Source organism: Odontesthes bonariensis, chromosome 14, assembly GCF_027942865.1.
Source record: "Odontesthes bonariensis isolate fOdoBon6 chromosome 14, fOdoBon6.hap1, whole genome shotgun sequence".
Taxonomy (NCBI): domain Eukaryota; kingdom Metazoa; phylum Chordata; class Actinopteri; order Atheriniformes; family Atherinopsidae; genus Odontesthes; species Odontesthes bonariensis.
In genome coordinates this window covers 8,326,282-8,387,229 of record NC_134519.1, presented here as the reverse complement: position 1 = coordinate 8,387,229, position 60,948 = coordinate 8,326,282, and the positions used below count along the sequence as shown (strand labels likewise).

The 60,948-nt window shown below is 40.2% G+C and overlaps 1 protein-coding gene across 1 annotated transcript; it reads left to right on the top strand.

Moving 5' to 3' along the window:
- The first annotated feature begins 10,819 nt into the window (after positions 1–10,819).
- Positions 10,820–30,486, top strand: LOC142398897 (voltage-dependent T-type calcium channel subunit alpha-1I-like). Its single transcript, XM_075483131.1, has 29 exons — positions 10,820–10,917; positions 11,078–11,166; positions 12,223–12,382; positions 16,423–16,735; positions 16,833–16,925; positions 17,124–17,272; positions 17,734–17,800; positions 17,884–18,009; positions 18,181–18,329; positions 19,476–19,661; positions 19,778–19,895; positions 19,975–20,130; positions 20,240–20,299; positions 20,912–20,992; positions 21,662–21,745; positions 22,880–22,948; positions 23,072–23,256; positions 23,782–23,908; positions 24,050–24,175; positions 25,852–25,941; positions 26,049–26,244; positions 26,416–26,567; positions 26,663–26,769; positions 26,875–27,008; positions 27,118–27,176; positions 28,949–29,027; positions 29,368–29,489; positions 29,625–29,783; positions 30,445–30,486. Exons 1-29 carry the CDS (start codon positions 10,820–10,822, stop codon positions 30,484–30,486), a joined length of 3,576 nt encoding a protein of 1,191 aa, XP_075339246.1.
- Positions 30,487–60,948: the final 30,462 nt, after the last annotated feature.

Below are 60,948 nucleotides of genomic sequence, written 5' to 3'. Positions count from 1 at the left end.
GACGCCACATGCTCCACAACAACATTTAGTTTGAACGTTTAAATTGTTTTTCCGTTTGTTAAAGTGTAACCTGTGTTCTCCTCTTTCCAGAATTGGTTCTGAGCAGCTGTCATGCTGATAAAGTTATTGACTGGAAATTAAACCGTAAGAAACAACCCCAGATTGACACGTGGTTGCCCGAACAGCAGTGCGCTTCCACCTGCCGCTGCCTCGCTGTAACCTTGTTGAATATTTTATATGTGCCAATGTGTTCCCGTGTCACACTTTTGAAGTGGCGGCGTCGAATTTCACAAGGGTGACATTGTTGGTGGATTTTTTTTTTCTTTTATTGTTTTGTTTCGGCTTTTTTTTTTTCTCTCCCACCACAACAGCGACAATTTAGCATACGCCGCTCATCAAAAGCAACCTTGCTGCCAGCTGCTGAACAGAAACATTCCCCTTTCAGAGTCTGTTGTTTGTCATATGTTTAAATTATGCATCTGAATTTTAATAGACAGGAATATGATTATATAGTTTGACAATGAAGAGGAGGGGGAGGGGGGGAAGGAGAGGGGGGTGAAAATCCTCCAAAATTCATTTCAAACATTCATGCATATTTAATAGGGCTGGGTGCAAAGACTTCACACAGCAGTATAATCCCAATATGCGCCAAGTCGTTATCGCTGTCATAGGCAATATGCAGTAATTCTGCTGCAGTGCACTTCTTTGGAAGACCAAACACTCACCAAAACCAAAAATGGTTTCCAAAGTCAAAATCCACAGCCTCCTTCAATCTCTCAGCCACACACACACACACACACACACACACACACACACACACACACACACACACACACACACACACACACACAGACCCTACTCTCAGTTTTTCTCCTTTCTATATTTCCTTTTTACCTTCTTGCTTTACTTTGACTTAGACAGCCCTCCAGTCCTCTCTGTTGCCGTCTCGGCTCGATGACGGGAGCGGAAAGCGTGATGCGTGGGTGAGGCGTCCCATCCTGCAGCATCTCTAAATTCAGCGCAGAGTTAGTTTTCACCCCCCCCCATGCCTGCAACCTCACCACAACCTTACACTTCGGAGGTGACAAACAAACTTCAAACAAGGTTTTTGGCTCGGAACTTTTCCTCAAACTCTTGAGACACTCAACCTCAAAGGAAGAGATAATCATCAAATGGAACAATGCGGAAAAAAGTTGCCCCCAGCTTCTTTTTCTTGTTTGTGCCAAGAATCTAAGTGATTATAAAAATGTTGTTGAAGGTATTCAGTAATGAAGAAATGTAAAGGGACACTAGTTGGAGTAGAAACAGGTGAACACTGAGAGTTTGTGATGGCACTGAGGAGGGAAGGGGTCCCACAGGAAGAGAAAACCATAACAAACCGTGTTCACTGACAGACACCATTTCTCAATATGCGTACTCGTGTAGTTCTGAAACATCATCACTGAAGGACCAAGTACTGTTCCAATTCAACGGCTGCGTTCGAAACCGCATACCCTTTAATACTACATACTTCCATACTGCATACTCATCGATCAGACAGTATTGAGGGCGTTTACCCACAATGCATCTCGCTCCTGCCCGACCCAAAATCAGCCGGCCTGAAGCTGATTTCGCTGAAGCTCTAAACTCTGTAAACTTTAGCAACATTTGAAATATTTTCAGGCGAGAAAGTAGTCGTTTAGATCCCCAACGTGTTGAAAATCTGAGAAAATACCGGCTATTTACAATTTTGTTCCCAGGAATTTGGCGCTACTAAAGCTAGCCGCAGTGAGCAACGCACTTCCGGTTATTTTCACAAAATAAAATACCCGTTGCCCTTTATCATAGGGAAAGCCATTACGATACAATTGGTGCTTTTGTTTTGAAAACAGGAAGTGAACCTACCCTCGTTGTAGCTAGCTTGAAACTGCCGTTTTGACAGGAAATGACGATCGGCGACGTCACATTACGTTGCATCTTGGGTAGTTTGAGTATGAGTAGTAACCTCATGATGCATACCCAACATTTCGGAGAATCTAGTAGAAACTATGGCTAGGGTAAGAAAACCATCATGGGCAGGACTGAAATAAATTTGGTCCCCATTGAAAAACACTCAATGTGGATGTACTCGGGTGGAGGAAAGTCTCCAAATTTCACCTTTCATGCGGAATAAATGTTTATGTTTTCAAATTTAGTTTACACAAAGTTCATTTCTGTAAGTGGCAGATTTATTATTTCAACCACACTCTTCCCCCTTTTTTTCCCCAAAAGACTTATATGCTTGAGCTACTGAGAAGTGTTGCAATGCACAGGTATTTATATCTTTGTAATATATGTATATATGCCATTCTATACATACAGGGTTGCCAACTTTTCCAAAAACCTTGGAGTGAGATTTCAGCGGGTCGGTTCGCGACACGCATCTCAGAAGTTGTTCCACAGTACAGATATATCTATATCTGTGTAGATATGATGTAGATACATGTATACATTTTATGAATATGCAATAGTGCAGAGTGTGGGGCCTTCCTCTAGAAAATTTTGCATTTCTTAAATGCAATTTCTTCCATTCTAGTCGATTTTAGGGTGACTAGTTAGACATGGCAAATATTTTTTCTTTTTTTTTTAAAGTGAATGCAATACGCTTCCATAGACACGCGCTCTGCTCTGAACATTTGACAAAGCAAATACAAACAACACCACAAAACTACATGGTCACATGACTCACCGGGACGACACAACAGGATGAGATTCATGTGTGTTAAGAGACATTATTTTATTCAGTGTACTCAGTTGTTATGTGTACAAGTTCATTCCTCCATGACTCAAGAAATGTGTGAGTGTGTGCTGGCTAAATAAATATGCCAATAGAAGATAAATAACATATTTGCCTCCGTCGGTTTATTCTCCGAGTACAAAGCTCAACAATGTTGAATTTATTCCTGTTGGAATAAAAATTTACATTTCTTGACTTCTTAATGATCCAAATTGCTACAAACTCCATCACAAACACACACTTTTCCCGTGTTGTCTCCTTCTTCACCACTAAAAGTTAAAGTAACGTGTTTGTTACATCAGTTTCTGCTGGAAGTGCCCGCAGGTCAGAATACAAACCCTGGGGTGAGCGAGCCTTTTCCCAAAGCTGCCCCCAGGCTCTGGAATAAGCCCCCCGTCCAGCTGCGTCTTATTTCTGACCTGGGCCTCTTCACATCTAGGCTAAAAACCTACTTATTTAGGATTTATTTTAATACCCAGTAGTATGGTGACCCTTTTATCATATTTTATCTTTATCTTATCTTTTTATTTCTTTTTACTTATTCTTCTCTTTATTTATTACCTGCTGTAATAAAGGATTGTCTGTAAAGGGCTGTATAAATAAAGTACATTTATATTTACATATTCATATAGTTCCACTAACGGTTACCGTGGTAACAAGTTGTGTAGTCTTCTGGTTGAATTTCCATCACTGGGTTCCAGAATGTGCCGTTTGAAAGTTTTGATGACTTTCAAATGTATTTACCACCCGGTTACACATGTTTCAGATGCCATTGAAGCTTTACACTTCATCGCATCAACAAGTTACCTTAAGTTACCTGAAGTTACCTGAAGATATCTGAAGATACCTGAAGATACCTGAAGATACCTGAAGCTACCTGAAGTTACCTGAAGATATCTGAAGATATCTGAAGATACCTGAAGATACCTGAAGATACCTGAAGATATCTGAAGATACCTGAAGATACCTGAAGATACCTGAAGATATCTGAAGATACCTGAAGCTACCTGAAGTTAACTGAAGTTAACTGAAGTTACCTGAAGCTACCTGAAGTTACCTGAAGATATCTGAAGATACCTGAAGATATCTGAAGTTACCTGAAGATATCTGAACATACCTGAAGTTACCTGAAGTTAACTGAAGTTAACTGAAGTTACCTGAAGTTACCTGAAGACTACAAACAAAGATTTACAGACTGCAGTCAGAGAACCAGCTTCTTCTAACTGGTAAGTATCCCATTAATTCATGTTTTGTTGTATGGCTGAGTTATGAGGCCTCCAAAATGCACAGAAACAATGCAGAGAAATTTGAATATTTAGTTGAAAGTCATTTGTTGAGGTTTCAAATGTCTGAAAGGCATTTTTTAAAGGGGCTGGAGATGGAAGAAGGCAGAAAAGAGAAGAAAAATGCAAAACAAAAAGTGAAAACATTCAGAAAGAAGATAAACAATGCAAATACAAAAAATTGAATATTTAGTAGAAAGTCACCAAATGGAGACATTTTTAAATCCAGGTTAAAAACATTTCTTTTCTCATGTGTCTATGCATGAAATCTGCACGATATCTTTTAATTTATCTGGACTGTTGCTTGCTTTTAAATTCATTTAAATTATTTGTTTCTCTTTATATTTTTTTATGTATTTTTAATGCTTCTTCCACTCCCTGCTGCAATGCTTTTATTTTATGTAAAGTAATTTGAATTGTTTTGTACATGAAATGTGCTACAAACAAATTTGATTTGATTTGATTTGAGAAAGTCATTTGCTGAGGTTTCAAAAGGTCTGAAGGGCATTTTTTAAAGGGGCTGGAGCTGGAATAAGGCAGAAAAGAGAAGACAAATGCAAAACAAAAAGTGAAAACATTCAGAAAGAAGAGAAAGAATGCAGAACAATTTGAATATTTAGTAGAAAGTCATTTGCTGAAGATTCAAAAGGTCTGAAAGGCATTTTTTAAAGTAGCTGGAGATGGAAGAAAAATGCAAAAAGCATTGGCACTCTGAAGGTACTGCTGTGATTCAGAGGCTTCTAATTCAAAAAGTAAATTTCTGAAGGCTATGAAAGTCACATTGGCTGAAAGAGGACACATTTTCCTACGCTTTAATGCTAATGTTAATTCTGTGGCTTAAAGATTTTGGAAACAGTGACAGGTTAACAACTTTTTTTAACTTTCTGTATTCTTCCACTCTGCCAGTTGGGTGAACACGTGAACATTCCGTGTCATTGGAATGCATTGTAAACTCAGAAAAAAACAAGGATTTGAACTAAATGTTTAAAATGTGATGGTTCAAAATTGGCTGGATATTTTGAAAGGCTGCTTCGTGCAGTAATAGCTGAATGTCTTGTGAACATTTTAAAGTTTGAATGGTGTCTCTAGCTGAAAGTGTGCTGAAGTAGTTAAGTTTGAAAGAGGAGGACGCTTTTTTAATGATTTGAAAGGATTTATCATCACTTTTAAAGGGAAGAAAAGTTTCACAAAAACCTTAAGAGCTGAACATTTTGTGCAAAAATGGTTTGAGCATTCTCACTATAATAATTGGCACCCATAACTAGCTTGTTAGCTCAACAGAGAGTGGCAGCTTTCGCTCTCTCAGACCCTAACTTAAGACAGCTGAAGATAAGACGGTTTAAGAATAAAGTTAGAATAAAAACAGCATGCTACATAGCTACCTGCTTTTAGGCAGTTGTTCACACTACAAGTTAACTCTGCTTGATTTGATGTAATGTTAGGACACACTTTGAAACACGAACCTCATGGTTTGTATGATGATGCAGGGACAGATGTGGAAATAAAGACCTTTAGAAAAAGAGGAGTGATGCAAACTGCAAAGGGGAATTAATACAGACATAAGTACATCTTTAAATGGAAAATGTTACAATTATTCAATTGAAAATACATTGTAAAAATGAAAATGTAAAAGGAAATAAATACCTAAAGGGCAAGAAGTTGGGGAAATGTGCAAAGAAAGTGTAACAAAGAAATAATTGGATTGAATTAATGTAAATAAACAGGGGCATTAACACACATTTAAATCAATATTGTTGAAAAGCTACGGAGAAATATCCATTTATGCTGTATTTTCTACATTCATCATTGTGTATATTGCATTTATTTTGGATTTTGGCCGCTCAACAGGTCAAGAGCCCCCACAGGACGGTTTGTTTTCTCCTCGCAGCCTTGACATTAGGATAACTATTCCCCTAATAATGGTTAAAGTTAAATTAGGCAGGTTTAGACAGGTACGGAGCCCGGTGGAGATCAAACAATATCTTTTTCAGGGGGTTTCAAGAAAGCGTTCTCTCACTTTTCAAAGTGTGCCCTCGCTTTATTAAATCGTGCGCTCGTCTAAATAAAGCGTGCGCGCGTATACATAAACCGTGCGCTCGTCTTACTAAAACCGTGCGCTCACTGCCCCTCAGTCGTGCCCACATTATATACCTTGTGAGCACAATAAACAAAAGTGTGCCCACGATCTGTAAGACGTGCCCACGACATTCTGTATGGTAACAATAAATCCAAATTGCTTGAAACGTTCGCACGTTGTATTAATTGTGGCCACGAAATCTGTTACCATTACAGTGTGAGCATCTCACCTTTTTAATCTATTTGGAAGTTGTTTGGAATGGAACAGTAAGTGCATTGTGCTATGGCGAATGTATGCCTAAGCAAGTATTATGGGACGAACAGTGTCCCTTAATGTAATGTATAATTCAAGTGCTTGGTCTGGACTGTTTGTCAACTGTAGCCCTCGTTCTTGCATTATGCCTGTGCTAAAATCAAATACATCGATGTCGCATGGTATGGAGTCGAGGAAGGTGCATTTCCTCTTGCAGACGGTCAGATTGGCTTCATCGAGAGGAAAGAGATGATCTTCAGCCCCCCACAGATGCGGAGCCAGGTGCATTATATCCGGTATTCCAGCCGGAACACCTGGGTTTCTGGACGGACGGATGCGATGTGCATTCCATGTGTCTTGGATGCTGTTCAATTCATCCTGGGGAAAAAATTAACGAATGCAAATAAATATTTTAGGATTTTCATTTGGCTACAGCCCTGACTTGGGCGCCTTACAAGGCAGCCTAACAGGTGAGGGTGTGTGAAGTACTTTGAGTCAACTAGGCTCATGAGGATGCCATGACTGGACGCCAAGGTTGAAAGAATATTCTTGTATTCCATACCTAGCCCATGGTAAACCCTGATTAAGTCCATTTCAAAATGGTGAAGAATCATATCCTGCTGGTAAATTTGGCTCATGATGTTATGAGAGTGTGGAATCGTGGCCACGCTTTGCTCACTTGTGCCAATTTTAATTAGGCTATACATTTCTTAAATAACGTTAACACGTTTTGTGAATCATGACCACGCTTTAATAAATTGTGGTCACGAGGTATATAACTTTGTTACTACAACGAGAGCAAGAAACTACTAAATCGAGCGCACGATTTAGGTAAACGTGCGCACGTTGTATTTCAACGAGAGCACGTTTTGGTTAAATGAGCGTGCACTTTGCAAAGTGAAGACACGTTTCAGTAAATTGTGCTCACGAGGGATATAACGTGAGTACGACTGTATTACAGCGAGTACACGACATTAGTAATTCGAGCGCACGATTTAGGTAAACGTGCGCTTGCTATATTTTAAGGAGAGCACGGTTTGGTTAAATGAGAGCGCGCTTTTTAAAACGGGTGCACGCTTTCTCGACACCCCAATATATTTCACCTTAAGACTCAAGGGGCTCCGTAGACAGGTGCACATACTGGGAAAAGGGTGGCACGTGTAACTGACCCAAAAGCTTTGAGAAAAAAACATTAAAAAGGAATAATTATCATCTAGTTTTTAAGAAATCACATTGTTTATCATAGCTAAGAGGTGGTTACTCGATCTCAAAATGAAAGCTAAATTTGTCATAGCTTTTTTTTTTTTAGGAGTGTTCCACATGGTATGTCTTTAACCATTATCAGAAGGAGGTTTTCAACCACCATAGTGCAAAGACTTAGGATACTGCACTGATAACTTAAAGATGAATTGGCTTTGGCCCAATCAGAACCTCGGCTGCGAGGCTATCAACGTGACTCAGTCATTACCTGAGGTGATTTTCACCATATAATGCCAGCTGTGACAGAAACCTTAATTATCCAGACAAAGACCATGCTGTATGAGTGCTAAGGTGGTATTCCAGTGGAAATAACCCAGAATTCACCTGATAAAAACACACTGACACACACCGTGATCAGTAACGATAACGGCGTTGTAACAATGGGAAAAGTGATTAATTAGATTACTCCCTTACTGGAAAAATAACGCCGTTAGTAACGCCGTTATACTTAAACGCTGTTACTCCCAACACTGCTGGTAACGTTCAGCTTGAGCCACCAATCAGATTGATCTAATCGATGACGATCACGCCGAGCTCTTTGTGTCTGCAGCCAAAAGTTGTGAAACCTGTGGAAGATCACTGCTTCAGAATGTGATTGCTGTGTCGAGCTTGGTGTCTCAAAGTGTCTAAAATCAGGAAACAGCATCGTTTTACCTGTAGATTGCATCTGTGTCGTCAGACTTGCACGAATGATCTGCGATTGTAGACTTGATTAGTGCTCGTTTAGTTTGATTCGTACTGACAGACGTGGGTTTGAGTTTCACATCATCTGTAATTGTTTTCACACACTCACATTCGGTGATGCAAGCATCAAAACTTATGCTTCTGTCTTAGCTCTCTCTCTCTCTCTCTCTCTCTCTCTCTCTCTCTCTGTATATATATATATACATATATATATATATATGTTTTATTTATATGTTTAACTTTATTTATACAGCCCTTTACAGACAGTCATTACGATGTACCAAAGTGCTTTACAGCAGGTAATAAATAAAGAGAAGAATAAGTAAAAACAAATAAAAACAATAAAAGAACAGTGAAAACAATAAAATACAACAAAATCAAATAAGATAAAATAAGATAAAGTGTCATCATACTACTGGGTATTAAAAGCAATCCTAAATAAGTAGGTTTTTAGCCTAGATTTGAAGAGGCCCAGGTCAGAAATAAGACGCAGTCCTGTGAGGAAGGTTTCATCACTAAGGTCTGGTGTTGGGATAACTTAGATCGCGGTATAGTGAAAGCAGCTTTTGGTACCATTAAAATGTTGTTAATTTGCTTATCAACTTGTATGCATTTCTGCTTCCCTATGCAAATGAGGGGGGTGCCGTCTTTCAGACATTTTTCTACTAAAACAATAATAGGAATTAGAAATTAAAACAGTAACGATGAAATACTGCACTGGAAAAAATGCCCCTCCAAAAGTAAGTAAGAAAAACAACAAAAACAAGACGTTTTTGCTTGAAATAAGCAAAAAAATCTGCCAATGGAACTAGTGAAAATTGGCTTGTCAAGATTTCTTGAAATAAAATGTGATATTTGGGACTTTTGAGATAAAAGTGATCTTGAAATTAGCTTAAAAACCTCTTCAAATGTTAAAAAAAAGCTTGTTTCATATGATATGTGACTCAAAAAAATTTGTTTTCAAGACTTTTTCATTTAACAAGATATTCCAGATGTATTGTCCTCAAACAAGTCCCTATATCTGGCTGAAATGGTACTTGTTAGGCAGTTGTGTCTTATATTAAGTGTAATGAGATATTTTGACTAGAAATGAGACAAATATACTTGGTAAGACTTTGATTTTTTCCAGTGTGACTGATAAATAGATGAAATTATTTTTCTTCCGCTGAACACACATAGTCTTTGTCTTTATGTCCATGTAATTAATCTATCCTGACCCCTTCTCCTCTTGCATATTTCTGACTTTCTTACAGAGTATTTGTGATCCAGAGTCCTTCTGTCGCTGAGGGACCGAGGCGGCAGCAGCACAACATCATGCTCCCTGTGCAGGAACAGGCGAGCACCTCTGGGGGGCCGGAGGAGCAGGAGTTGCCGTTCCCCGACCTGCCCCCGGTGGCTTTCTGGCGTTTACACCAGACCACCAAATTTCGTGCATGGTGCATAAATATAGCGCGCAGCTCATATCCTTTCATATTGTTTGAAAATTACTTAGGCAGACACCTGATAAGACCAGTTATTCATTATAACACAGCTCTCTGGCTTCCATTTCTTTCCATTTTCAAGTGCCAATAATGTAGTTGTCATTTCCAAAAGGACCCCGAGCGGCCTGATTAAGGGCCTCCAGTCTGTAAACATCAGACCTGTGTAGCAGTCAAATCACAGAACGGGTTCTGACCTTAACATCTTCCACGTGGTTGCGCTATCTGTCAGTAATCGTCATCCTGGTGAGCTGCGTGTCTCAGGGCCTGTACAGTCCTGCTGAAGGGGAGCAAACTTACCAAAAGGTTAGTGAGAGCCATGCATTGCAGAGGCGGGAACTCAAAGACTGAAACCCACACTGGAAAAAATCTAAATCTTACCAACTATATTTGTCTCATTGAGTATCTCATTACACTTAATATAAGACACAATTGCCTAACAAGTACCATTTCAGCCAGATATAAGGACTTGTTTTAAAATCTAAGTTTTACCAAGTATATTTGTCTCATTTCTAGTCAAAATATCTCATTACACTTAATATGAGACACAACTGCCTAACAAGTACCATTTCAGCCAGATATAAGGACTTGTTTTAATACAATACATCTGGAATATCCTGTTAAGTGAAAAAGTCTTAAAAACATCTGCTTTTGAGTCACATATCATATGAAACAAGCTTTTTTTTCATTTGAAGAGGTTTTTATGCTAATTTCAAAATCACTTTTATCTCAAAAGTCCCAAATATCACATTTTATTTCAAGAAATCTTGACAAGCCGATTTTCACTAGTTCCATTGGCAGATTTATTTCTTATTTCAAGCAAAAACGTCTCGTAATTGTTGTTTTTTTACTTATTTTTGGAGGGACATTTTTTCCAGTGCAGAACTCAGTTCTGTGTGCGGGTACAACAGAGATTTCAGTGTTCTGTTTTTCAGTGATGATATAGTCACCCATTGATCTTGTGTATTGCTTTTTTATTGTATCCAACCAGGTATTGAAAGGCCTTTGCTTTGCGTACTTTCTCTGCGAGATGACGGTCAAGATGGTCGCCCAAGGCGTCTACGGCCACCGAGGAAGCTACCTCCCAGACAAATGGAACACAATTGACGTGGTTATCGCCTGCGCACAGTCAGTATATCCCACTGTTTCTCACGTCAGCTGCGTATTCTTTTCATCACTGATGAAAAGCTGCAGCCACAAACCGATGCTCCTTGGCTCAGATCAAAGTCGATGAAAGAACACGAAATGAAACGTGTCCTCTTGTTTCTGTCTGCAACTTTCTTCTCAGGACGTTGGACTACATCATTTCCGCATTCAGTATCAACTTCGGAGTCGGTCACGCGCTCAAGCCGATACGTCTGATCAGCAGGATACAGAGTAAGCTGATGTTTGAGCATTAAGGGGTGTGGTGAGAGGATGAATGTCACCCTGGTGTCAGGGCTGCTTCTGAGTTTATCTTCAACAAAAACATTTGAAAATGTAGCTTTTTCTATCTGAACGTGAATGACACCGTTTTAGACCAGGGTTTCGTTGATTGCTTTCAAAGTTTTCCTGATGGATGAATTCTTTTTTTTTGTCTCTAATTTAGATCAAATGATGATAGTCTGTTTCTTGAAAATGAAAACTCTTTGATCTCATTCATTTGAACTCACTTAACCCTCATACCTGATTTAAAACACAACTTAATTTCTGAAAAGGGAAATTTTTGTCACCTTTTTAAAACGACCTAAAAACCACATGTTGATATTTTTTCCCGCTTTTTTTTTCGTAGATATTTTATTCCACTTCAGTTCTGATCATAACTACCAAGTTTTCAATTATTTTCAAAAATTTAACCCTTTCAATACTGGTTTTTATGATGTAAATGCCAATTTACTGTAAAAAAAACCCCAAAAACCCCACAAAAACTGCTATATTTTTAATATATAGGATGCAAAGTGGAATTGTTGAGCGGGGATAATTATGGTCTGGGATATGTCAATGATCAACAACAACATTGATTTTTAGGGATTTTTAATTTTTTCCTATGTCTGATTTAAAAAAAAAAAAAAATCCTTCATTTCTGAAAAGGGACGTTTTTGTCCCCTTTTAAAACAACCTAAAAACATCATATATTAATATTTTTTTCCACTTTTTTCCCCCATAAATCTTTCATTCCACTTCAGTTCTGCTCATAACCAACAAATTTTCAATTATTTTTAAAAAAAATTAACCCTTTAGATGCAAATTTGAACTTCTTAGCCCAAATTTGAAGCCTTTAGGTGCCAGTATTTTCAATACAGGTCGTGGCAGGTAAAACGACTGAGATGATGCCAGTCTGTCACTAAAAGTAATATCTGGTGATGTGTTTCAGTCGTGAAGATCAAAGTTTAAAAGAAGGTGTGGCCACAATGTGTGAAAACCTGATTCATCCTCTTGTGTTCACCTGTGTAGGTTTTCGTGATCTGGTGACCATACTCCTGGACTCCGTGCCCATGCTTGGTAATGTCCTCCTCGTGTACCTGTTTGTGATTCACATCTTCGCTCTGATCGGAGTTCAGCTGTGGGGCGGTGGGCTGCGCAACCGCTGCTTTCTGGGAGAGGACATCCTCACGTAAGAACGTTTATTTGTTCTTTCTCTCACTGGGCTGCGTTGACAGTTAACTTAAAAAAACGAGACGTGATGAAACTGTGAGACCCGAAAAAGTTGGGTCGCTGTGTAAAATGGAAACCGAACGCGATGAAAAACATCTCAGAAACCGTTGTGAATATACACATGAACAACATTCGCTTATCTTGGATTTGATGGCAGCAGCACATCCTGCACTGGAAAAAAATCAAAGTCTTACCAAGTATATTGTCTCATTTCTAGTTAAAATATCTCATTACACTTAATAGAAGACACAACTGCCTAACAAGTACTATTTCAGCCAGATATAGGGACTTGTTTGAAGAAAATACATCTGCAATATCCTGTTAATAATATCCCTTTCAGGCTCAAATTAAGTTGTAGTTGCAAGAAAAATCTGATATTTGGAGAAAATGATCATATGGGGTAGTAATATACAATTCAGACTTTTTTTTTGAGAGAGACCTTCACATGCAATGAATTCTGGGATGTTGCAAATTTGCAACAGTGGCCTGGAGTGGTAAATTAACACTGAAGACTGAATCTGATATGAACGTTAACTTTATTTGAATGTCACAAACAAAAAATTAACAACAAATAACAAATTTCTCTCACAAAATTAGAGACAACTTTTTCTCAAACTTTCTCTCCACCGACATCTCAAAACCTCTTGAGAAGGCCGTTTTTGAAAGTCACTTTGTTGTGTGGTAGTCCATGAAGCAATTCTTGGTCTTTGTGAAGCACAAAAGTACTGCACGAGTAAAGACCTTGATTCCCCATTTTTGTGGCTTGTTCTTGAGGTACTGTTTCATTCCAATCTTTCCTTTGAAGGGGATCATCTGCTCATCAATTGCGTGGTTTTCTTCTGGTTCAACTTTCAAGCAGTTGGCACGGACTTTCTCAAGCACTGGTCGCACCTTGAACAGTGGATCGTATCCAGGCTCACCCTTTTGCTTCATGTTGGTATTGTCATTCATATGGATGTATGTTCGCAGATGATCAAATCTCTTACGTCCCATGACTGTTGCAATTGGGTCATAGCGTGTTGCCGTCTGCCAGTACATGCGGTACGATGGCATACGTACTATGGTCATCAAGATGTGTAAACCAATGAATTGCTCCATTTCAGCAGGGGTTGTTTTCAGTTCTGGGCCATTCATCATAACGGCATACAGGTTAGATTGGTGAGAAATGTGTTCAAACACCGATTTGTCCATGAACTGATCAAAATACCACCTTGGACTTGGGATTTCGTCTGGTGGAGTTGAGAACGCAGGTCCTTGGAATGAAGAGTCGATGTCAGCTGCTGGGGGTTTCCTCTGTCTCCAAGAAAACTCTTTGTTGACTGGAGCTGGGCCTGGCTGAGGTTCATTGTCATCTGGAGCCTCAATGACACTGTCTGCATGTGCATGATGAATTTCAACATCAAGCTGGTTGGGATCAGTTCTTGCTATATCTGCCAGTGGCTCATCCTCATCAAAGCTGGAGTCAGACTCGTAAGCTTCAGGAGTTTCCACAAAATCTGGATCTGCAATTTTATCATCTGAAATGGATTCTGTGTCAGATAAAGCCCCATTGGGAATCCAAACCATCTCAAGAGCTTCCTGGACTGAATATAATCTTCGTCGGCCTGCCATGATGCACGGCAAAACCTGCAAAGACAGTATTCTGTCAGATAGTTTGCCAAAAAAAGCTTACACTCAAACAAAGATCTATATGAATATATATGCCATGGAATTTAGGCTCCTACAGTTTTCCTCACTGCACAGTCAAATGAACATTTTATTATGCCATTGCTTTTGATCAAATCTGCCTCTGGTAGTTTGTAGTTTCACTCAAAAATATTTCATTTTCCATAGGATATACCCTTAATGACACCTCAAAGTAATAAGTAAACACTGGTGATTGTAAATTAACTCTAGTATAAACTGTTGCTCAAAATATAGGCAAACTAGTAGCATGTAGCATGTAGCATGCATTGGTACCTTTTTGGGCACACGTTGCAAATCCACAACATTGAAATCGAGATGCCTCTGGTGAAAAACCCAGAAGAGATAAAATCTACTAATTGGCATGTGTCATATCTATACACGTTCATGAGTCATCTTATGTAGTATTGATTTCAAAATAATGGAAATTGGTAGTGATACTTACATGAAATTGATGCTTAGTAAATCTGTTTCAGTGACACCAAGGACTCCGCCATGTTGAAAGTGAGTCAGCAGTGCCCTCTAGTGAGCTGGAGGGTAACTGCTTGTTGCAAATGCACAACTAAGTCCTTCTGTTGTACTTCTGAGTAACAAAAGCTCTTAAAATATGGATGTGGAGTAATTAGCTAAGTAGCATTTAGCTGTTGCAAATCTGCAACATCTGCCTGGAGAGGGTTTTAAATGAAAAAGTCTTGAAAACAAATTGTTTTGAGTTGGATTTCACATGAAACAAGCTTTTTTTGACATTTGAAGAGGTTTTTAAGCTAATTTCAAGGTCACTTTTAACTCAAAAGTCCCAAATATCACATCTTATTTCAAGAAATCTTGACAAGCCGGTTTTCACTAGTTCCATTGGCAGATTTTTTTTGCTTATTTCAAGCAAAAACGTCTTGTATTTGTTGTTTTTCCTACTTATTTTTGGAGGGGCATTTTTTCCAGTCTGAACAACGTTGGGACGGGTCCATGTTCACCCCTGTGTATCATTCCCTCTAATTTCAACAACAGTCTGTAAACATCTGGGGAGACTAGCTGTCAGAACTTCTGGGACAGCAACGTGGTCCCATTCTCATATCATACTGGATTCCACCTGCTCAACAGGCCTGTTTTCACACGGTGAAAGGTCTGGACTGCAGGCGGGTCAGTCCATCACCTGGACTCTTGGAATAGATGCAGTATGTGGTTTAGTTTAGTCATGATGACACATGGAAGGCCTTCCCTGAAACAGACATGGATGGGAGCATGCGTTGCTCTAAAACCTGTGCACGCCTTCCCAGGTGTGCAAGTTGGCAGCTCTATGGGCTCTAATGTATCCATATGTCATCAGAGATGCAGACTTTTGAACTGAGTGATGATAACAAACCAAGAATCGCGTCTGTTTTTAATGCAGCGGCGTCCATTGATTGATTAGTCTTCAGATTCTCTAAACCTCCTGATGATTTTATGTGCTGCACAGTTTTAATTGACCTTCTGCCCTTTCATCCAGCTGTTTCTGTTTAATACCACTCACCTTCCCATTTCAAAGGGCACATTCCTGCCATCAAATCAAACGTAAAATAGCTAAACGTTACATTTTCAACATTTGAGATGTTTCTATGTTCTATTGTGAGTAAAATGTTTGTTTATGAGATTTGCAAATGGTTGCGTTCTGTGTTTTTATTTACATTTTACACAGCACTGGAAAAAATGCCCCTCCAAATATAAGTAAAAAAACAACAAATACGAGACGTTTTTGCTTGAACTAAGCAAAAAAAATCTGCCAATGGAACTAGTGAAAATCGACTTGTCAAGATTTCTTGAAATAAGATGTGATATTTAGGACTTTTGAGATAAAAGTGATCTTGAAATTAGCTTAAAAACCTCTTCAAATGTCAAAAAAAGCTTGTTTCATGTGATATGTGACTTTTTCACTTATTCAAGATGTATTGTCTTCAAACAAGTCCCTATATCTGGCTGAAATAGTACTTGTTAGGCAGTTGTGTCTTATATTAAGTGCAATGAGATATTTTGACTTGAAATGAGACAAATATACTTGGTAAGACTTTGATTTTTTCCAGCGAGCATCCTTACTTTCTCGGAATTTGGGTTATGAATCATCAAACTATTTGCACACATAAGTTCCCAGGATGACTTCTTCTGCTCATTCGTTTTGTCTGACCTGTTTTCCGAAGGCTCACATTTTAAAAACTGGAGTCAGTGAAAGTTTACTATGTTGGTATTTCCACCCCTGCAGCACGACAAACTATGTGTGAGCTCTACATAAAATCTAATGTGTGTGTGTGTGTGTGTGTGTGTTGTTATCGTCCATTTTCAATCCAGAAAGTACAACTTGTCTCTGAGTCCGTACTATGTCTCGGCGCCCGGTGAAAGAGGCCCTTTTCTCTGCTCGACCGAGGATTTGTACCGGAAGAGGGGCTGCAGTGATATTCCGGCGTACACAGAGAGAGGCAAAGTCTGCACGCTGGCCGCTCCCCCCGCAGATAAACCGGGTAACTGGACGCTCTCTGCGGCGGCCGCCGACTGCATCAACTGGAACAGGTACTACAACGTGTGTCGCCCCGATGGCCCCAACCCCAACATGGGCGCCATCAACTTTGACGACATTGGACACGCATGGATTGCCATGTTCCAGGTGGGCAGTTTCATCATCTATCCGTCTGTTTGCCTGCCTTTGTTTCCTGACTGAGGGTTTTAAGGCTGGACTGTGATCTCTATCTTTCTGCCTCCAGGTCGTCACACTGGAAGGGTGGACCGACATAATGTACTATGTGATGGACACTCATTCTGTTTGGAGTTTGGTGTTGTTCATAATCATCACCATAGTAAGTACCAACATTTCAGTGTTGGAGGTGGGGTCGGCTTTTATTTGCCGCCGTTCAGTGCAACATAGTCAGTCTCTTAACCTCATCTAAGGAGCGACTCCTTGATACATATGAACACGTTTCCACCCAAATCTCTGGGTCTGCTTTGCTCTGACCACCAAGAAGCAACGGTTTCAAACTCGTTTGTTCCCTCGCCAGATGGGCGCCTTCATTCTGATGAACACCTGCGCGGTCGTCATCGTCACTCACTTCTCAGAGGCCATGCTGAGAGGCTCGGGAGACGGTCGTCCTGCTCGTACGCCTTTAATGGTGCGGTGCCGGGAGATGATCACCAGGCTCTACTGCAGGTCAGATAATGGACCGGCTGTTTGCACCACCTGAAATATTTAGTTATTCATTGTATTTGTGGTATTGGATTTTTTTTGTATTATTTATTTTTTATTTATTTATTTATTTATTTTATTTTATTTTTTTTTTAGTCGATTATTATTATTATTAGTTATTAGTAGTAGTTTTATTAGAATTGTTTATTATTGTATTGTTATTGTTGTTGTTCATATACAATCAGTGTAAATATTAATAATTTTTTGAGCTACTTGACTAATTTGAATTTAGTCAATTTATTCATTGGGGGATGAATAAAGTATTTTTCTATTCTATTTCTAAGTGTAAATAAGTCATGTTGCTTTGACTCATGTAAACTTCACCAGTAACTACACAACTAAAGCCACTTTGCATCCAAAGTCACCTTTTTATACCATCTTCATTCATTGATTGTTGCTTTTATTACTGTTTTGCCAACCATCAGAGTGGCGGCCATGTTGCTCAGTTGCCCTCAGTTACTCAGCTGCCACAGATGGGGACACGCCTCATCGGTGAGACTAGAGCGCAGCTCGCTGCAGCACCATTAGTAGAGGTTTTATTGCTTTGTCACTAAACTGGCTCCCTTATCATCCAGTTTGAGTTCTGGCCTCCTCTTCGTGAGAGACTTCAGGAGTTCGTTGAAGGCAATTTCTTTTCCAATGGAATCATGCTTTCCATTTTTCTCAACACTGTCACGATGGCCATCGACCACCATGGGCAGGTGAGAAAATACATGTTAAAAAATGTATTAAAAGGCAGACATCTAATAAAAGCAGAGTGAGACGTTGGTTGTTTACCTTTCTAGAAAACTTTATCATTGATTGGTACGTTTCCACACTGTCTTATTTCCTCTCACCTTGCAACGTCACCTTCTCTCCTGCTTCTCCTGCAGCCGTGGGAGCTGACGCAGGCCTTAAAGGTCTCTGACATCTTCTTCACCGTTGTGTTCGCCCTGGAGATGATAGTGAAGCTCCTGGCGTACCAACAGCAGTATTTTGCGGACCGAAGCAACCTCTTTGACTTTTCCATCGTCATAATCAGGTGAGATAGTCTCATGCAACTCGGTGTTTGACTTTAAGGCTTTGTCATGTACAAAGCTTGTGGTGGTAAACTCCTTTCACAGCCTTTTTGATGCTGATGGCATAAAATTCAAAACGAGTACTTGAGATTTGGTATTTGATCTGGGACCTTAAAGGGATAGTTCGCCTCTTTTGACATGAAGCTGTATGACATCCCATACTAGCAACATCATTTATGAACATTTTCTTACCCCCTGCTGCGTCCTGTGAGCCGAGTTCCAGCCTCGTTTTGGTGTTGATCAAGGTACACTGGAAAAAATGCCCCTCCAAAAATAAGTAAGAAAAACAACAAATACAACACAGTTTTGCTTGAAATAAGCAAAGAAATTTGCCAATGGAACTAGTGAAAATCGGCTTGTCAAGATTTCTTGAAATAAAATGTGATATTTGGGACTTTTGAGATAAAAGTGATCTTGAAATTAACTTGACAAAAATCTTCAAATGTGAAAAAAAGCTTGTTTCATATGAAATCCGACTCAAAACAATTTGTTTTCAAGACTTTTTCACTTAACAAGATATTCCAGATGTATTGTCTTCAAACAAGTCCCTATATCTGGCTGAAATAGTACTTGTCAGGCAGTTGTGTCTTATATTAAGTGTAATGAGATATTTTGACAAGAAATGAGACAAATATACTTGGTAAGACTTTGATTTTTTCCAGTGTAGTCCGGCTACTCAGCTGGGGCTTAAAAAATAAAGAGTTTTTCTTCTCAAAACAATATGCGTTCAAAAGAGTAATACATTTGCATCCCAAAATCGTTCTCCAGGAAAAAGTCAGAGACCTCACAATCGCTTGGCGCTATTTCTCTCTACCTTCATATCACTCACTGGAGAACGATTTTGGGATACAAATGTATTACTCTTTTCAACGCATATTGTTTTGAGAAGCAAAATGCTTTTTTTTTTTTAAACTCCAGCCAACTAGCCGGACTACCTTCATCAACACCAAAACGAGGCTGGAACTCGGCTCACAGGACGCAGCAGGGGGTAAGAAAATGTTCATAAATGATATTGCTAATATGGGATGTCATACAGCGTCACGTCAAAAGAGGCGAACTATCCCTTTAACTGTACAGTATGATGAAAAGTGTTTTTTTGTGGCTCTCAGTGTTTGGGATGTAGTTTCCGTATCAGACGACAGGCTGTCGGTCCTGCGCATGTTTCGCATGCTGCGCTTCGTGAGGCTGGTTCACCACTTCCCCTACCTGAGGAGGCAGCTGATGGTGCTGTACAGGACCATAGAGGAGGCGTCCACACTCTGCTGGCTGATGCTGTTTTATATCTTCATCTTCGGGCAAGTAACACACGTTAAGCACAAAGGGTTCCTTGACGAGCGCCTTCTTATGACATCACGCAGGCTCCCAGATGCGGCTTGACTGACTCTCACTTGGATCTGTTGTCTTTTTGCAGTGTCGTGGGTATGAACCTGTTTGGCTGCAAGTTTGTGTACATTTTACCAGCTGGAGAACCCGCTGATGACAGAAAAAACTTTGACTCGGTGCTCTGGTCCATGGTGACAGTGTTCCAGGTTGGTTTTTGACCCTCTGATCATTCTTTGTCATATTTTCTGTGTCAATCTTTGCATTTTTATCAACGTATCGATCCAGATTCTAACCCTGGAAGACTGGAATTTGGTGCTGTACAACGCCATGGCTTCCACCTCCGCATGGGCGGCTCTCTACTTTATTGCCCTCATCATGATTGGGAAAAACGTTCTTCTCAATGTCGTCGTGGGCATTGTGGTTGAGAACTTCCAGTCTGAGGTAGGGTCATGTTGAAACGCTCATCCAGCATGGCTTCTAAGTATAAATGACAGAAACACCTGCGTAGACCTATGAAAAACAATTTTTTTTAATGTTTTTCCTCTTAAAGCCCACTGTGATACCCACTGACAACAACCCCCCCCCTTCAACTACGCTGAATCCTGAAGCTGTAAGTGTCCAAACTCCTCACAGAGGATTTTTAATGTCTCTGATTTTAGCAACTTTTTCATTTCCCACTTGAATGTATTGCATCTAGATGCAGATCGGAGACTTAAAGGTGTAAAAGTAAATATGCATGCATGTTATGTCATGTAAGCTTACTTTAGTTTTTCTGATGAGGTTTATTTTTGCACGGTGCACCGAATGTGAAGAGAAGAGCCTGCAAAACAGGAAGTAGATGCACTTAATCCTTGTTCAGATACTGTAGAGTTTATGTTTTGAAAGTCTGAGGTTGAAGGTACAGATGCTGCACAGGACAAAGGGTGTGGCGGAAAGAGAAAGTTATGAACAAAGATGTCTAAGAAAACAAGCGGATAAAAGCTCTCAGGTGACACCAGGGACTTCCATGAAGACCTCGTGGCAACAGGCGCTATACAGGCCACAAGCACAACTAAAATGGTCGCCAATGTGCAGAGGGCATCTGGAAAGGCTCCAGAAGCCTTGGGATCATGTTCTGTGAGGCAGTGAAACCAAACTGGAACTTTTTACTGTGCTCCTAAAAGGTGAGGTGGCTGGAACGCTGTATTTTCCCACACATACACCTTTGTTCATGTTGTTCCAGGGCCCAACAACTTCCACTCAAAGCGACGCTACCAACATTGCTGGGGAAGCCTCTGCGCCGACCCGTTGGAACTGGAGCGACGTGAGTTTGTGAGAGTAAAGAGTTAAAGTCTTTAAGCTCAAGGGAAGATTTTCCAAGGTTTCTGAAATGATAAAGCGACATGACCGAAGCCGCTCCGGGGTTTAAAGAAGTAGTGCAACATTTTGCTGCACTGGAAAAAATCAAAGTCTTACCAAGTATATTTGTCTAATTTCTAGTCCAAATATCTCATTACACTTAATATAAGACACAACTGCCTAACAAGTTCTATTTCAGCCAGATATAGGGACTTGTTTGAAGACAATACATCTGGAATATCTTGTTAAATGAAAAAGTCTTGAAAACAAATTGTTTTGAGTCACATATCATATGAAACAAGCTTTTTTTTTTTACATTTGAAGAGGTTTTTGAGCTAATTTCCAAATCACTTTTATCTCAAAAGTCCTAAATATCACATCTTATTTCAAGAAATCTTGACAAGCCGATTTTCACTAGTTCCATTGGCAGATTTTTTTGCTTATTTCAAGCAAAAACGTCTTGTATTTGTTGTTCTTTTTACTCATTTTTGGAGGTGCATTTTTTCCAGTGTGGTGGTTATTTACCGCCTTTAACACAAGTGCCTTCAGGAGAAGCAGAAATGTAGTTGCTTGTACGTTTTGTCGGTTTTTTTGGGGGGCTTTTTCATCATGTGTAACTGCTGAACCCCCACAGGCACGTTTGATCCGAAGAGTGCTGGGCTGGTGCAAAGAGCGCGAAGACTGGACGTTCTACCTGTTTCCTCCAGAAAACAAGCAAGTGCCCCACACTAACACGCAGGATTTCACAACTCGATCTGTTATTTGCAGTTTAATGTGACCTCTGCACTTTTTTTTAATTGTTGTGTTTTCAGAAATTTCGCTCACCTGAAATTGTGAGATGTTTTTCGTCTTGTTTTGGCCTGCTGTGTTTTGTTCTTTCAGGCCGCTGTGTTACAGCTGTTGTCACTTTTGTCACTTTTGTCTGTGGGCACTGTCTGCTCAGGTTTCTTGTATTATCGTTTATTTTGCGCATCTGATTTGGTTTATTTTTTACCATTCACTGGAAAAAATCTAAATCTTATAAAGTATATGTGTCTAATATCTTGTCAAAATATCTCATTACACTTAATATAAGACACAACTGCCTAACAAGTACCATTTCAGCCAGATATAGGGACTTGTTTGAAGACAATACATCTTGAATATCTTGTTAAGGGAAAAAGTCTTGAAAACATCTTGTTTTGAGTCACATTTCACATGAAATAAGCCTTTTTTTCATTTGAAGATTTTTTTAAGCTAATTTCAAGATCACTTTTATCTCAAGTTAGTTATAGTTATAGTTTCATTGGCAGATTTTTTGCTTATTTCAAGCAAAAACGTCTCGTATTTGTTGTTTTTTTAACTTATTTTTGGAGGGACGTTTTTTTCCAGTGTTCCCACACAGCTAAAATCAAAATGGGTCATCCAAAGCATTTAATCAGTTTTGCGGGGACACATATTTCACTTTCTTTAATGCCCTTCTTTTTTCTTTGTATCTTTAACCGATTACAGCTGGTTTGACTCTAGTGTGTGTGTGTGTGTGTGTGTGTGTGTGTGTGAGTTCAGATTCCGCACATTTTGCAAGAAGTTGACCGATGACACAAGGTTTGACATTGGGATCGTATTGTTCATTCTGCTGGGTTGCATCACGATCGCCTTTGAGAGACCCGACATTTCCCCCAACAGCACGGTGAGATGAAGGAAATTCTCGAAAGCTGCAAAGAGCACACAGGCTTCCAGTCTGACACACACAAGCATGACGTGAAATAGACCGATCTGTTAGGAATTTAATGGGACAAATGAGTTGTGAAATATGAATGTTGTTATTTGCAAGACAAAAATGTTGAAAATGAAGCTCTTGTTTGACCCTTAGGAGCGATTGATACTGGACTCGTTGGGTTATTCCCTGACCTTTGTGTTCTCCGTGGAGATGTTTGTGAAGGTAAACTTACTTTGTGTCATCTGAGTTCTGCTTTAAAATCAAAGCTTTCATTTGACTTCAGGAATGCTGTTGGGACTTTACGTGTCTTAAACATGACTGGATGGGTCCTTTCTCTAACACCAGGTAATGGCCAATGGCTTGATATTTGGTGAGGGAAGCTACATCAAGTGTTCCTGGAATATCATGGATGGCATTCTGGTGATCACGTCTTTGATCGACGTATGTATCACTGTTGTCACATCTGGAAAGGCTAAGAGGCTGAGCATCCTCAAGGTTTTACGCCTGCTACGCACTCTCCGCCCACTCAGGTACGTTATAAATCTGTTTGCTTTCTATTTGTGTGGCATCATGTCACCAATCTGCCGACATATTTCTGCTACACTGGAAAAAAATCTAAATCTTACCAAGTATATTTGTCTCATTGAGTATCTCATTACACTTGATATAAGACACAACTGCCTAACAAGTACTATTTCAGCCAGATATAGGGACTTGTTTGAAGACAATACATCTTGAATATCTTGTTAAGTGAAAAAGTCTTGAATCTTGTTTTGAGTCATATTTCACATGAAACAAGCTTTTTTTTTTACAAATGAAGAGGTTTTTAAGCTAATTTCAAGATCACTTTTAACTCAAAAGTCCCAAATATCACATTTTATTTCAAGAAATCTTGACAAGCCGATTTTCACTCGTTCCATTGGCAGATTTTTTTTGCTTATTTCAAGCAAAAACGTCTTGTATTTGTTGTTTTTTTTTACTTATTTTTGGAGAGGCATTTTTTGCAGTGCACTGACTCCAACAAACATCTGTTTGCTTCTGTTTGTGTGCTCCAGGATGATCAAGAAGTTTCCGAGACTGAAGCTGGCTGTGGAGGCTCTGTTGGCCTCTGTGAAACCCATGGCCAACATCGTTCTCATTTGCGGCATCTTCTTCTTCTTCTATGGCACACTTGGACTTCAGGTGAGGAGCACGCACGGCTTCTTTCTGCCCTCCAGGGCTGTACCACTCCTGGGCATTGACAGTGTAACAGCCAACCAGCTTTGAAGTAGAGGAGAGGAGATGAGGACACTCACTGTCTCTTGTCTTTCACCCAAACCTCAGTTGTTCAAGGGGAAGTTCTTTCACTGCGTGGGTGAGGACGTCACCGACATCGTCAGCAAGTCTGAGTGCCTGACGGCCGGCTATCACTGGGTGCGAAAGGACTACAATTTTGACAACATCCTACAGGTAGGAACTTACACCCTCAAAGAAAGAGGACGCAGGTTCGCACTCATGTCATTGCTTGATACAGTAAAGCTGGATTGTAACTGCGTGATGTGTAGGAGGATAACTAAGTTGGCACATGCCACACAGGCTAAACTTAGCCTGTTAGACCTGTTAGACAAGGTCGGACTATTGCAATGTGCTTTATGTTGGCGTCTCCCAGTCTTCTCTCAGCCGCCTTCAGCTGGTGCAGAACGCTGCTGCCCGTCTTTTAACCAACACCATCAGACGTGTGCACATCACTCCTGTTCTTAACTCCCTCCATTGGCTTCCTGTCCTTTATAGAACTGGTTTTAAACTTTTAATGTTGGTTTTTAAAGCTCTTAACGGCCTCGCCCCATCGTATTTATCTGAGCTTTTAACAGTCCTGGTAGAGCTCTGAGGTCAACAGATCAGTTTCTGCTGGCAGTGCCCAGGTCAGAATACAAACCCTGGGGTGAGCGAGCCTTTTCCCAAAGCTGCCCCCAGGCTCTGGAATAAGCCCCCCATCCAGCTGAGTCTTATTTCTGACCTGGGCCTCTTCAGATATAGGCTAAAAACCTACTTATTTAGGATTGCTTTTAATACCCAGTAGTATGATGACACTTTTATCTTCCATCCATCCATTATCTATACCGCTGAATCCGTCGATCGGGTCGCGGGCGGGCTGGAGCCTATCCCAGCAGTCAATGGGCGAGAGGCGGGGTACACCCTGGACAGGCCGCCAGTCCATCGCAGGGCCACAGAGACAAACGAGACAAACAACCATGCACGCTCACCACTTTTATCTTATTTTATCTTAATCGATTTTGTTGTATTTTATTGCTTTCACTGTTCTTTAATTGTTTTTATTTGTTTTTACTTATTCTTCTCTTTATTTATTACCTGCTGTAAAAGCACTTTGGTACATCGTAAGGATTGTCTGTAAAGAGCGGAGTGAAAGCAAAATGTACAAACCATGTTCACAAGGATGTTTTTTCTCATGAGCCCACTTAGGTCCTCTGATAAAAACATAGAAAGCACATTTGGATTTACTTTTATCATCCACACAACATGCACAATGCCAGGAGACTGTAGTCTTTACCATTTCTTATCTTTTTGATCTTTGTGCACCATTTGCATGCTGCTATATTCCCCTGAAAGCAGCAGGTCCTTTTTGTATCACAAAGTTCTTCTCACTGGAAAAAATGCCCCTCCAAAAATAAGAAAAAAAAACAACAAATACAAGACGTTTTTGCTTGAAATAAGCAAAAAAATCTGCCAATGGAACTAGTGAAAATCGGCTTGTCAATTTTTCTTGAAATAAAATGTGATATTTAGGACTTTTGAGATAAAAGTGATCTTGAAATTGGTTTAAAAACCTCTTCAAATGTCAAAAAAAGCTTGTTTCATGTGAAATATGACAAGACTTTTTCACTTAACAAGATATTCAAGATGTATTAAAACAAGTCCCTATATCTGGCTGAAATGGTGCTTGTTAGGCAGTTGTGTCTTATATCAAGTGTAATGAGATATTTTGACTAGAAATGAGACAAATATACTTGGTAAGACTTTGATTTTTTTCCAGTGCTGAAAGTTTCAGAGAAGCTGAAAAACTGCTTTCCTTTTCTGAATACCAGCTCCTGTAAACTCAGGGTGTGCTGCTTGATCTCTCTGTTCAGGCTCTGATGTCCCTGTTTGTGATGTACTCCAAGGACGGCTGGGTGAATCTCATGTACGATGGGCTGGATGCTGTCGCAGTCGACGTACAGGTTTGGTGTTTTTTTTTTTTTGTCTCTCAAGCGACACGTTATGTTTGGACACTGTTATGTGCAGTTTGAGATAAACGAACAGATTTGAGTTTTGCTTCCCTTTTCAGCCTGTAAGGAACTACAACGAGTGGGCGCTGATTTATTTCATCTCCTTCGAGGTCATGAGCTTCTTCCTCCTCGACATGTTCATCGGTATCATGGCGGAGACCTTCTGCCAGTGTCAGCAGATGCAGAAACTTGAAGTTGAAGAAAGCGGGCGACAAGTGCACCCACTTCCGAGCAATCGTAAGGAGAATGAAGGGGGTGTGTGTGTGTGTGTGGGGAGGGGGGGGGGGGGGGGGTCACTGGTTAGGTCACGCAAACAGCTGATTTTTATGATGTTTTCTATTGATTATAGCACCTCTGAAAGTTACATTAATTCTGTTTGTGTATATAGAAATATAGCTGTGCCTGTGTGTCTTGTGTGTGTTTTAGAACTGAAGCAGGTCGTAAACTCTGTGAACTATTCCACCGTACGGCGCTTTATACACAAAGTGTGTTCCACCAGGGCCTTTGACATGTTCATTCCTGCCTTAATCATGATCAATCTCGGGATAATGTCTTTTGAGCACTACGGTCAGCCGCAGGTAACGCGTGCTCACACACACACTGATGGTGATGAAAGCTCCAGCCTTTTCAGGTGAAGGTTATAACCCTGTTTGTACATGTGTGTGTTCTTTAGTATCTGACCCAAATTTCAGATTACAGCTACTACGGGTTCACCCTCCTCATGATGGCTGAAATCGGGCTGAAGATGATTGCTTTTGGAGTTAGATTTCTAAAGAACAGGTAACACATTTGGATTGAGGGAGAATTGTTGTTCCTCTGCGTCTTTTTTGTTGCATTTTAAGACCCTGACACCATGTGTGTGCCCTTGTGCATGCCTGCGTTTAGGTGGAACTTGCTGGACATCGCTATCGTGATAGTTTCCATCGCAACCATCCTTCTTGGCATTATGGAGATGAAATATACAATTCCCTTCAATCCCAGCATCCTGAGAGTCTTCAGAGTCTTCAGAGCTGCACAAGGTAGACAAACAAACGCACACAAAAACAAACATTTTGAAATCTTTCATGATAAAGGTGTGTATGCACACAAATGAGAGAATTTTCCTCAACAATCCCTGTCTCTCATCAGTGCTGAGGTCCAAGAGATTAAGAGTTCTGATAAATACCGTCGTCAAGACACTGTCTCAGGTAAACACACACACACTGTTTGTTAAGGTTACGACAGTAAAGTGGACGTGAATTAATCGCTTAGCATTTATCCTATTCAAAGCTTGAGTAAAGCCATAAAAGAACTGTGTTTTAAGTGTGCCACAACTTATAATATACGTTATCAACCATTCGGTTAAACGGAATTATAAAAAGGATTGCTTAGTATCAAATTAAGTGTTAAAACCTGAGAGAATGAGTTGGGTTCTCTGCTGTTTGTTTGGGCCATTTTCCAGCTGTGGACACATTTATCCAGCACAAGAACCTCTAACAGCACATCTGACATTGAACATGAGTGTGACAAGCGCAGGACCAGATGTTGGCAGGAGAAAGTGTGAAGATAGCCACAGTAATGACCCAGTAATCTTGAATTAGTGGATTTGCTTGGTTTGTTCTTTCTGGCCTGCAACACGGTCAAGAAAAAGACAGTTTTAGGAAAAAGGCCAAGCACAGCGGTGGTGTTGTGGGGAGACTGAAGGCTGCTCCGTTACTAAAAACTAAACTGCCAGTGGAGATTAAACTTTCACCAAATAGAGACATTTTTAAATCCAGGTTAAAAACATTTCTTTTCTCATGTGTCTATGCATGAAATCTACACGATATCTTTCAATTTATCTGGACTGTTCCTTGTTTTTAAATTCATTTAAATTATTTTATTTGTTTCTCTTTATATTCTTTTATGTATTTTTAATGCTTCTTCCACTCCCTGCTGCAATTCTTTTATTTTATATGAAGCACTTTGAATTGTTTTGTACATGAAATGTGCCATATAAATAAATTTGATTTGATTTAAAAGAACACAAGTCTGATCCGCAAACTGAGAGTGAATCTGGTTCACATGTCCGTGGTGTCAGTAGTAGACTGACCAATGGATTTTAGACCAAACGTCATGGTTACGCTGAGTAAAAAGGCAGCTGAGGGGGCTGACAGTAGCTCTGCTGTAATCGTAATTGTGGCGGTTTTATTGTTTATATGTGGTCATAGCTTCCCAGCTGGCAACTGGAGAGCTGTGCGTTCACAAGTCCCCGTCATCCCCTCGCCCGCCACCCGGGCAAACCTCCAGAAATTCGACCAATCAGACCACACTAAAGCCAGATCCCCTCACTGTCAGGAGGAGCCTTCCCCACAAGAGAGCTTTCTCCCGTTCTAAACTAATTTCAAACTATTTGGAGTTAATAAGTGTGCGATGCTAATCTAGGGGTAGCCAGGATTAAGAATTAAAGTGATGGAAATGGTCATGCCATGTCCGCTTTATTCATTTTGATTGGACAAGATTAGAAGCGTGCATAGAAATCGAGTCCCTTCACATGTTTTCAGACTTTAAAGCAGAATAAGTGGTAATCATTTTCAGATCCTACTCTGTAGGAGTGGGTGAGTAGTCAGTCACAGAACCACATGGCTTATCAAAGTGTCACAGCAGTTGTGATCTGCAGCACAAATAAGCACCTAATTCTGCACCCTTAGCGTGGTAGTTGTGGCTCAGTTTCCACAGTTTAGTTGACCCCTACGCATGATCAGACTGAATCCAGATCTCTTTTCCAAAAAAAGGATGTGGATCGTGCTGTTCTGTCTGATTTCAGACAGAACTGTTGTCCATTCCACTCGGTTTCCAGCGTCGTTCGCATTTTTCTGTACATAGTAAAGCTGTGCATTAAGTGCATTTGTCCTTCTGAACTCTTTGCAACCAAGAATGATAAAATGTAAGCGCTGCGACAGAGAATTTACGGAGGATTTAACGCAAGCTTTTTTTCCAGGTTGGAAACATCTGCCTGCTCTTCATGTTCTTCTTTTTCATCTTTTCCGCGCTGGGGGTGGAGCTCTTTGGCAACTTAGGTGAGTCCCGGTAGCATGACAAGCATAAAAACAAAAACTTTCTGCAAAGGAACATGGTCGGCTAGATGATTTTGTATTTGCATTGCAAATATTCTCCAGTATTGTGGAGAAGAGCTTTAAAGAGTAGCCAAACACCTTAGTCAAACCAGATCTTCTTTTAAGCAGTTTTGTTGTGCCAAATCATTCATATCATTCAGTGGAGCTGAATTAAAGGCCTGTTCCCATGGAAGATCACAGTTCTTTAAGATCTAAACTCTGCCTCAAATGCATTACTCAAATATGTCAACAGCGCAGAAACGTTAACATCTGCACATCTGCTTTGTTTGCCCCTGTTGATCAGCGTGTACTCCTGATTACCCGTGCCTGGGGTTGCATCGGCACAGCAACTTCAGGAACTTCCCGATGGCTATGTTCACGCTCTACAAAGTCTGCACCGGAGACAACTGGAGTGGCATCTTGAAGGTATGAGCGCACACGCACTCCAAACCCTGACAACCTGCCATATGTCGTGACTGAAAACAAACACCTGGATCATAGCTGATCATGTCCAAGTTAACTGCTAGCCAATGCCTGAACATCTGGCTCTGTGCCTTGCAGGACACAATGAGGGAATGTCGCCCCGATGACATCAGCTGTGTGAGCTACCTCTACTGGGTCTCACCAATTTACTTTGCCAGCTTTGTCATTGTGGCCCAGTTTGTGCTGGCGAACCTGGTGGTGGCCTCCATCATGCAAGCACTCCAGGAGAGCAAAGAGGTATAACTGCAAATAATGCAAAACAGCAGTGATGCTTTTACGACTGATTTTATTTTTAACAAACCTGGAACTTTGGTTTTTTTAGGAGGTCTTCTCGAAGAATAATGGTAGGTAGACTGGAGAGATCAGGCCAACTGAACATGAAATATGTACCTGCTAACTGCAGTTCAGCACACAAATTCACACTTTGAGATTTTCTGTCAAGAATTTACTCTAAAAATCAAAATATGCTTACAAACTACTATCATGAAAGTACAATCACATCAGTCTCTCAGCTCTTGGTAATTTTTCCTTAAGTAGTTCCAAATTGAACAAATCACCACCTCTCATCGGAACCTCAGGTACAGAAAAGGTTATAAATACATTTACTGACATTAAAGTGCACATCAGGATTATTCCGACACAGTCAAAATCAAATAGTGATCCTTCTTGGCAGGAGAAACCTTTGTCAGTCTGAACAATCTAAACTGAAATGTTTGAAGAAGTTTGTTGATCCTAGAGACAGATTTTGGTTTATTTTTAGTGGTGAAATTCATTAAGGCGACTCTGTAAACCTCAGCCACATTGTCAAAACATACTGAAGATACATACAAAAGCTTTAATTCTCAACCTTGGGACTAAATGACCAATATTTACAGAGAAAACTCTCTGTCTCCCTTAGGGCAAGCATGAGAATCTCCATCAGCAGCAGAGGAGCACTTAGAATAACTCCAACCGGGGCCACGCTAGGGGATCCATCAACATGAGATGAATGAGATGAATGAGATGAAAGTTTGAACTGCACTGTTGTATTTAGAGATTAATGTTCTTATGTAAATTAATGTCTATTTTAGGTCTATTTTTAGGTTTCTATTTTAGGTTTCTATTTTAGGTTTCTAATTTAGGTTTATTTTATTGTCTATTTTAATTTTGTGTCAGCATAGAAAAGCCTAACCAGGGACGGGAGTTGTAAATTAGCACTTGTTGCTATACTCTATATACATCACATCAGCTACAAGCTTTGATTTGTAGCTATGTCTGATTGTCTTGTCCCTGTCAAATAAACTAATAAATTAAATTAAATGAACACACCAACACACGTGAAATCAACACATCAATATATATATATATATGTCAGTAAGATGTACATAAATAAAAACATATATATATATATATATATATATATATTTTATCTGTCTTATCTCTTTTTTTCACTATTATTGTTACATTATTGCTTTTGTTTTACTCTTTATTATAAATGATGCCTCCACACCACAGTGTACTCCAGTTTAAAACATGTATGGAAATTTCTAACTAATGATACGAATGATTACTGATGATTAGCTGAATCACCATGACTGGATTTAGTTCCATTTATTTTGTATTAATGTGCTGACGTTGTACTCTTGGATTTTATGATTGTATTTTATTAGGGACCGAAACTGCAAGGACCCTATTGTAACCGAAGGAGTTATTATTATTATCAATATTATTATCAGTATTATTATTAATAATAAAACTATGATTATATGTGCGCGTTCAGGCTGGGTCCAGCATTCACCGTATGAAGTTTGGGACAGATTTGATAATGTATGTGGGAGTTATAAGCAACTTAATTTTTTCGTGGCGAGTGATGGTGAGTCATCGAACTTTGAGGCGGCGCCACGCCCACGCCCTTTAAGTTTAAAAAAAAGTTTCTCCATGATTCTTCCCCCCCCTATGTCTTAAGAGTAACCTGGCCAGGTTTGAAGTCTGTAGCATTAAATCTGTAGGACGAGTTTGATCATATGCAAGGCGTGGAATCGGGCAAAAATGGCACCAAAACGCACTTTCCATCCAAAATGGCCGCCTTCCTGTGGACGTGGGACCATGGGACCAAATTTGGGAAACAGTTTGGTTCCAGCAGACGCTGTGTCCTGTTTCCCCTGCAGACATCTTCAGTGCAACAGTGGCTATAAGGATCCTGCTTTTACCATCAATGGAGTACAAGATGGGAACAATATTTCAGTCAAGTTACAGAAACAGGAACAGTCAGGACACTTGTTAGTATTGGAAATTAATTCCACACCGTCACGTCATGTCCTCCTTTTTTATTTTGAAACAGAATCATTGTGTTGTTGTTATTAATTATGCTAAATAACTCGTTTTTACGCCATTTTTGGTTAAAAAAATAAATAAAACGTTGATTTCGGTGTCTTGCCAAATGTCGGGCTCACCCGCCGCCTATGCAGGTGTACCTGATAAAGTGGCCGGTGAGTGTATAATGAATATATGTGATGAATGGCAGTGGTCCCAGCATTGAGCCCTCAGACAGTCCTACACTAATAGGTCTGAATAACTTTTAGGATTCACTGTGTCAAAAGCTTCATGTAGACCTAGAAAAATGGCTGCAAAGTGTTGCTTGTTGTCCAAGGATTCTATTAATTCATTAATTCATTTGTTCCATTTATGCAAAGATGCTGTTCATGTGCAACCTGGAGTAAAGAGCTGGTAAAAAGCAGCTACAACAGTTTCCATTGCAGTTAAAACAGCACAGCGGCACTAAGGGCGACTGTTTAAGCACTGATTCGAACACCCATTTCCCCTGCACATCAACCTGCTTTGGGAGGAAATGAAGTCTTGTTTTACTCAAGGTGTCCTTTAGTTTGAAATGGAGTTTTAAGGAAAAATGTGACTGATTGTTTTGGATGCTTCCCATGATGAAGAGTGGCTATGCAGTTAGAGTTAATCACAAGCAAAGCTATAGAAATTCTAGAGCCATCTGTCTGACATCTATGCCTGAGTAATTATATGAAGAACCCTGGCAAAGAAATTAATAAATAAATAATGATAAAAAAAAGATTTGTACAGATGTTATTGTGGGGATCAAGGACCCAAACTCACAACCTTTGAATACGCTTCCATTTGCGGAATAGAAAGCTAATGTACTATCAGTTGCTCTAAGGAGTCCATGTCATTTAAGAAGAGAAGCAGGCATTAAAAAAACTCTTTAACTAAACATCTTTTTTTGGAAATGTTCACTTAATATATTGTGTATGAGTTGAAGTTGAAGAAGTTGAAACAAAGAATTGTTTTCAATCCAGAGAAATAATGACTGTGAGAGGACTCAAGCCAAAAAAACCTTGAATAACTTTACAAATCTCTGCTTAGAAATAAAAAATAAAGTTTTATGTTTGCTTCAAGGGCTTTCCTCTTTGTTTTTCTGTCTAGAACACGATCTGTTCAGATATCTCTGCTTGGGTTGTAAAGCTTTGACTCTAACCTCACTTTCTCCTTTTCAAACATGTTAATCAAACAAGATATCTGCGCTGAATTAAAAGCGTTTGATGTGGGTTTTTTTTTAAAAACTCACTCATATGTTTGTTATGAATCTGCATGGCTGCTTTTGCTGGGTTTATAAAGCTGCAACTCTGGTGGGATTCAAACCCACAATCATCTTTCATTTATGAACTGAAAGTCGTTCAGAGCCTGTTCCTCCTCAGGTAAGCGTCTCAAACACTTTGCTCCAAGCATTTTGTTTTATTAATATGTGGTGTCAGATCATAACAAATGTCATCTCAGGACACTTTAAAGATACAATAATAATAGAATCAAATTCAATAAATTCCAAATTACTCATGCAGAGCCAATTAAAAAAAAAAAAAAAAAGTAGCCTAGCTAAGAAGACCGGCAGATTGCAGCGAAAGTTCTCTTTGATCCGATCCCCGTCCTGAGCGTGCACGAGGCGACTGTGGACAGAAAAAAAAAAGCTCCCTTTTAACAGGAGGAAACCTCCATCAGAACCAGACTTCAGACAGGGCGGCCATCTGGGGGTTGAAAGGACAGGAAAGAGGGGACAACAAGCACCATGACACCAGGCCAGGGATACCTGCTGAGAACAAGAGTCACAAGTTAATTAAGTCGATTTATTCACAGCATGATCTGCACTGATGTCTTTTAAAGCTTTGACTCTTCTGGGACTCAAATCCAAATCCTTTGAATGGCCACTGCACCACACAGCTTGTTTACTTTAAAACAGGAAGCAGGGCTTCAAGTAAGTCATTCACTTCAATTCCAAACACTGCCTGCAGCAAGTTAATTTATCATGAAGCTCAATAGATGCTTTTTCTTATAAAGCTGCGACTCTGGTGGGACTCGAATCCACAACCTTTGAATCACCTCACAACCACTAGAAGTCCAATGCAACGTCCATTGCGCCACAGAGCCTGTGAGCCTGCCAGCACGCAACTTTTGGGCTCATTATTTGGTATATGCAGTATGTACTCGGCTTCATGTGAGCAGCTCAGAAGGCTGTAACATGGTTGACTGTGTTGGGACTCCAGCCCTCTTTCAGTCAAACTGAAAGTTTTAACGCCTACTTCAGGTGTTTTTTTTCTTCTTTTTGTTCAAGGAAAAGAGTTGATGTTACCATGGCAACATGGAAAAACCTTTTCACTAAACGGGTCTGCGGTAGAGTTTCACTCACTCGTCTGCTGTTTTTTTGCTCAGCACCATAGTTCCCAATTATATCAAATTCCAGCTCCTGTTTGTCCGAATGATTTACCTTCAGGATGATCTACGACTTCTACACGGACATCATTGCCAGGATTGCAAAGATTTCGGTGAGGCTCAAACCCACAACCTTTGAATTAAATCTCAGATTTAACAAGAATGGCAATGTGCTGCCCACCCTGTTATCTATTTTTTTTCTTTCCAAAACCTCAGAGGACACGAATAGACGGGCAAGGACAGTCTTCTTTCTAATGTGGCACATGAAAGGTTTTCATTTTGATTCCCAGCTGAATCACAACTTTGTGAAGCAGCTCGTGTTGACTTTCTGTCTTTCTTTCCAAAGTTGTTGCTCCTCCTAGCCCTGAATTCCACCTGACGCAGCCGCATTATGTATATGTATATTATATTATTCCAGCTGTGCTGACCCCTTCGTTGTTGATAATTACCTTGTGTTTGAAGTCCATAACTAACTGCATGCCGTATATTAGTGCTAGGGCTGGGCAACGATTAAAATGTTTAATCTAATTAATCACATGATTTCCCTGATTAATCGCATTTGTACGCAAAATCCAAAAATGAATTCAAAAGTAGTGTATAGCTTTTAGCATTTAGCTTTATTTTAAATGTGCTGCCATATGAATGAAAGTGCCATAACATTTGTTGTGCAAACACACTTTTAACATCAGCATCTTTCTGTAGTTTTTATGTAGAAGCCTCGCTCCACTGTCTGTTTCCTTGAATGACTTGCTGCTATCAGTTGTGTGTTTTGCCTTTAAGTGATATTTTAGACTGGAACTACTACGCTGAGAAGACAATTCAACTTGGCAGTGTTTACAGATGACTTTGGTTCTGTCGACTCCGCCGTCTGGAAGAACTTTAAAATGAAAATGGCCGAGTAAAAGTTCCGTACCCTTCTCCATGTTTGGTGGATCCGCCGATTACTTTCTTTTCCGGTTCTGCAGCAGACAGCAACAGACTTTTACAAAATAAAAGCCTGTGAGCAACAGACTTTTATAAAATAAAAGCCTATAAAAACAGGTGGTTTTTGGCGTAGTGGGTTGAGCAGGCGCCCCATGTAAAAGAGTCCTCGCTGCAGCTGGCCCCGGTTCGAGTCCCGCATCAGACAGCCCTGTGCTGCGTGTCGTTCCGTCTCTCTCGGCCCACTGCTTCCTGTCTCTCTGAACTTTCCTATTCCATTAAAGGCACAAAAGCCCCCCCCAATTATTTTTTTAAATTAAAAACAAACAAACAAACAAATAAAAAAAAACATGCGTTAATGCGTGATAAAATAATTATTGGCGTTCAATAATCAATGCGTTAACACAATAATAACGAGCCCAGCCCTAATTATTGCACATGAAAAAAAGGACACAAATGACATAGATTAGTCATTTTTAAAATTATCTATAAATTCTATGTCAGTCATATCCCAGTTTGAATCCACATCAATGCAAATATTGCTGAAGATAGTGTTGTTCCCCCTCTCTGCCCCCTGCTTCCTGTCTCTCTACACTGTATCTAATACAGGCATAAAAAGCCCCAAAAAATAATAATAAAAATATATATATATATTTGTACTCAATTGTCATGAAATGGCAGAGCGCTTACAGAGGTGTTTCCCACAAAGAAAAGCTTAGAGATGCCGTTTGACTTGACTGGTCAGCTCCGGTGGCTTGAGCAGCCATTTCCAACCATTCTGCATCAGCTATGCTGAAACACTAAAGTTGAAGAAGCATTTTATTGATTGGGAGCCCCAAAGAGCATGGTGAGAAAATGTCAAACAGTAGAATACAGTTAACAATACATACAAAACAACTTTTTGTCATCATTGCGTACACCATAAGCGACGTGCAGTGCAAAACTTATAATATAGAAACATTTAACCATCAAATTTTTCTATACTCGCTTCATCCAATTCGGGGTCCCTGGGAGGCTCAGGTACACCCATGACAGTTACACTTCAATCAGTACTTCGATTTCATGGAGACTCGACACCAATAATTATAATTTTTCTTTACTTTTTTCACTCGCTAGTTTGTTTGGGCTGCATTGGACTGTGGGATCTGTAGGTTCCAGCCCACCCGTGACCCTGAACTGGATTAAGAAATTTTCGAAAAATGGATGTTTAGTTTAGCCAAATGTTCCTTTTCATAGCTGTTCATCACAATAAGAATGAAGATTGACAGATCCTGTGTAACCTGTTTGCTGCTCTAACATATTGTATTTACTCTGTAATACCTGTAATGGCTGCTGAACCAAATATAAGGCTTCTGGTCTGTAGAGAAACCTCGAACACACCATCACTCATTGCTTAGTTCCATCAATCATCTGTTCTCCTCTCCTCTCTTTGACAACAAAGTGAATCTTGTTTGGACGCAAAACAATTACGCTGGCTCTGTCACAGATACATCCGCTGAGTGCCTTCTTTTCTCTGAAAGAAAGCCAAGTTTTTGATGCGTCTCCCTGCTTTCTTCCACTTCCATCGCCGCAGCCGTCTCACAGAAATGTTGGCCAGCTATCGCTGTTGGCCAGTCGTCCTGCTGTTTGAGATGTGCTCCCCGTGCTTCTGTCTGCAGGGAGACTGTGACAGGCTTATCTCCCCTGATGCTCACTCACCTGGAATAAAGGAGGAAAAAAAAAGTAGGACTGAAGGGTTTTGCAGCTTCTCTGAGCGCCTTCTGCCAGAGCTGAAACCCACACATGAAAAGAAAAAGTCAATTTCATTGAGAATTAAGTCGGTACAGTGAGACATGGGAGGAATCAAAAGCTAAACCAATGAACAATAAATGTAATTATAAGTCTTCTGTGCTTGCTTTCGTTTGCTTTGTTGCAAATATATCTGGAAATATCAGAAATGTTACCGCTGAGATGCAACATTTCAGTAATTTCGTTTATTAAGGCGTTTTTTTGCTGTAAAATAAGCCAAACAGGCTGGAGCCGATTCAGTTTAAAGCATCTCACATCAAACAATAAAAAACTGATTTATCTATTATTTTTCACTTTGTGAAAATGTTCCCTATTCAGCGTTTTTCCAACAAACTTTTCTATTCCCAGTGTGCCAAATACTGCTGTTTTGTCAATACCAATGGTGCCAGTGAAACATGCACAAAGTGTCATTGGAGCAGAAGTTGGTTTTGTCCTGGAGACCTCAGTTTCCACTCACAAGTGAGCCCAACCAAAACCTCTTGGTTGTGCTTGTGAAAAGTTTCAGGTTTACCTGCCACGATGTCAAACCTGAAGATGTTTTTATTCATATTATTAGTTTAATTTTGACACAAATCAGGTTAAAGGAAGTGTAATAGAATAATACAAACGACTCCGACCAAGAAGATCTGGGTTCAAGCTGAACTCGGTTGAAAGAAAAAGACAGTTCCTGCACACTTCTCACCTTTGCATTGGCTTACTTGGAAAAAAGCAGAATAGGACAAAGACCTTTCTTAACACATGTGTTTAAATATCACTTAAATCTGTTTTTATATCATTGCAGCCGTGAGAATTATGTGCAAAAAAACCTTTTTCTTTCTTTAAATTGGCTTCATGGTGCAGTTCCATTGCACTATTCCTCATTCAATACTAATCTTTGTTGAGTATTGTTACTTAAGTTTATCATGTGCAGGTTGATTAGGTTTTGGTAGCAAGCTGTGGCATTTAAAAAAATCTTTCTTTAGGTTTAGGAAAAAAATAACGGCTTGTGGTGAAGTCACTATGAAACTAAACACTAATCTGCAATGTCTGTGTGTGTCTATCAGAGTTTGATCAAGGCTGGTCAGTAAATACAGCTGAATAAGTTCAGGGAAGTGGTGTGCTTAGAATGATGAGAAAATGAGCAACATTGGGGGTAAAACCTTTAAAACCCGAAGAGGCAGGGGGTCGGGTAGAAGAAACCTTGATGCATATTTGCAGTGACCTAATAAACTGAACTGAAAGTGCCAAATGACAACAAATATCCTTCTCTGGCACTTTAAATGCATTAATTAATTGCATCATGGGAGGCCCCCCAGCAGTCTGGGCCTATAGCAGCTTAACTATGGGATGTTTCAGGGTCACCTGAACCATCCCTAACTATAAGCTTTATCAAAAAGGATAGTTTTAAGCCTAAACTTAAAGGTAGAGAGGGTGTCTGCTTCCTGAAGCCAAACTGGCAGCTGGTTCCACAGAGAGGGGCCTGAAAACTGAAGGCTCTGCCTCCCAAACTGGCAGCTGGTTCCACAGAGAGGGGCCTGATAACTGAAGGATCTGCCTCCCAAACTGGCAGCTGGTTCCACAGAGAGGGGTCTGATAACTGAAGGCTCTGCCTCCCAAACTGGCAGCTGGTTCCACAGAGAGGGGCCTGATAACTGAAGGCTCTGCCTCCCAAACTGGCAGCTGGTTCCACAGAGAGGGGCCTGATAACTGAAGGCTCTGCCTCCCAAACTGGCAGCTGGTTCCACAGAGAGGGGTCTGATAACTGAAGGCTCTGCCTCCCAAACTGGCAGCTGGTTCCACAGAGAGGGGCCTGATAACTGAAGGATCTGCCTCCCAAACTGGCAGCTGGTTCCACAGAGAGGGGCCTGATAACTGAAGGCTCTGCCTCCCAAACTGGCAGCTGGTTCCACAGAGAGGGGCCTGATAACTGAAGGCTCTGCCTCCCAAACTGGCAGCTGGTTCCACAGAGAGGGGCCTGATAACTGAAGGCTCTGCCTCCCAAACTGGCAGCTGGTTCCACAGAGAGGGGTCTGATAACTGAAGGCTCTGCCTCCCAAACTGGCAGCTGGTTCCACAAGAGAGGGGCCTGATAACTGAAGGCTCTGTCTCCCAAACTGGCAGCTGGTTCCACAGAGAGGGGCCTGATAACTGAAGGCTCTGCCTACCAAACTGGCAGCTGGTTCTACAGAGAGGGGCCTGATAACTGAAGGCTCTGCCTCCCAAACTGGCAGCTGGTTCCACAGAGATGGGCCTGATAACTGAAGGCTCTGCCTCCCAAACTGGCAGCTGGTTCCACAAGAGAGGGCCCTGATAACTGAAGGCTCTGCCTCCCAAACTGGCGGCTGGTTCCACAGAGAGGGGCCTGACAACTGAAGGCTCTGCCTCCCAAACTGGCGGCTGGTTCCACAGAGAGGGGCCTGATAACTGAAGGCTCTGCCTCCCAAACTGGCAGCTGGTTCCACAAGAGAGGGGCCTGATAACTGAAGGCTCAGCCTCCCAAACTGGTAGCTGATTCTACAGAGAGGGGCCTGATAACTGAAGGCTCTGCCTCCCAAACTGGCAGCTGGTTCCACAAGAGAGGGGCCTGATAACTGAAGGCTCTGCCCCCCAAACTGGCAGCTGGTTCCACAAGAGAGGGGCCTGATAACTGAAGGCTCTGCCTCCCAAACTGGCAGCTGGTTCCACAAGAGAGGGGCCTGATAACTGAAGGCTCTGCCTCCCAAACTGGTGGCTGGTTCCACAGAGAGGGGCCTGATAACTGAAGGCTCTGCCTCCCAAACTGGTGGCTGGTTCCAAAGAGAGGGGCCTGATAACTGAAGGCTCTACCTCCCATTCTGCCTTTTAGAAACTCTCGGAACCTCAAGTAAACCTGCAGTCTGAGAGCAAAGTGCTCTGCTGGGAAAACATTGAGCTTTGACATTTTTCGGATAGGACAGAGCTCGGTAATTAAGAGCTTTAAATGTGAGGAGAGGGATTTCAGAGGGAGTTCGTGCAAGCGTATCCCACAACAGGATCAAAATAGCTGGACGCTCAATCAGATGGAATAAAGTGATGCTCAAAACCAAATGTTATCTGGCCTCAACACTTAGTCCATAAAAACCAAAGGCAGCCAACATAAAAGAACCTGGTGTTTCAATCTAAGCATAAGAAAGAAATGTGATACATCCAGCTGCAGTAAGCCCGTGTGATGAAGGGACAAAACATGACTCTTACTCATGACTCAAGCCCACCTTACGCTCCACTACTGAACCACAGAAAATATCCTCCAGGTTTATCAGTTTTTCTTGCCCATGTGTGTTTTTGTTCTGCAGGCACATTCTAACCCAGAGAATAAAAGTCGCAGCTGAATCACTTGCTACAGAAATAGTTAGGACCAGTTTCAGGAGTTTTCAGCATGTAGTCAAACTGCATCCGAAATAGTTTCCCCAGGATTGCTGAGACTGCAATTCCTCAGGCATCCATGTCAAAGCAGTGGATTCTTCCCCTGCAGTTGTTTTGATTATGTTCAGTTTAGGAGTGGGTCTTCTGTCATTTCCAATTGTGTTGCTGGTGTGCAGTTTTGAATTCCCACAATGCATTGCCAAGCTGGTACTGCAGTGTGTCCCTCTGCTCTGACAGACTGATCATTACAGCCACAGCTGGAGAAGTTGGGTTCTGATTCGACAAGGCCAGTCTCTTGTGAGCTTTTTTTTTGCACAAATGCCAGCATAACAGAATCATCCCCGCCAACAGAAATATACTTTATTCTGATGTGCACATTTCAAAGGGATTTATGTTGTTTAAAGCAATACTATGTAACATTTCTACCTTAAAATAACAGCTTGAAAAAAATTGTGCGGCTAGAATGAATTTTAATATTACGATTGGCCTGTCTCCTATGCCCTTCGGGGGTCTGAGTTGGAAAAACTGCGCTGTGTAACTTTGCTGGACCGGCCCGGGAGCGGCCCGGGAGCTGAGCGGAAGTACTTCGACTTGCTTTCTGGCACACCTACCGCAAAAACAAATAGACCCCTCTCACGCTCCCAGGTACATTTGATTATTCTTACCTTCTCGGTCGACATAGCTTGCACCTTCCAACTCCTCGCCGGTTCGTCAACAAACGTGAAACGTGAAAGCGAAAGGGTGTTGTATTTACGACAGTGTAACCGTACATTACCTCCAAGCCTGTAGGGGGAGCTCCAGAGTGGGCTTTTTGAGAAGTTACATTGTATTGCTTTAAGGCTTCCCTTTGTGGCCCGTTAGAACTCCCAAGATGATCCTCAGTTATAAAATGACTCCTGCTAATCTGAACAAAATGGGAATGTTTTGTTGAACAAATACACCGAATCAAACTAATTTATATCGATTAGTAATTCTGCAAACTCAAATTCAATTTTTGTCTTGCAGTTGTCTCGCTGTCATGTCTGTGCGTTTTTTGCCACGTCTTAGTTTAGTTATGTTTGAGGTTCAGGTCTTGCTTTTAGGTGTGCCACCTTTTTCCTCAGTAACCGCATAACCGCATACTTCTCCTACTACTCAAACTGACTTTTTTCCCGAATGCATCATGAGGTTACTACTCATACTCAAACTTATCAAGATGCAACGTAACGTGACGTCGCCGATCGTCATTTCCTGTCAAAACAGCAGTTTTAAGCTAGCTACAACGAGGGTAGGTTCACTTCCTGTTTTCAAAACAAAAGCACCAATTGTATCGTAATGGCTTTCCCTATGATAAAAGGTAACAGGTATTTTATTGTGTGAAAATAACCGGAAGTGCGTTGCTCACTACGGCTAGCTTTAGTAGCGCCGAATTTGTGGGAACAAAATTGTAAATAGCCGGTATTTTGTCAGGTTTTCAACACGTTGGGGATCTAAACGACTACTTTCTCGCCTGAAAATGTTTCAAATGTTGCTAAAGTTTACAGAGTTTAGAGCTTAAGCGAATTTAGCTTCAGGCCGGCTGATTTCGGCTCGGGCAGGAGCGAAATGCATTGTGGGTAAATTCTCTGCATACTGTCTGATCGATGAGTATGCAGCATGTAGTATGTAGTAGGTGGTTTCGAACAAAACCAGTCTTTTTCCTGCCCTGCCATCAACTTCACTTCCCTCACCTGTGTTTTCCCCATCAGTTCTCTCATAAGTTCTCTCATTCAAATTCAAATTCAATTCAAAAATACTTTATTTATCCCAGAGGGAAATTAAATGTTGATGTAACTCAATTAAATCAAGGAGTTATTATAGATGCTGATGGCTGTGGGCAGGAATGATTTCCTGTAGCGGTCCGTTTTGCATCCAAACTGAAGAAGCCTTTGACTGAAGAGACTCTGTTTTCCGACAATAGTTTCATGGAGAGGATGTTCAGGGTTGTCCATAATTCTCTTGATTTTATGCAAAATCCTTCTTTGCATTATTGTCTCCAGAGGTTCCACAGTCGTCCCCAGAACAGAACCAGCCTTCCTTATCAGGTTGTTGAGTCTTTTTAGGTCCCTGGTTCTGATGCTGCTGCCCCAACAGATGACGCAAGAGGAAATGACGCTCTCAACAACAGACTTGTAGAAGATCTGCAACATCTTGTTGCAAACCTTGAAGGACCTTAGCTTCCTCAAGAAGTACAGTCTGCTCTGTCCTTTCTTGTAGATGGCTTCACTGTTGTGTCTCCAGTCCAGTCTGTTGTCCACATGAACACCAAGGTATTTATATTCCTCAACCACCTCCACTTCTTCTCCCATGATGGAAACAGGGTTTGATCTGACCCTGTTTCTCCTGAAATCTACAATCATCTCCTTTGTTTTGTTAACATTCAAGATGAGATGATTGTTCCCACACCATGCCACAAAGCGGTCCACCAGCTCTCTGTACTCAGCTTCTTGTCCATCTCTGATACACCCGACAACTGCAGAGTCATCTGAATATTTCTGTAGATGACAGGAGTCTGACTTGTACTGGAAGTCTGAAGTGTACAGAGGGAAAAGGAATGGTGAGAGTACAGTCCCCTGTGGTGCTCCTGTGCTGCTGATCACCTGGTTAGACACAATTCTTCAGTCTGACAAACTGTGGTCTGTTTGTCAGACTGTAAGTTCTCTCATTAGTTCTCTCATGCAATACCAAGTCATGTTCTTTGTTTTGTTTTTTTCTTAGCAATGTATTCTTCACCACAGTCTAGTTTTGTCTTCCGGCTCAGCTGGGCTTTTTGTTAACCTTGATTTTTTTTTTTAAACAAATAATTTTTCTTTTACTTCTGAAGTCCGCATCCGTGTCCTTCTACGCCTCGCTCCCACCCTTCATGACACTCGCCTCCTTTAAGGACGATTGTTTAGTCCTCTAACTTTGTTAAAACTTCAGTAAAAAGGAACACGGAAGTGATAAGATGTAATCCCCTCAACTGGAACATATTGAAAATAAAAAAATCAATCTTCCCTTTTTATGAAATTCACTGCGCTGTCGTGAAAGAAAAAGAAAATTCTGATTATATCCAAGTATCACCTCTCATCTGTAGAGGAACACTTTTTTTCCATTGATAAGACACTTCTTTTCTTTTTTTATCTGTTAAAGCCTTCATTTGATGGCACAGAAAGTAAGAAATGGCCTTGGGCCAGATTCAAGTGAAGGAGTGGTTTCAATCTCAGTATGTTGGGGTTCAAAGTCCTCTGTGTGAGCTACAGAGGCACTTGGTAAGACACTTCTGAGTTGTATTGTAAATTGAACACTGTGTATGAGTGGTCAGCTGTGCCGCAGTTTCTGCTGCTTTCTATTTGACTCTTTATCAACCATTTAATTTATCAGGTGAAAGAAAAAAAAAGGAGTGTGAATATTTGCTGCTGTGTATGCAGGTACAGGTGAATATTTTGTGACTGTTACACTATCAGAAAGTCTTTCATTAGCATCTTGCCCCTCGGGTTTCCATGGAAACAAGCTTGGTGACTTCACAAGAGTCTTGGAGACGAAGGTCTACTTTCTCACTCTGTGCATGTGTGTGAGAGAGAGATAGATGGCATATGGCACCGGCAGCATGTGCATGAGTGTGCCTGCTTTCCACATATGGCTGCCCATGCATTTTCATTGCTTACTGTCACAGATGAACATGTGCTAGGTGTGCGTGTCGTTGTCTGTATCACAGTGTACGGGGGGTGACCGCTTGTACATTTGCATGCGTGCATGTATTTGCATGTTAAGTTTTGGGGGTTTTTTTGCGACAAAATGAATGTACAAACTGCTGCGGCGTTGTTGGGTTTTCCTTTGTGCGCACACAGTTGTTTTACGTAGGCGTGCAGTTTTAAACAAACAGTTTTATACGTTTGAGTGTTTGTTTTTTGTGGAAAAGATGCACGCGTGGCTCGGTAAAGTGAAATTTATTTATATAGCACTTTTCAGCAACAAGGCAACAATACAGAAATAAAAACATCAAAAAATCAAATACAGAAATACAGATACAGAACATATATCAGGTCATTTTTAGCTAACAGTAAGATTGGTATAACTATAACTGAGCAAAAGTAAATTTAGCTGATAGTAAGATTGGTATAACTATAACAGGTAATTTGAGTAAACTAACAAAAGCTAACAAACATGGATAAACTTTCCTCTAAGAGGAGGCATTTAAAAATATAGCTAATAACAGAACGGTTGATATAATGAATGATAGCAAATCTTTAAAAGACTTTCATCTGAGAGGAAATATTAAGGTTGATACAGTGGTAATAGGTCTTAATAGACCATTTGAATATGACTACGTTTTCCTCCTAGTGAAGTATTAATAAGACAAATCTATTTGATAAGGGTAGAATGACAGAAGAAATACCACATTAGGGGGGGTAACCTTTTGAAACAGAGATTCCATGTCAGGTTTATCCTCCGTTTCCAGTGGGCGTGTCTGCGTGAGCTGCATCTGGATGTGTGTGTTCATGCACATATGTGCTGGCAGTCTGATGAGTAAAATACAAAAAAAAAAAGAAATGTTAGTAAAGAGAGACAAGTAAATATCTGTCTTTTGAACACCTGATGATCACTCTCCTTGTCACACACACACACACACACACACACACACACACACACACACACACACACACACACACACACACACACACACACACACACACACACACACACACACACACACGTCTGTCTTTTTTCTTTGCCTTGAGTCATCAGCAGCCAGCACAGAGCTGCCTCTATCTCAGCCAGCAGACGTAAATTACTCTCCTGTGGCATTTCAGTGCTTAAAAGGAGAAATTTCATTTGGTCAATTTGATGCAAGCACAGAAACACACACAAACACACACACAGAGACACACAGCAAAGACACTTGACACTATAAACTCCAGTTGAGCTTTGCCTTGGAGGGGAAGGGAAATAAAACAGAGACTAATAGGACCTGAAACAAGTCGGAGGACTTTTCAAACATACTTATTTGTGCCTGGTTTGATCATAGTTGTTTTTTTTTTTTCATTTTCCACACACATGCACATACTTTCAGTTTCATTTTTTTTTGTTGTTTTGACTTTTTGTCTCTCTTGGCTTTACGTGCTACTCGGTTCTTTATGTGATGTCTGACCGGCTTTCACATCAACACCCCCGATTTCTATTACATCATCATTCCTGGAGACAAATCTTAACCCGGACCAGTAGGACGCATTTATTGAGAATGTGTGACACATTTTATGGAAATATTTCTAACAGATGTTGAGATGGAGGAATAACAGATTTTAAAACATTCTATCTGCGCTGGCTGAAGACACCAGGGGAGAAACACAGAGATCAACTTGAACAACACCTCTTTCTCAGTCTGTGTCGGTTCTGGATTCATCTACGAATCAGTGGCGTGTTCTGAATTTGTTACAACATTAGTTCTGCCTTTGACTTACCTCGTCTTTAAATTGGGCTTATAGGTGTTGATGTTTGAACAGATATTTGCCCCGGCAGATCAAGAAAGGGAAAAACGAAGCTAAGAAACCTGGTAAAAAAACTACATTCAACCAGACGCAGGGCGTTAGAATCTTCTGTAAATCTGCCCACCTTTCCCTTTCTGGTGCTGTCCATAAAGAGGATGGTGTCATCAACAGAATGAAAGGTTTCCTCTCCCAAACAGACCAGGAGAAACTCATCCATACATTCATCTCCAGTAGACTCCATCACTGTAACGCTCTTTTAACTGGACTTCCCAAAAAGAGCATTAAACATCTGCAGCTCATCCAGAACGCTGGTGCTAGAGTTTTAACCCGGACTAAGAGATCTGAACTCATCACAGCAGTGTTAAAATCTTTACACTGGCTTCCAGTCAGTCAGAGAATAGATTTTAAAAGCCTGCTGATGGTTTACAAATCCCAGAACGGTTTAGGCCCAGAAAACATCTGTGATATGTTCAGAGAATATAAAGCCAGCAGAGCTCTTAGATCCAAGGACTCAGGTCAGCTGGTCCAGTCCAGAGTCCAGACTAAACACAGAGAAGCAGCATTTAGCTGTTATGCTGCAAACAAGTGGAACAAACTGCCAGTGGAGATTAAGGCCTCATGCACACGTAGCCGGGTATCTGCTAAAACGAATATATTTTTCTACGTTTGGATATGTCATCCACATGAAAACGCATAATAAACGAATATTTTTTAAAAAACTCCGGGCAAAGTGAAGATTTTTTAAAACTCCGTTTATGCATTTGCGTGTAGACAGAGATAACCGGAGTTTTTCGTTTTCGAACGTCACAATAAGCGCAAAAACAACAACAAATCTGCTCTGACGTCAAACGTGCGACCGTTGTTTACTGAAGAAGCATGGATGCCTTGAGAACTGTGGTGGTTATTATTGTGCAGGCGCTGTTTACTGCCCTGATTTTACACGCCCAACTACTGCTCCAAGAGCACAGGCGACGGGCAACATCGCGGTCGGTGATTTGCCCTCTCATAACAACTCCACGTAGGCATGTTCTTCGCCGAAATCGTCGACGCCGGTTTTGGATCAGACCGGGACGCACTGCCATCTACAGGTTTGGATGCTTATGAATGTGATTGAAAATGCAGATGTTCGGTTATGTGTGGAAGGTTTTTTTTCCGAAAACGAGGTAATATGGATACAAACGGAGGGGGGGAAATATTCCGTTTTAAAATTACCCGGCTACGTGTGTACATAGCCTAAACTTTCACAAAATGGAGACATTTTTAAATCCAGGTTAAAAACATTTCTTTTCTCATGTGTCTATGCATGAAATCTGCACGATATCTTTTAATTTATCTGGACTGTTGCTTGTTTTTAAATTCATTTAAATGATTTTATTTGTTTCTCTTTATATCCTTTTATGTATTTTTAATGCTTCTTCCACTCCCTGCTGCAATGCTTTTATTTTATGTAAAGCACTTTGGACTGTTCTGTACATGAAATGTGCTACAAATAAATTGGATTTGATTTGATGTACCACCTTATCCATATCATGTCATGTCATCCATGATGAAGATTTTCTGAGTTGTTGCTTTGTGGCCTGACACCGCTGGTTATGCTGATATAGTAATGTGTTTCATGACAGGTTTTGCATGTTTCATCTCCACAATAGAGCAGAATCTGTTGGCCGCTTGCTTGGCTCGTTCCCTGTGCGCAGCTTGCTGTTGGCGACTCGGAGCAGAGAGCTTCTTCTGGGATGCCTCTGAAAGAGTGCAGTGCATCCGATGGGATCACAAGCATTGCTTCGGGTAGCTGCAATCAGCTCTGGCAGCCATGTCACAAGGGCAGAACATGAGACATTGTGGCCCAGTGGAATTCAGTAAAGGCCATGAAGATATTTCTCACCATGTTGCACTGAGTGCACTCAGCTATGTCTCACAGCTGTCAGACACAAACTAAAACGGCTTAAATGCATTTGAAGAATGTATGACCGATGTAGAGGCGCTAACCTAATATGCATGCATTTGTATTGTGGTAGTAGGCGTCTGGAGAAAACCTTCCCAGGCACAGAGGGAACATGCAAACTCCACCCCGACCAGCAGGTTTTAAACCTTTCTGCAGTGAGGATACCCAGTTAAGTAAAAAAGGTGCATTTTATGCTAAGTACAGATTCATATGTCAGTCTATCTCAGCAAAAACTTTGGCATGTGCTTACTGACTACACTTTATATCAACAAGAACAGAAGTCTGCATGAAGAGCTGGAGGGCTGGTAATGGAGTCAGGAGAAGCATGTTTTTCTACTTAGTTTTGTCTTAGAACCTACTTTGTACTTTTAGTCCTACATGGAATCATTTTTCTTTTGACTGGTAGGTTAGGTGTTGCATTTATACTAGGGCTGGGCAACGATTAAAATTTTTAATCTCATTAATCACATGATTTCCCTGATTAATCACGATTAATCGCATTTGTACGCAAAATCCAAAAATGAATTCATAAGTACTGTATAGCTTTTAGCATTTAGTTTTATTTTAAATGTGCTGCCATATGAATGAAAGTGCCATAACATTTGTTGTGCAAACACACTTTTAACATCAGCATCTTTCTGTAGTTTTTATGTAGAAGCCTCGCTCCACTGTCTGTTTCCTTGAATGACTTGCTGCTATCAGTTGTGTGTTTTGCCTTTAAGTGATATTTTAGACTGGAACTACTACGCTGAGAAGACAATTCAACTAGGCAGAGTTTACAGATGACTTTGGTTCTGTCGACTCCGCCGTCTGGAAGAACTTTAAAATGAAAATGGCCGAGTAAAAGTTCCGTACCCTTCTCCATGTTTGGTGCATCCGCCGATTACTTTCTTTTCCGGTTCCGCGGCAGACAGCAACAGACTTTTACAAAATAAAAGCCTGTGAGCAACAGACTTTTACAATAATAAAATAAATAATAAAACAGGGATAGTCCGTGGTGTAGTGGGTTGAGCAGGCGCCCCATGTACAGAGGCTATAGTCCTCGCTGCAGTTGGACCCGGTTTGAGTCCCGCATCGGACGGGCCTGTGCTGCGTGTTGTTCCCCCTCTCTCTGCCCCCTGTTTCCTGTCTCTCTGAACTTTCCTATCCATTAAAGACACAAAAGCCCCAACAAAAAAAAACCCAAAACTTTTTTTTAATGCGCGATAAAATATTTATCGGCGTTAAATAATTAACAAGTTAACATGATAATAACAAGTTAACTCGCCCAGCCCTAATTTATACACAAGACCTACGTGGTTGCTCAAGCAGAAAAACGCAGCCTTTAAAGCAGTGAAATGACACTAAAGTAGTGGAATCTTCAGAAGTAAACATGAAATCTCAAATGTTGCCCTTAAAGCAGCCTTTGCATCTCTCAAAACCAAGAAAACCCTATATTAACTTTTGTCTTATCTCTCATTTTCTGTCTTTTCTGCCAGCCTGACTCCTCGGCTCTCTATTTTGTTTGTTTTTTTGGCTTTTTAGAGAAAGAACATGATTCATTCAGTGGACAGAAATCTGGTTGTCTTCCAGCTCTCTTCCCTTGGCAAGAACAGAATTACTCTGTCACCTAGCAAATATCTGTTTGGTTTAGTAGTAAGGCTGGAAATACCCTTAAATACTCAGAACATTTCTATGGAACAAGGTGGGACTCTTCTGTTTAAAGGCATTAAAATGTTATTTACACATCACATCATTAACAAGAACATAAAGTGGCCACATTATATTTTGGCTTCCAGCTTGTGAGGCATCAGTCAACACACAGACGTTCATGTATAAACTTAGGTGAAAACTCTCAAAATCCTTTTTTTTTCTTGTTTTTTTTAATCTTGGTTTATTGTTTGCTCTTATAGTGCGCACTTGTGGCAAACATTAAATATAGACTTGCTTATTGAATTACTCAGTGCCAAGAATATAAGTAAAATAACCTTAAAAAGAGAAATTCTGTACTCCTGGGGCCAGATGCATAAAAATCTGCGTAATTTCGTGGCTAAATCTGTCTGATGAAGGCGTAAATTAATGAGTTTTAAAGCTGTGTAAGCTATGGCTCTTTTATAAATCTTAACCACAGTGAAAATGGAAATGCATGCATGTGCAAAAACCTAATAACCCGTCGGGTTATTACGGACATTTTTTCTACTTACTCGTTTGCATCTAAAACAACTGAATGGACATAACGATGAAAGCAACAGCAAAGCAGAAGTGCCGTTTTATTGAGACACTCATCAGTGAAGTTTGTCAAATGAAATGTTTTATTTAGTTTCTTCAGTTATAGAAACACAAACAGAAAACTGCCGGTCGGGCAGCAGTCGGGGCTGCTGGAGAAGCGACCCTGGTTTTATCTGCAGCCGATGACCACATAGCCCGTGCAGCGTACCGTACACAGCTGTGTGTGAAGATCAGTGGGTAGTAACGAGTTACATTTACTTGAGTAAGTTTTTGAAAAAATTACACTTCTAGGAGTAGTTTTAAATCTCTATACTTTTTACTTTTACTTGAGTAGATGTGTGCAGCAGAAACTGTCCTCTTACTCCGCTACATTAGGCTACAATGAGCTGGTTACTTTTCTTCTTACCTCTTTGGTATTCTACGCCTCATTATTTTTATCCCCCCGCGTACGCCTCATTTTAATGTTTTATTCTGACAGAGAGAGAGACTTCCACCAAAGGCTCTACCACCTGACTGTGTTCCACCAATCAGACGCAGCCGCGCAGTCTGGTCACGTGACCGTACTCAATCTCAGCGGCGGGACGGGTTAGCTTTAGCATTAGCAGTCGTAGCAAACAAACAAAGAAACAGATGAAAAATGTCAGAATCAACGGTGGGAAATGAAGACGCAGACGAGGCCTCATACTGAAAGCATGTTTACCTTACAAAGAGTGAGAAACAGCAGCTACATTATGTGTCTTCTGTGGCAACCAAAACAAACGCACATTTCAGCAGAAACTCAACATCTAACTTGAGGAAACATGTTGCGCTAAGTTTCCTAAATTAGCTTTTTTTCCCCCATGGATAGGTGAATGTTTGTTTTTTAGGTTACATATGGGTTACACATGTTTTAAACATTTCCCAAGTCTCTTTTATTTATTATTGAAGTACTTGAATTTACCTGGATTATTTTAATTTAAGCTATTTTGTAATTAATTAATTCATTTTAATTTATTTTATTGATTGGATGAACTCTAATTTGCCTAAAGATGATTATTTAGTATTTTTGTCTGTCTGATTGAACGCTTGTGTTAACAAATAAATCAGACGTTACTCAACAGTTACTCAGTACTTGAGTAGTTTTTTCACCAAGCACTTTTTTACTGTTACTCAAGTAATTATTTGGATGACTACTTTTTACTTTTACTTGAGTCATATTATTCTGAAGGAACAGTACTTTTACTCGAGTACAATTTTTGGCTACTCTGCCCACCTCTGGTGAAGATCATCAGCAGAGAGACACAAATACACGGATAGATCATGAGTTTTAAGTTTTATTTAACAGCCTCCAGAAGCCCAAACAGGAGCCAGAACATCAAAAACTACTAAACTACTACTACTAATAATGATAATGATGCTATCGATAAAAATAAATCAAATTCATACAAAGGAGCCAGCTGTGGGAATGTTCTGTTTTATGTTAAAGTGTGTCGCCTGTTACCATTTCCACTCGACTGTATCAGGCTTAGATTGGTTTAAAAATGTGTTTAAGGTGGTCTGAAGGATTTGTGAAGTGTATACAGTCTAATTCTTCATTTACATGCACCAGTTTGTGTGTAGGAAGAGGTGTTTGCATGTTTTTTGTGTGTGTTGATATGTTTTATGTATCTAGCTATGTGTGTTTTTCTGTTCAACACTGTCATGTCTGTTGGTTTTTTTTGCCAAGATTTTAGTTTCTGTTTAAGTTCTTAGTTTTACCATGTTTTAGTTTTTCACGTCTTAGTTTTGTTAAGTTTTAGGTTCAGGTGTTGTTTTTAGTTTTGCCATGCTATGCCACTTTTTTCCTCAGTTTTTCTCATGCCTTGCCATCAGCTTCACTTCCTTCACCTGTGTTTTCCCCATCAGCTGCACTCAATCACCAATCACCCTCCACAGTATTTAGGCTGTGTTCAAAACCGCATGCTGCATACTTCCATTCTGCATACTCATCGATGAGACAGTATGCAGAGCGTTTACCCACAATGCATTTCGCTCCTGCCCGAGCCGAAATCAGCCGGCCTGGAGCTGATTTCGCTTAAGCTCTAAACTCTGTGAACTTTAGCAACATTTGAAACATTTTCAGGCGAGAAAGTAGTCGTTTAGATCCCCAACGTGTTGAAAATCTGACAAAATACCGGCTATTTACAATTTTGTTCCCACAAATTCAAATATGAAAAGTAACCTCATGATGCATACCCAACATTTAGGCGAATCTAGTATGCATTCGGGAAAAAAGTCAGTAGGAGTAGTAGGAGAAGTATGCGGTTTCGAACACAGCCTTAGTCTCCCAGTTTGTCCATGCTCATAGCCAGATCCTCACTCGTCATTTTTCACTTGTCACTCCAAAGTTAAGTACCTTTCTTGTATTCCAAGCCATAGTCATGTTTTGTTTAAACCTAGTCATGTTTTGTTTTTGTCACATTTTAGTTTTTGATATCCGTCTCAGCCGCGCTTTTTGTTAAAATCTGTTTTAGAAAGAATCTGCATCCACATCCTTCCTCGCACCCACCCTACCCGACACACTCTCACTATACAAAGTCATTTCCACGCTCTCTCCATCCCTGCCCTCTTCCTCTTCCTGTCTGTACCTCTCACTTTTACTTTCTCTCTAACTACTATGGAGTCTGCCTCACTGATTACTTTTGTCTCCTTCCCTTTGTTCTGGTTCTCCGTGTCCTTGTGTCACTTCTTTTTCTCTCAGTTTGACTTTCTCTCTCTCTCTTTCTTTCTGTACGCTTCGCTTTTTCTCTCTCCGTCTCGTCCTCTTTATCTCCGTGACTCACTCTTTCCTTCTGCTCTCTTTCCACGTCTGACTCACCGGCTCTCTATTTTAATCTCCATCTGTGACTACTTTCCCACTTTCTTTTTCTGTCTCGATGTTCAAACCTCTCCGTTTGTCTGCGGACCTCATTCCCTGATTTATATCTGTCTCTCCTACGCTCTGTCTGACTATCAGTCTCTGTTTTCCTGGCTTTCCTTCTCTCGCTATCGGTCAGTACATCTCACTTTGTGTTGCCCCATTGCTCCCACAAACATCTTCCTCGTCTCTTGCTGTCAATACATAGTCAAATCAAATATGGGTGCTAATCCTCTCCATTTGGTTCTGTCTATCATCATTGTGTCCCTGTGTAAAACCTAATTTAGTTAGACCTTGTCTCTCAGTTCCACACACACACACACACACACACACACACACACTCGTCTCCAGAAGCACTCGCTCCACACACACATATCCGAATTAGTCTTGGTTGCCCGTGGCGACTTCCATCTTAATAAGTGCGATGTTTATGGGCCCATAAGCAAAATGTTGTCTGCACAGCTCATTACTGTTGAGTGAGGAGGGGAAACTCCCAGGAGGCAGTTCACACACACGCTCGTCCTGCCTGCTGTACACCACACCAACAACTGTTTGCTCTTCTCCCCTTGGTATACAAGCGTCTCATAAATCCGATGCCGTAGATGTAAATCGATAGCTTTATCACTGAATGATGAACCACTTAAAATATCTTCTGGACATCAATAGAACTTTCCATAAAACGTATTGTTTGTATTTGTAAGTAGTCGATCTGCAAAACTCTGACCAATAAACTGGAAACCGCTGTCTGGAAACATTAAATTAAACATGTAAAAAAAGTCTAATTTCCAACAACTTATTGGAGGAACCCTTCATCCCACAATGCCGTGGGTCTCATATTTGATACATACATTTCTAAGACCTGTTGCATCACCATATGGTCTTTTTTGTTTGTTTATTTATTTATTTTAATTATTTAACAGCCAAATAAAGACTTCAGATTAAAAAAAAGTAAGGCTGGGCAATGATTCAAATGTTTAATCTAATTAATCACACGATTTCCCTGATTAATCACGATTAATCGCATTTGTACGCAAAATCTAAAAATTAATCCAAAAGTAGCGTATAGCTTTTAGCATTTATTTTTATTTTAAATGTGCTGCCATATGAATGAAAGTGCCATAACATTTGTTGTGCAAACACACTTTTAACATCAGCATCTTTCTGTAGTTTTTATGTAGAAGCCTCGCTCCACTGTCTGTTTCCTTGAATGACTTGCTGCTATCAGTTGTGTGTTTTGCCTTTAAGTGATATTTTAGACTGGAACTACTACGCTGAGAAGACAATTCAACTTGGCAGTGTTTACAGATGACTTTGGTTCTGTCGACTCCGCCGTCTGGAAGAACTTTAAAATGAAAATGGCCGAGTAAAAGTTCCGTACCCTTCTCCATGTTTGGTGGATCCGCCGATTACTTTCTTTTCCTGTTCAGCAGCAGACAGCAACAGACTTTTACAAAATAAAAGCCTGTGAGCAACAGACTTTTACAATAATAAAATAAATAATAAAACAGGTTGGTCCGTGGCGTAGTGGGTTGAGCAGGCGCCCCATGTACAGAGGCTATAGTCCTCGCTGCAGTTGGACCGGATTTGAGTCCCGCATCGGATGGCCCTGTGCTGCATGTTTTCTATCCATTAAAAGCCCCCCAAATTTATTTATTTTTTAATTAAAAAAATAACAAAATTATTAAAACCTGCGTTAATACAAAAAAAAGTTGAATTTTTTTGTCCATTATCTTGTGGGTGAGGATACATGACAACAGAAGATTCACTTGACTTGCTGATGGATTTTTAGAAGGTGAGTATTAATGACCTGTTATAACAGCATGGATTTTTGCCGGCTGATAATATGGTAATATGGAGGCCATTCCTCCTGCAGGATATAAATAAATTTAGAAAGAAATTAAAAACCTATTGAAACTAAATTCTAATATTGAAATATTTTCATTCCCAAAGATCTTTGCTTTTGCTAAACACTGTACCTTTAAGGGGATCCTTGAATTGTTTGTGGAAAACATGATGTCATGATTGACTTACGGTAACCACACAATGATATCAGAGTTCATCTTTAATATAATCTCACTTGAATGCCTCATTACAACAAGAAAAAGCAAACATTTATTAACAGTGCTTCCTGAAGAAAACAAATGTTTTTTTTTAAATAGATGTGACATTTTCACTTTAATATCAGAGCAACCCATTCATTTCCAAAGCTTACTGCCATATCTTCCACAGAACGGGAAGCCGGGATAACTTTGTGACTGCAGGAGCGACAGCATGTGACACATGTTGCCACTGGGAGCAGTTCTGAGAAGCAGATGGCTGTGCAGTGTGGCAGGAAAGAGTTAATGCCCAAACTGTTTGTGACAGAAGTATTTCTCCTTGTCTCGTAAGTGCAGGATCAAACGTGCAGAGGCAAACATATGAAGTGATACAAATAGAAGCAAGCAAATTAATACAGAGCGACAGCTGCGACATCAAACTGGTCATTATCATCTTTAGTCTGAGTCTGTGTGGGGGGGGGGGGGGGGGGGGGGGCATTGATGAAGCTGGATTTCTGGGAGACACGGGTCAGATGACTCAAGCTGCACTGGAACACACAGAGAGGATATCATGTTGACCCAGTTTGTGCCTCTTGTCTTTGTGGTGACAAAGTGGGGAAAAAGTCAAGTGACAGGTAAATACAAAACCTTCAAACCCAGTAAGGTGTTTACAGTAAACAAGGCATCAAGTCCAGTGAAAGCAACAACATAAATATTTCACTCACTCATTTAAAAGAAGTTCAATTCAGTTTATTTAAATAGCACCAAATTATAACAAATGTCATCTCAAGGCACTTCAATAATACAGTCCAATTCAAGCCAATTGGAGTTCAATTCATTCAAAAACCAACAGATTGCACAGAAACTCGCCTTCAGTCCAATCTCCCGTCCCGAGCGTGCCTGAGGCGACTGTGGAGAGGAACGACTCCCTTTGAACAGGCAGAAACCTCTGGCAGAACCAGAACCAGGAAGGGTGGTCATCTGCCTCCACCAGCTGGGGTTAGAGGAGACAGAAAAGAGGGGAAAAAACCCACTGTAACACCATTCAAAGGATACCTGTTGGAACAGGGAAACACGAGTTAATGACCACAATAATGTCACAGTTTGATCCTATTTTCAACACATAACTGACAGTAACTACATGGTACAGTTGGGCTCAAAGCCATGGCCCCATCCAACATGTTTTACTTGGATAAACCTCAGTCAGATAAACTCAATCTATTCATGTTCACATAATTTAATGGCTCATTAGAAGAAAAAGTACAACTGAAAACAGATTTGTGCCATAAAACTATAATTCTTCTTTCCATTCCCAGCAATTTTCTCAAAACCCCCTCATATCATATCCGTGTCTATAGAACAAATCTTAAAGTTGTATAAACTAGCTCAACTTCCATCTGCAAAAATTGTGTCCAAGTAGTACTTAAACACCAAAACCTACATCAACTGTACATAAGTAGGATTTTTCATGCAAAACAATAACTTTATAATAATGTTTTCAAATAGCTGAATTGGTGGTTTCTTTTCTTACAACCACAAATCAGGAAGTTGAGACAAAATGGGAAAACACTCTTAAAAGATGAGTTCAAGGACAGAAACTCAAACACAGACAGAACTGGAGAGGCAGCAGGATAAAGAAGTGATTGGTTGAATACGCCTTCAGCTGGCATTGTAATCCACTGATATACACAAAGATATATATCCATAGATATCCATGGAAACCAGCATAAAAACTGCACAGAATACACAAGAAATGAACTAAACTATGACACAGAACATGGAAAAGGAGCGGAAACCAACTCAGCAAGGGATACGACGATAAGATCAAGACTCATCTCCCAAAGGATATATGAACAGAACGGTTTGGACAAAGTCCAAACATGTATTTACAAATGAAACTTCATTTAATTTGCTAACACACATCCATTGCTGCAATTCAGGCCTGCAATGCATTCCAAGAAAAAGTTCAGATGGTAAAGTTTTTACTACTTTATAATGGTACCATTTCTTATCCGGTAAGATGTTCTGGCATTGAAGATGAAGCAATGAAGCCATGCCCTTGGGAACGGTTAACATCAGGCTTCTTTTTGCACAGTAAACTTTGAAGGAACATTTGTGAATGCAACTCCACATTGTAATGATTTAAAAAGGTTTCCAACAATAATCCCTGGCTGGCACAGCTACTGATGAATATTGGTTGTAGCGCTGTAAACTTAGGCTTGTTCCATCGCCCTTTACACACTCAAATTCCTCCAGATTCAGTGAATGGTTGAATGATGTGCATTGCTGAGGGAAAAACTATAGAAATACAATCCTACCCTGTCTTTAACAAAGATGTTCCCTCACATTTTTGACCATTTTGAGATCCACTGCATTGTATTTTCTATGCCATATCCCAACATTTCATGATTTTTTGGTAGTAAGTGGAGTCTGAATGCTTTACCTTACCCACCGTTCATTTTCTTTTTGTGTAAAATTCTTTTGAGTTGCTTGAGACTTGAGATTTTTGCTGCTTTCAGCCAGCCAGCTTTGGCATTTTCATTTATCTGAGCATTATTTCATAAGGAACAGCTGCATTGTGCTGCTGCCTGATGGGAATTATAACAGATGATATAAGGAATACCCCAGAAAATGGCAGGCAGATACACAACATACTCACAGCAACATACAAAAAACAAGATTACACATGTAATCTTGAATGAAGATAAAGAATGAACTGCAGAAACATAAGGATCAATGTTATAGTTATGGTCAAAACAGGAAGAGCAGTGGTCAGTTACAGTGTTTGCACCACGTTTAGCCTCCCTTCTATTCGTTTAAAAGTTGGTTGGAATCATTTCATGAGACCACAAAGCAGGTTTTTAACCTGATTTCAAGCAAAAGAAAAGTTTGCATTTATTCTCAGTTTAACACAAGGTTTTACGGACAGATTAAAGGAATTTCGACTTCATTTTGAGACCAAAAATGCTCAATTGGACCTGGTTGATCAGCACAGAGTTGCAATATGAGCAATAATACAGGCCTGTACTGTATGCTTGGCTCTTGCTAGCAACTTAAAACAAATGTAAAAAATGTGCGCATGTAAAAATACTGATTACATGACAAATACAAACGGGAGCTGAGATCATCCACATTGATATTTTCAACATGATCTCCTACTTCTTCTTCCAGTCTCTTCAGACTGAGCCGCAGCAGCAGTAACAATGTTATCTAAACTCCCAGGGGTCTAGAATAATTACCTCTCCATGAAATACACACATTGTGAATTTTGTTTTCCACTCTAATTTTGCATATAATTGAATTCAATACCCCTGAGGTGTAATATTGCCTCAGAACAACTGGGACTTACAGAGCTAACGCATACAAGGAAAACTCTGTGTCAGTTTATTGTATCTCTGACTGCAGTCTGTGTCAGTCTGCCGTCAACCAGGCTGACTGACGCTGCCAAAAACCCAAATAATTGCCTTAAAAATAACCCTAAGCAATCACAGCAGAAATGTGAAGCCACATTTACACACTCAGAATTCCTAAAGCATGTATGAATAGACTCGCATTCAAACTCATACGCTGCTGCAGGCGAGGGACTACAAAGCAATTCTGCATCTGCTTGTTGAGCTTTCATTAAACGTGATGGAGGTGTCAAGGTTTCGTTTGATCACTGTCTCATCCACATCCCAATTACTTCAGTTAGCTGCCAACAGGAGTGGATGGTGAAGCTCGGGCTCTCTGAAGTCCACTTACACCCCCCCACCCCCCATATTTACTTTGAATTAGGGTTTCTTTACACTTTCTTTAATAGAGGTTTTAGCCCAACATATATTTGGCTTTGGGCTTGAGAAAGCCCAGGGGAATCCATTCCCTCACCGGGCTTCAGATGAAAGGGATGTGATATCTTCACTCATTATGAGTCAGATTTAAATTCACTTCAGTCAGTAGTTGTAACAAATGTAAAGCACTGTGTTTCGGTTTCACTGACACCGAGATAATAACTTACTGAGTCCAAACCCGAGTAATAGCAAAAAGCGTCCATCGCACCACTGGCCAAGCTTGTTGTGTTTATCTTATTCCTTGTGCTGTGTTGCCGCTTCAGACTGTCTCTTTGGGACTATATGAAAATTGGTTGTGAATGGTTTGATATGTGTATGTATATGTGAAACTAAAGGCAGGCATGCATTGAGGAAGCATGTGAGGAAGTCTCTGTGTTATTCTGTCAGATTCTGTAACTCTGGCTGTTATACTCACACACAGAAAAGGGATCGCTGGAAAAAATGCCCCTCCCAAAATAAGTAAAAAAACAACAAATACAAGACGTTTTTGCTTGAAATAAGCAAAAAAAAATCTGCCAATGGAACTAGTGAAAATCGGCTTGTCAAGATTTCTTGAAATAAGATGTGATATTTAGGACTTTTGAGTTAAAAAGTGATCTTGAAATTAACTTAAAAACCTCTTCAAATGAAAAAAAAAAGCTTGTTTCATGTGAAATATGACTCAAAACAAGATGTTTTCAAGACTTTTTCACTTAACAAGATATTCAAGATGTATTGTATTAAAACAAGTCCCTATATCTGGCTGAAATGGTATTTGTTAGGCAGTTGTGTCTGATATTAAGTGTAATGAGATACTCAATGAGACAAATATACTTGGTAAGATTTAGATTTTTTTCCAGTGATTAAAAGCAGCCAGTAGAATGACTGTGAATGTCTGGATTAATTTCTAACGCAGGGTTTAAAAAACGATATGATAAAAAATTAAAGTTAACAGGAACAAGTTTTAGAGAAGTCAGGATCTGTTTTAGGCTCATTATTCTCCGACGCTGATGCTGCACTCGTGAAGAATCTTCTCAGGAAGTCGGTTGATATTAAGCGAGATCGGACAGAGACTCTTAATGAAAAATGTTGATTTCTTAGAGATTATTGCTCGCGGTGTCTCGCAGATAAACAGTTGGAATAGGGTCAGACTTTATCGTTAGTTTTAGTGGTGAAACACAACTGTTTTTCAGGTGAAAAAGGAAGTTTGCAGACCTGTAACCTCTCTAGTATTTTAGATGGGACGCTGCAATGTCTCAAAGAGAAACTGAAGCCACTTATGTCATAAATAAATAAATACAATAAATAAATAAATTGATAAATAAATAAACAAATTGAGAAAATGAATAAGTAAATAAACAGATAAATAAATAAATAAAGTAACTTGTTTTTTTATTTTATTTTTTTAAATTTTTTTTTACCCCTTGTCCTGTCCAGCATTATGGCAGCAGAATTGTAATCTGAATACCGTTTATGTCCAAACACATTTGCTGTGTCAAAGGGAAGCTTTATGAATGTAAAGCTCCCCTTGATGCCCATCAACTCCTTATTTTTTTTATTTATTTTTGTTACAATACTTAACATGTGATAGTGCCGAACCGGACCGGGGGGGGGGGCAGAGAAAGAGGGAGAGCAAAGAAGAAGAAAAAAGGAACAGAAATAGGAAGAGACAAACATAGAAAACAATGAAAAATCAGACAACCAGCTGCTACACCTGTTAAAACAAAACTGAAGACAATTCACGGCTTTTTGTGGGGAAAGTAACTTGTTTTTTATCCTACAGTGACACAGAGTGACACTAAAAGGAATCTATATAATATGACACACTTGGGTTCATTATGCAAATAGCAGGTATTTGACATACACTCTTGAGATTTAAATGATCATTTGCAAGAGTTTTGCCTCCGGCTGTTGTTTTCCCTTTTCCTTTCTTTTTTAACATCTTTGGACTCCTTGCTTGCCTTTTTGACCAAATTTCCACACGCAGAGAACAGTGAAATGAATCTAATATTCATGAGACATCCCTGACAAATGGTAAACATGCTGAAATATTTAGCTGTTGGGCTCGCCACCTCCTTATTTCATGGGCTGTCAAATAGTTTTCAGGTGATTTGTCAGTTTGTTTCTGACATGTTTTGCGATACGGATTACTCTTCATTATATAACATCCTTTTTATTTTCATTTGTTTTACTGCCTGGTAGGAATATTTGAAATGTAACATAATGTGGAAGAGTGGGTTGAGACATTTGGCCTTACCATTTTAGGAATTGGTCCA

Excerpts from the sequence above, each read along its gene's own strand:
- LOC142398897 (XM_075483131.1), top strand. The coding sequence starts at position 10,820 with ATGACGGTCAAGATGGTCGCCCAAGGCGTCTACGGCCACCGAGGAAGC. Across the intron at positions 19,896-19,974 it reads CCATGGTGACAGTGTTCCAG|ATTCTAACCCTGGAAGACTG; the intron begins GTTGGTTTTTGA and ends GTATCGATCCAG. Across the intron at positions 26,245-26,415 it reads TCGTAAGGAGAATGAAGGGG|AACTGAAGCAGGTCGTAAAC; the intron begins GTGTGTGTGTGT and ends TGTGTGTTTTAG.